At 38.8% G+C, this 72,089-nt stretch overlaps 4 protein-coding genes across 5 annotated transcripts in view; 3 read left to right on the forward strand and 1 right to left on the reverse strand.

The window, feature by feature from the left end:
• The first annotated feature begins 2,146 nt into the window (after positions 1-2,146).
• Positions 2,147-9,410, forward strand: LOC139743991 (post-GPI attachment to proteins factor 2-like). 2 transcript variants are annotated; one of them, XM_071654458.1, is made up of 7 exons: positions 2,147-2,280; positions 4,812-5,047; positions 5,877-6,126; positions 6,619-6,731; positions 7,161-7,269; positions 8,436-8,567; positions 9,252-9,410. In XM_071654458.1, the coding sequence occupies exons 2-6, from the start codon at positions 4,889-4,891 to the stop codon at positions 8,561-8,563; spliced, it is 759 nt and encodes a 252-aa protein (XP_071510559.1). In that variant the 5' UTR covers positions 2,147-2,280; positions 4,812-4,888; the 3' UTR covers positions 8,564-8,567; positions 9,252-9,410. The 2 variants fall into 2 exon arrangements, with proteins under 2 accessions (XP_071510559.1, XP_071510560.1); XM_071654459.1 differs by lacking the exon at positions 2,147-2,280 and adding an exon at positions 3,910-3,981.
• A 10,323-nt stretch (positions 9,411-19,733) lies between these two features.
• On the reverse strand, positions 19,734-42,651 carry LOC139743992 (nucleoporin p54-like). The gene is made up of 13 exons (XM_071654460.1): positions 42,521-42,651; positions 38,594-38,824; positions 34,188-34,304; positions 33,578-33,652; positions 32,509-32,693; positions 31,751-31,938; positions 30,222-30,418; positions 28,946-29,000; positions 25,643-25,736; positions 24,588-24,695; positions 23,831-23,950; positions 23,324-23,434; positions 19,734-20,185 (listed from the first exon to the last, which is right to left on the reverse strand). Exons 1-13 carry the CDS (start codon positions 42,618-42,620, stop codon positions 20,057-20,059), a joined length of 1,710 nt encoding a protein of 569 aa, XP_071510561.1. The 5' UTR covers positions 42,621-42,651; the 3' UTR covers positions 19,734-20,056.
• Positions 42,652-55,462: 12,811 nt separating this feature from the next.
• On the forward strand, positions 55,463-57,414 carry LOC139743982 (adenosine receptor A2b-like). The gene is made up of 2 exons (XM_071654449.1): positions 55,463-55,652; positions 56,480-57,414. Exons 1-2 carry the CDS (start codon positions 55,463-55,465, stop codon positions 57,412-57,414), a joined length of 1,125 nt encoding a protein of 374 aa, XP_071510550.1.
• A 13,087-nt stretch (positions 57,415-70,501) lies between these two features.
• Positions 70,502-72,089, forward strand: part of LOC139743983 (adenosine receptor A3-like) — a 2,125-nt gene continuing 537 nt past the window's right edge. The window contains exons 1-2 of the mRNA XM_071654450.1: positions 70,502-70,742; positions 71,605-72,089. The exon at positions 71,605-72,089 is cut by the window's right edge and continues 537 nt beyond it. Of these exons, the coding sequence (XP_071510551.1) occupies positions 70,502-70,742; positions 71,605-72,089 (726 nt within the window). The remainder of the gene's footprint in view (positions 70,743-71,604) is intronic.

A 72,089-nucleotide genomic window follows, 5' to 3' on the forward strand; every position in this document is an offset into this window, starting at 1 on the left:
CATGTACAATGTATATGTATCTTCATCACATATTATGCTCGATATGCCCTACACTTACAACTGACTTGATGGGCACAGTCCTGACACTACTATAAGAAAAGCTAAAGTCTGATGGTATCAATGTTGTACCTTGACGACAACATGAAAGGTCAAGGTTGGGTGAATACTTTCATCATGTGAGATTATGCCTGTGTTACATAACTTAGTAACCGAGTACTACGTAATGATGCAATTAAATATGGAAAATGTGTCAAATGCAATAGATCTGTCACCACATTACATAATATACAGGCAGTGAACAATAATAATGTAACCCCTCAAATAAACATGTTGGATCCATAGCATGTAGGTATACCACTCCTTGGGTATACTGACTGTTGAAGAATTTGCCTTCTCTCGAGGTAGACAAAGAACCTACGCATCAAACATAACAACGTGTGATTAACCATGATGATGAATAGCCCGACCAGACGCTGTTACTATACGCTGTCGCTACCTTCAGCGACTGGGCTGTGTATACTGTATTTAGATGATGAAGTGACATGCTGGCTGAGATTATACGACCACAAAGGAGGTTGAAAGTCAGAATTGAGCAGCCTTTTATTCGTTTTCAAGGACGTAAAATTACTGGATGGAGCTTCTATACTCACGGTAGGCTGGTGAAATTTTCGCCGTCTTCCTTCGGAGCTTTTGTCGTGTGTGATGCTCAACTACTGGCTCCACTGGGGTGTAAGAATAGAAATGATGCGGAGATTCCCCGCTCGTCATGTTCATCCCATTCATTGCAGGTCATACCAGCTGGGCGCTAGTCTAATATTTCAGCCTCTATAATTATCATTCATACCCATCAGATCCACTCCTGGATCCTCTCTCTTTCGTTGAATGTTCTGTATCTGTACAGATCTATACCTTCCACTCTTAATAGTTATACGAGGGATATGCACCTCACTGGCTTACGTTCGTGTTTTAAGGAGAAAATAAAATCACATTTATTACTTTGGATCAACGAACAGACCCAACAACTCAAAGTAAACCCAGTCTGCAAGAATCTTCAGTCTATTGAAGGAGGCAGACTTAATCAGAAGAAGAAGAAGAAGAAAAAGAAGAAGAAGAAGAAGAAGAAGTATTGGATGGCATACCACCACTTCACTACATCCGACATACCTTTACCTTTTACCTTTTTAGATACTGGCTTAGATTGCTGTGTAGCAGCAGTCGAGCATCCAGGTCTATGTACATGTAGTTCTTCTCAATTTGTTTGTTTTTTGTGGCTTTGCTGACTTCATGATTTCTCTGCCTCTCTTTCTTAACTTTCCTCATTGAGCAATTTGTCCATTATAATGAGTCGTTCCTCTGTCTATTCTTTGATCGATGTAATCCATCTTTTTTGTATGATACATCTGCATTCATATCAACTTAAAAAATATATGTATTAACAACAAAATGTTATTCTGTATCACCCTTAATTGCCAGGGTCATACAAAGTAGGTACCTACCGTATCTATATCCATAATTAATCTAGTTAAAATGATCTACTTGTAGATGTGTACTAGAAGCTCTATCTACCATTCTACCACTGAGTTACTTATTTACTTCAATGTATCATCTATTGTTATTGTTGTTTTTTATTCAGTTTATTAAATTTCTTACTTGAATGTATTACATGTTCTACCCACCTTCAATCTGACAACCCGTGGCATACTCTACTAGTATATCATTCAGTTTGAATATCACATGCTATATCGGCATCGAAAATTCCTAGACTACCAATAATCGGTACCTAAGGGGGGCCCGCAACTGTTTCATAAAGCCGCTCGTAAAGTTACGAACAACTTACGAGCGACTGGTGATCAGTTCTTGTGCTGATTTATGGAAATTCTGATATGTACAATAGTGTATAGCACATCAGAACTGATCACCAGTCGCTCGTAAGCTCTTCGTAACTTTACGAACAGCTTTATGAAACAGGGCCCTGGCATGGCTCACACACCAAGGCGCCGCGGTTTACTAATTTTGTACGTTCACTGCATGCATACCGCTTGTGGAGTGCATAGTCGCTGTAGTTTAGACACACGTACACTGCTACTGCACTATGATAGCACTGCCGCATGATCGTGAACGCAGTGACTGCACACCCTCCGGCCTCCTACACTTGTCTCACCGCGCTCTTCAGCCTGTAGAAAATCGATTGCTTCTCTGAAAAAGTAACGGGTATTGAAACTTCAAACGATATCGCCTGCAAAATACAGCGCTTCTTCTACCTATTTTGTAGTCGGTGGGGTAAGTGTAATCACCTTCTTTGTGGTCCTTGACCTTGTTTGGAGAATCGCATCTCTTTAGTTTTGGCTCGCACTTACCGAGGCCGATAGAGTTGTAACCGGGAGCGGCTAGCTGTAACCCGACACGAACGGAAAGGGTCGCCAATGCTGCATTTTCTAACAATACTCGTTGGTTGTTGTTTTTTTTATGTGGCTAACGCTGAACAGAATGATTTGTGAGTGAGGTCCGGATGCATCACTCTTTAAAAATTACATTCAACATTTTATTGCCAAACACTGTAAATTTAATATTACAGTACTAAGTAAGTAATAGTGCATGTACTCAGCAACCCAAGCATTGGCTTTATTGATCTGTTAGTGCGCCTTAATATATAGCAATTAAAAATCAAAGTTGCAAACTTCTTTAAGATAAAGGGTTGTGGAATGATTTGTTGAACAAGGAACAGCATGAACAGCTTTTAAGTAGAGAAGACATTTTGAAATCTAGCCATGGATGAACGTATGAACAGAGGTGGTGGTTCTTCGGATATTTATGCCTTACACTGTATATGGTTGGAGTTACTGTCGGTGTGATGCAAACATCAGTTTATCAGACGTGGAAAAAGCAGTCGATCATATTTGATATGATAGGTGCTGGTAGGGCCTCTCTTATGCTGCAATTCTTGCTGCAATCCATCAGCAGATTTTCTCTCGGCCTACACGTAATTTGTGGAGTACTTCACAGAAAAGCTCTTTCATCAATGATTAGTACAAAATACTGGTAGTGTGGATTTACCACTAACCAGTAATTCATTTCTTAGATTTTGAGTTTATGGTACTCAACTTCCATGCTCATAAACACACAGACATTTTTAATACACAGACACTCACACAAGATTATTACCTCCGCCAAGGAGGCACTTGTTTTTGTCAACATTTGTTTGTCTGTTTGTCTGTTTTCAAGATGACTCAAAAAAAAGTTTTGAACGGATTTAAATGAAACTCATAGCGAAAATTCATAATGACACAAGGAACTGATGTTGAATGTTGGTAGTTTTTGTGAATTTTTGGAGGATTTTTTTTTCTTTTGGCAAATAAGGTCAATGAACTTGGGAGTTAAAGCTGCCCATATTTGAGGTTTGCATATGTGCCCCAAAGCATATGTTCTGTACAAGGCATCACACAGCAGAAAGCCGATGAAGTAAACACAAGGCTTCTTTATCATTGAAAAACTGGGCAATTTTCAGCATGCTTGTATGGATGGAAATTAATTACCTGCTTGGCAGAGGTCTGCACTTTCTGAGTGCTTTCCTACAAAACAGTTACCCCCGCCAAGGGAGGAGGTTATGTTTTCGTTACTGTTGGTTTGTTTGTTCCTTAGTTTGTTGTCCGTGTGCAAAATAACTCAAAAAGTAGTTAACAGATTGGGATGAAACTTGCAGGAAAGGTTGAGAATGACACAAGTATAACAAATGATTAACTTTTGGTAGTGATCTAAGAATTTTTGGGTGAATTTATGATGGATTTTTGAATTTGATATTTTGGCAGGTAGGGTCAATGAACTTGGGAGTTCAGGCTGCGCGTATTTGAGGTTTGCATGCGCACACTAAAGTGCATGCTCTAGTTTCCGCTTGGGTGAGGCGCGCCGTGCAGCTGAGGGTTTATGAGGTAACAAAGGCTTCTATATCGGGAAATCGGGGGGACTTTCAGCACACAGTGCTATGTAAGTATGTATAGGTGGAAATCACTGATATTTCTATGGAAGAACAAGATCAGTGGTGGAAATGAGCTGCATGCTTGGCGGAGGTCTGCGCTCTCAGATCAAGTGCTGTAGTTACGGTGCATTACCATAATTTATGTCTCAAGTTGCTTGCTTGATGGTAAATGCTGTCTGATTATGTACCAATGTATCAATCCTTATGCAGGTTCAGGATGTGAGACAGGATTTGTGGGTCATGGACATAGAATAGGCCATGTTTCTTGCTATTGTATTGTTCCTTTTGTCGAAATGCCAGACAAAAAAAAAAAAGAGAGTATATTTGCAGGGTTTGCATGAATCATGGAGATGCTGATCTGCATATCATACACTTATCCAGTTACCATTTCTGTCTCATCAGCTACAATGTCTGACATATTTTAAAGTTAGGATGATATTTTGTGCGGATGTCACCTTATAAGAATCCTAATTACCCATCCTGTGTTACTTTACCAATGTTGGTCATTGTGTAATAGCATGGCAGTAAAACCAATAATTGCATTCATGAAGTTTTCTAAGGTCATGTCACTAAGAGAGAAGAAAAAAAATTCTATGCTGTTAATATTTTATTATGTTTATAACTTGTGTTTATAAATGCAGTAACTTGATGTTAATACCAATCATTTAATCACCTTCATTCAATCTTGTTACATAACATCATATTGCTGAAGGGAAAAAAAATCAAATATAATCTTTACTTGTAATACAGTTTCTTCCATTGAAAGAATGAATGCTTGTGTAATGAAGCATATGTTATTATAGCATTTATGATTATGTTATTTTCTAAACATTGACAGGTAATGGAACCTTCTGCTGTTGGTAACTTGACAAACCAGAGGTAACATTCACTGAAAACTTGAAGATCTAATTGTCCATGATGGATATCGGGGGTCGGTTTTCGAGCAACGGGGTGGTGGTGACCTTCCGTTCTGCTTCCCTTGTGACATCAGCCATTATGCTGGTAGGGTTCCTGATGAGTGTTGTCTGTGCAGTCGTCTTTAATTTCAAGTCAACCACATCAACACACTGTGGGGTGAGTTATGCTTCAAGTATCGACTAATAGAGATCTGTAGATTCACTGATTCTTGGTATCTGAAGGCACACCTTCAATGTGACTGAAAAAGAAATAATAAGTTCAGAGCGGAAATTTTATCTTTGAATCTTCCAACTGCAAGTCATACTTAGTAAGAGTCCTACCATGTGTATTTGGATAAAATCATGTTTCGGACAGTCTGAAAATCAATCTTGATAAAAGCAAAAATAACTATGTTCATGGAACATACCCAATACTTTTTTTTAAGTATTTCAAAAGAATGGACTTGTACCTTATGTACACTGTATCTCTTTTTGCACTTGTACAATAATCTGTTCTGATAATTTTTAAAAGCATTTCATACAGCATCAATCTTTTTGGGAGAACTGCTTGAATTATACACTGTACATGTAGATATTAACGTACACAATGTATACTAGTAGTTGAAGGATGAGGAAAATCTTAGTCATTATCATTTTGCCTTTCATGGTGTTGGCATGGATAATTATTACATACATTGTGTGTGTTGTTTTTGTGTGTGTGTTTTTGTGTGTGTGTTTATCAGCAGTGAAACTCCCTCTATGTATCCCGTTACAGGAAAAAGACGCATCTTGTATATTATTTATCTATTCATGATTGCCAATATGAAAATTGTATGATATTGCATTTCAGGATAAGTGGGTGATATCTAACTACAGGATTATGGATGACATGTATCGAGACTTGCATTTTAGGCAATTATATGTGTTTATGTACATGTATTGAAAGACAGATATTAATGAAAAAAAATTACCATTATTACTTGTTTTTATCCCCACTTGTTATGTAGGTGGACAACTACCTGCCTTCAATCAGTGCAGCCATTGCAAAGCCCCCGTCATCATACATCTGGCGCCTCTCAATCACCTTGTGTGCCTCCCAGCGCCTTTTCACCATTGTCTGTCACTATGCCATGTACACCTCCATACCACTTAACCGGCGCCAGTACCACTGGCTGATCAACCTCAGCACCGCCTTTGAGCTCATTGAAAACTTGGCTCTCATCGGACTGACTTGTGTCTCATCAGTCGAAAATCATCGTAAGTTGATTTGGGGGATGAGGGTTTGAGAATGCCCTTCAGGCACATTATGTTTTGACTGTATAGCTGCGCAACTCCTTTCCTTTCCTCCACCACAAAGAAAGTCATGAAAAAAACCATTAGGGTGTTCAGACACAGAAAAATTATTCCAAAATGCCATGGCCATACAAAAATGGTATGGTTATATGATGGATTTATATGTCTGAATGCTGACTAACATAACGTTGTATAACGAATCATGTAATGAAACGTAGTACAACAAAGCAAGGGTCAGAGCATTGTTTCGAACTAGAACTCGATGACAATCACCTTTCCATGTGTCTTAATGTACATGTATGCTGACCATAGAACAGTATAACTGGATGGGGCTCAACTCGAGCTCGCATGAGGGGTGACCCGACTTGCTCGTCAAAAGTCAAAATTGTGCATGCTCCATGAGTGATTATGATGATGATGATGACGTAACCATGGTGACGATCATGTCTTTTGCAGATATCCATGAGATTTGCTTTGTGGTGTTCCAGGCCAGTTCCATGCTCTTCATGCTAGTGATGTGCATGGTTCATAACCTTGCCCTCAATCAAGGCACTGCCCCGACTAGAACGGTAAGATCTCGCCGTACAGAGATAATAGTTCGCATTCTTGATGTGTTATATCATTGTATTTGTCAAAGAAAACCCTGTTGCGAAATTCAGTATCCTAAGGTGCCATTATTTCAGCCACTCGCTTTTTATTTGATAGAAAGTGTATACATCCAATTCATCTGCACTTTTTGTAAACACTTTTCACAAATGTATGGAGTAACATGCATACTTATCTGCACTTTCAATTTTCATCCTCTCAGTTTTACTATGATGTTAATGAGTCGAAAGTGATAAAGTAAGATTTTGAATGTTTTAAGATTGATTTGTTTTTGTCGTTGTTGGTTTGTTTGTTTTTTTGTTTCAATGTACCCTGAACTCTGAAACAAATAATCTTATGCTCTTTCCTGTCTTTTTCAATTCTTTGCTGGCACATGTTTTGTCCATGGGAAGGAATACCGATCGTTTATGAGGCAGGTGTCATTTTTTGTCACCAATATTGTCGCCTTCACCTCAGCCTTGTACTTCTTCTATCGACATAACCGGTACTGTGAGCCTGGAGGTGAGACTAATCACTTGATCAAAATAATAAGAACAGCAATGATTGTTTGGAACTGATCCTACCAAATTCTGATGTCTTAGTTTATGGCAACAAACTTCATAATGTAATCCTATTTTTTATTTTCCAGCCATGTTACTGGCACATCTCCCAAGAAAGGGACTTACTGTTAAACAAGTTTCATCATCATTGCATGTTTATGAGTCGAGTAAGCGGAGCGTTGTAGAATAACAATTTTATTCGGTTTTGCTGCAGTATGTTGATGTTACATTGCCAGGAAGAAATATTGAGTGTTCTTTTCATGAATATCTTTGACATTAAATAATAGGATGGAATGTACTTCAACACATTCATGTCTTTGCCCTGATTCACAGATATGGAACTGTTCAGAGCATGGACAGAATTTGATGCTGCAATACTGTAAAAGTGGAAATTTGCACATGGTTGAAATTGCTGTGAATTTTGTGCAACCTGAAAGTAGCATGAAAAACCAGCATACAAATATGTTTTGCTTGCTAAAGGGATACCATTTTATCTGTGAGTTCAAGGAAAGCATGTTGTGGTAGTATTGTGGTAATCATGGAGCTACTAGCTCCATGTTGTAATGTTGTATGTTGTTTTCTACATGTTCACTAGTCCTGTGGCATACATGAATATGCCATCATAAAGTGGACCAGTTACATTTTACTGTTGTATACTGCAGCGAAAGCCTTTAACTGCTGTGCCAACAGTGAGCTGTTTGAAGTGTTCATGTTGTCATGACTGTCTGCAAAATTGAAATTATGCAAAATTTATCTTCCCCCACCAGGCACAAAAAAAAAATTACTAACACAAAATTTCTGCTCTTTTTCTGTTTTCCATACTACATTTGGTCACTTCTTAGATGAATGATAATGAATATTTTATTCTCTGTATGTACAACTTGAAGGACCTCCAGCATGGTAATATAAAGTAAAAAGAATGATTATTGAATCTTTGTAATCTGAATGCTGCACATAACATTACATGGAAGGTCCAAGAATGCCTAGTGGAACACAGTAAACATATCGTAGGACTATGCAGACATATGGTGAAAAAAAATGGCTCTGCTTTGATTTATTATATGGTCAGTAGTGATGACTTTAATCATGTCTGTGGCTTGTTATGCTTTGCCCTCTTCCTTTTTTCAGTGTACACCATCTTTGCTTTCCTGGAGTATGTGGTTGTGCTTAGCAACATCGGCTTCCACTTCTTGGTGACCAGCAACTTTGGTGACAGAGTCATCAAATTTGGCGTCTGGGAAAAAGTGCAATTTTGACCGGGTAAGAGTGATGCAAATGCTTGTTTTTCCTGTTATTATTATTTGTTCAGCATTTTTGTCGAACGATAATTTATTCATATTTATAATCATTTGTTGCGATTTGAAAATGTGGACAGAGCTTAGTCATTTTTCTATGAGAGTTAAAGACAGTGGCTGTATGAAGTAAAAAATCAATAGCAAAGCAGAATACAAGAGTACTGTTTGGAAGAAGTTAAATACAAGAAGAAAAAAGAACGCCATTTTTATCATATAAAAAACTAGGTGTTGAAAAGTGAAGGAGTTTTGACAAATGAAAATAGAAATGAAATGCAGAAAAGTTTTTGTGGAATGATAGACATTTGTTGGTATTGCTTATGGGTGGGGATTAAAACACACTGCAATATAAGTGTTCCACTTGTGAAATCCTAGTAGGATGCAACATCATAGTGTACAATGGTTATAATTTAATGGTACACATTTTCTAGCACACAAATACAATGTTTCCAAATTTTCTTCTTTTTTTTTTTGCATTATTACTGCTATCATCACATGCAAGGGAAGGGTCACACTCACACACACATTTTTTTTTAACTGTTAATAAATGCAGAGTTTGAGCTGTTCTTACTCAAGATACTTTCAACTTTCAAACAGTAAAATTCCCCTGCTCTATCTCCCCTCTCATCGGTGCTCTTGTTACATGCTGCAGGTAAGACTTGCCTGTCTCTTATCTCAAGATACTTCCAGAGTCAATTCTCCGGTCACCACCATGATTGCCTTCAGCACAACACAGTGTCGACACTTCATCATTACAAAACCCAGGGCAGCTGATATCACCTAGAGGTGACATATCGAGTTTGTTTGCTGGTACCAAGTGATATTTTGTTAACTGTTTTTGTGTTTCCTCCTTTCCCTCCCCCCTCCCCCCCAGGGAAAAAAAAAAAGAATGAGAGACCCTTCTAAATTAATAGAAATATGAGAGCTGTAAGAGATATGTCACTCTCCTCTCTAGAAGCTACATTCGGTCTCTTTTATGTGATGCAATGTACTCATGTGTGACGTGATACAGAAGATGTGGCTTAGTGCATGCATGCATGCAGCAATGCAAGTTTCCTGATGACCCTAGACTGTTCTGGTATTCTCCTGATCGGACATCCGGGTATTTAGCGGTGGCTGGAGTGATAATAAACCCAATCAGTGCATGATCGGTGTATTTTTATACTTGTGTATTTCAGTTCAATTTATGTAAAACCAAAAGCCAAACATATATCTGGGATTACATTATAGATGAAATTATATACTTTTCTTCCATAATTGGCTTTGAAATTCCATGAAACTGTCAGCTGCGGTCCATTGTAACATTTCTGATAGCCACAGGAAATATTATTGATAAATTCTGTATAGGAATGGTGGATCGAGGATTCTAAACGCCGACGCCTTGTCATGTGTATCACCACTTAACCCTGCATGCACATGGCTGCATGCACAGCATTTTCACAACGATTCTCACTCCAGCTCTGCACATGTACTGTACAGGCGAGCTGTTTGGTTTTCACTCCAGTTATACCGGATGTGACATATATTTGTTCATGAGAATTATGGTTGAGGTTAATCATGTATGCCTGGTGAATTTGAATGTCAGGTAATATAGGTGTCAGAGGTTGTAGAAGGAATAAAAAGATGTGTGCAAAAGAAAATTTACATTCCATTAAAATCTGAATCAGTGTTTATGGTTGTAGTTCCCTATATTAGACGCATTGGTGGTGGTTTGCCCTGCTGGGCATACTAACGACTTGCAAAGCGGTTGTTTTGCAATGACCAAATATCTCTGGGAACACTTAGTTTGATGGGACTACTCTATGATGCAGGTGTACAGCATAGCATTTTGAATGCCCTATCCTGACAATAAAAGGGACAGGCTCTGTTATTTTCTTGGTGCATCGGTGATTTTTTTTTTATGATAATGAACATGATGAGATTTTTTTTTTAAAGATGAGCTCACAGAGCAATAGCGATAATGACTTAAATGTTATTATAAAACTGCCATGCAACCATAAAACTGTGAGGTAGAATCATCGACATTTCACTGAGTTGTGAATCCATTAAATTGGCCCTGTGTTTTCTCAGTCTTTGCACTTGTCTGTCTGTGACACAATTCTCAGATTTCTTGAACATTTTGGATCCGTCTTATATCGTTCTACGCATGTGATGTCACAAGCTATGGTAGTCTTCTCATCCAGCAGTAACTGAGCACAAACTTCAAAAATTCCTAACTTTTGAACGGATAGTCCAATTTTCCTCAAACTCTCACTGATGTGTTCTAGTAGTATTGCTGCATTCACTCAATCCACACGTCTATTGTCCTTTAAGAGGTACTGAAAATTATGATACACGTTATGAATAATTTGTGTGCATGAGTTTTGATGCTTGGGGGAAGTAAATTTTGAGAAATACGAGGTCTGGGATGTTTAGGTGATGAGCTTAACAGACCTCAAGCTCATATCAAACCCTTCCATGAAAACTGGAATGGGTTCTTGAAGTCAGTTTTTACGTACAAACAATTGTAACAATTAAAGCATGCATTATCGCAATTATATCTGTAGGTCACTATCATGCACAGAATTGTCGATGATAACAATTTCTCAACAAAGATATCATTTGAGTATTGAAATTATTAACTTTTAGGATTGATCGAACTATCTTCATATGTCAGTAGTCATGATATGATAAGGTCCATTTTTAAAAGAATTCCTGTGAATGGTTGCTGCCCAGCAAAACTGCCTAAGGCTTGCAGGCTTGAAAAGTCCCCCCAAATTATGATGGCATCATATGAAATACTTTTAAAACTCATTAAAATTATGTCATGAACAAAAATTCTATTTGGGGGCAAAATTTCCTTCTAGAACCCTTATGCCAAGCAGGCTGGGGAATGTAGCCCAAATCATGTTTTCCATGAGTCAATTTCTGTAGAGTATTGTAACAGGACACAGATATCCTATCCTTCCCATTCATTACAGTACTTGATGCATGTCACTTTTCAAAGAAGATATGTTCATCCTTTCATCATTTAGTTCAATAAAGCTCAGAAAAATTAGGGTCAGCTAAACCAAAGATTGGGAAGAAGTTTTATAACTTTAATGTTTAGGTATGCAGAGGGCTGCACAATGCTTTTAGGGGCAGCTTTTATTTCATTGCATAGATTTTAGTTCGGTATCGACAAATGCCTTTCCTAAACTACAGCTTGTCATTCTCTCTCTGTCTTGCCAAGTTGGGAGGTATGATGTCAGAAATTGTGTTTGCCCTCATTGTTTTTTTTTTTCTCTTGCCTCAATTCACTTGCCCCAAGCTGCAGGGAACAATAAGCCTCTGGCCCTGAAAACGTGACATAGAATAGCCTGATAGAAAGTGATAGATGAATACTAGTACCCTTGTAAATTTTCACATTTTTTATGGTTAAGAAGAGATGAGAGTGAGCACCAGAATGGTGAATTTTTGTCCACACTTATCATCTGCATCATGAATTTTGTGATCAGATTCTTGCCCACTTTACAATTATTTGGTTGCTACACTGCAGATTGCTTCAAAAGTTAAATCTTTCCTATTATTTCCTGATTGAACAAGTCGGTAAAAAAAAAAAAAAATAGTTACTCAAATTGAAGTCACTTGCCCCACTCCCACCCCCCCCCCAAAAAAAAGAAGCCTGATTTAATAATATCAAACTCTACTTACTGCAGTCATCATAAGCTGCCCCTGCAGTGTTGATACATTTATTACTCCCTATTGCTTTGTTTTGTCAATCTGTGAAGTTTTTTTTTCTTCATATTTGAAGCAGGTTTATATGAAACAGAGTTTGTCAAGTAGGGCATGTGTTTCAATATTTTACCAGCCCAATATCAGAACTTGAGTGTCCTTTTATACAGGCAGATTTATTGAACATTGCGGCAAGCAGTGACCAGCAGTAATTATGAGGTTCATGATATACTACAAATTCATATTTATTAAATGCAGTTGCATAATGACTATTTTGGTTTATGTGTTTGTTTTGTTTTATTTTGCCGAAATCATTCAAAGATCTTCATAATGCAGATATACATGCCTGTATCTATCCCGATAAGCACTGTTTGTACATGTACCATGAATACTCTGAGTAGAGCTCAACGGTCGTCCTCTCTCGCACAGCTATCTTGAAGAAATTTTTATGTCATATCAGTGGTGGTTATAGATAAGTTCCCAAAATTTGTGTTGATTTTCATGGCACAAGCCTGTATGGGTCCCATCACAAGATGGCCTCCTTTACCTCTTACAGCGTTGGAGATCACACTCTCACCACTCATAGCAGGGGGCACTGATTGCAAGGTATGATGGGAAGGACAGCATCAATATGACCAGCAGGTCAAGGGTCAAATCTGCTGCTTGTAGGTAGTTTGTTGTGGTACAAAATGCTGTTGGTTTATTCGTCTCCTATGTAAAAGTCTTATTCTTGTAATTGTTGATTATTTCATTCTGAATGGGAAGCTATTTTTGTACCCAAAGCAAGAGATATATAATTATTTTCAGAGACATTGTCTTAGTTATTTTGATATATTTTCAAAAATTCATTTTGTACATGTATTGTATATACCATGTGTCTTAAATAGGGGGTCTAATTTTTTGCGAATCGGGACTGCTTGATAATTTTGCGAGATTGTGGAGTACAGTACTGGTCAGAGAAAAGTGTGCATACACGTCATATTCATGTTGGGATCAAAGTTAATATTTTTGCATGTTTTTAAATTTGTGAATAGCACCAACTCGTGAAATTGGCAAAAATAAAAACCTTGCAAAATATGTGGCATGAACAATACTTGATATGCCTGTATATGAGAAAGAAAATTTTAAGTTGATAGACTGTACCTCAGGTTGTTTTGGAATGTTCACAGAACCTGGCTATGTGACATGGAAAGTTGTGATTTTATGATTGATAGGTCTGTCATATGATCTATTGTAATGTATAGATGGATATCGAGAGAAAACTTTACTTAGCCTTCAGAAATACATATTTTGGAACTCTAACTTGTATTTGATGGTGAGTTGACATAACCAACAGCTTTATCTGTAACAATTCTAAGTGATGCAGTAATTGTCAAAGTAATTCAAAATATCAACAACAAACAAACCATGAACTTAACAAAATTATACAATATATGTTACTATGTTTGTGCAACGTAATATTAATTTTACTCAGTGTGTTGATTTTATTTCCTGATATTTGTGACCGTGTCCATGTATCAAAAAAAAAAGTGTAGTGGTCAAAGCAAATTGTACATACCGGTAATTATGCATTATCATAGAGCTTTCACCTGGTTGTCAGTGCACTTAACAATTAAGCTTCTTGTGCTGTGCCATTTATCAAATCATTCCATCCATTTCAATAATTTATCATTGCAGTACTGTTATTGCGTTCATTTTTGTTGGACATTTTACTTTTTGTGTTAGACTTTGTAATACTGAGAGATCTTTGAAAAAAATAAAGGAAAACAAAATATGACTCTTCATGTATGATAGTCATTTGCTGTAAATTGAAATGCACAATGCCAACATTCAAAGTGTTGTTCTCAAAAGATTTTAAAGCCAAAACATAGTTCTCAGAAGGGCTCAAAATTCATCTTCCACTGTTTGGAATTTGCTTCCAACATATTAAAAGGGTCCACCAAAAAACATACCTGGCTGATGCGATTTGCCAGGATGATGAACTGTCTGTTTTTTTTTTAGTATTTTGAGATCAAAAGTGTAGTGTATCTTAGTACACAGCATTTATTCCAGAAGAGCCCCCTCCAGTTTAGCATAGTGGGCAGGTAGGACAATATGTGACAATCTATCGTGCCCTAGCAGTTATTTCCAACAAGCTTCATGCAGTTCTTCTAGTGCAGAAGATCAGTGAGTACTACTATTGCCTGGTTTGCCAATTGTATTGATACTCGATTGTAAAAAAAAAACAAATCATGTAGCATCTGTGATAAGGAAAGCTCTCAGACCGTCATACTTCTGGCAAACATTTTTTGGCTACTACATAAATTTGCTTAAGAACAAAACTTAGGAACAAAAATCAACAGTTCTGTGGGCATATGAGAACTATGTTGTGGCTTTAACTCAATGGCCTGAATTCACGAGGGTGGTATAAATGAAACCATGGACAAAAACCATGGAGCGCCAAGTGTCGCATGGAATATTTCGTTACGAAATCAGTCATTTTGTCGATGAAATGACTATTTTGTAATGAAATGACATTTTGTAATAAAATGAACATTTCATCCACGAAATGATAATTTTGTTAAAGATGCGGTCATTTTGTCAATGAAATGACCAATTTCGTAACGAAATATTCCGTGCTACACTTGGCGCTTTATGATTTTTGTCCATGGTTTAAACCATGGTTTCATTTATACCACCTTCGTGAATTCGGGCCTATGTGTTAACGTATAATGTATTCATTGCCATATGCTGGGTGCTCACATCATACCATTGAAATTTTGCAGTACTAGCCATTTTATTATTTCTTTCCATTTGTTAAAGGAGATTTGAGCAGTGATAACTTTGTACTAGGTAGGGAAAAAAATGATAAAAACTACAGTATCTTAAATTGGAACTGCTGGTAATGTTTTGGCATAAGTCTAATTAACAACTTTATGATATAAATGTGCTGAATATTTTTGGTGGAGCATTATGTTCATACTTCTGTGTCATAAAAAAAAAAGTAAGGAAAAAATGCAAACCAATTTATACAATAATTAAATACCAAAATTATTACAGAGAAAATCATTGAACAAAATTAAATGTCTTGATATGCTGCTCTTTCATTTCACTTTCATATTGTAAGTACACATTGTATATTTGTCTAAATGTTTTGCAGTGCAGAATGACTTTGAAATATGAAGTACAAATCTTTTGATATGAAAAAACATTTAAGGTGTATTGAATTGTATGCTTTAATCATGTGGGTGTAAAATAGATGTGTGTGAAGGAAGTTTGCCATTAGAGTCTATTTGCTGTGCAGCTTGTCAGAGTTTGTTTGCATGCCGTGTCTTGAAAGCATATTAATGGAAAGGTTGCCATTGTGTCCTCATTACCTTGCGATAAACATTTTCACTCATGTGCTGAAATTATTTCATACCACTGTATGCCATTCCATATCATGCATTCCTGCAAACTGTTTTTATCTTACAGGATCAGTCCCGTTTTTACTTGAAAGAAGCTCTATCAACTTTGTCATCCTAATATGTACCCTTGTTCACATACGCTATGTTGATAGTGGATATATACAGCTGTATCAAAGATTGATAAGAATTTCTGATTTTGAAATTTGTTCTTGTATTCATTAATAATCGTTGAGCTTTGCATGAAGGTACAGGAAATATGTAGGCCCTACATGAACCTATACAAAAGTTTGATCACTGACGTTAGGCGTTAGTAGGAAGAAGTCAGTAGGACACCTCTGTGCAATATATGTCTATGGATCAAAACCATAGCATTTCAAAATGTTGCAGGTGAAATGTGTCAGCAGTTACGTGTACAATATGCATAAAATTACTGTTAACCATTGCAATATGTACATTCTTGTTTTTGAAATCTTTGAAGTGTTTCACAACATTTTAAGGATACATTATGAAAGTACCATTTTACACAGAGGTATATATGTATTACATATCATTATGCACATTTGTCATGCTCTAGTTAATATAGAAATTGTTGATGAATCTTTGTATGAAATTGCTATTGGGAAATTCTATATTTATATACTTGAATTGATATACGTAGGGTTCGAAAGATGCAAAAGTGATTTCCAAATATTTTCTTATATTTGTAATCAGATTTTATTGTGGAGAAAATTAAATCATTAAAGTTTGAAATCTATAAAGTGTGTGTCATTTGTAGTAATTTGACTCCAGAAATCCAAGTTTGAATGTTTGTGGTTGGCAAACACTTGACATGTGGAAGTCACCCTTCTGGGAAGTATATTGGTCTGAATATTAATGAAGTAATGTGAGAGGCCACTAAAAAATTCTGCAGAGTTTGATGAATACTGCAATAATCATGATTGTTTTTGTCACTTAATTATCTTGTACGTCATCTGGCATCACCCTTGAAAACCAAAAATGATTGATTTTTTTTTGTCTCCCCACAAGTTTCACACAAGGATCAACCACCATCTAAAGAGGCACAATAAGGATTGTGTCATTGGTATTTCTGAATAAGTCCTACAAGTAGAGTCCAATTTAAGGTTAACATTTTTTGAAACGTCAACAACAAAGAAGCAAAGCGGTATGCCTTATCCCGAGGTCATGTGGCGAAGACAGTATTATTATTATCATCATCACCATCACCATCGCCACCATCATCATCATCATTACATTTGGTGTGTTTTTTTTTTGTTTTTTTTTCATCATCCAGGTGGACTTGACCTTGGTAGAACATTTCAGATTACCCCTCAAAACAACATGCTCCTTTAGTTTCCATGCTTGCATATACAAAGTTCCTTGTGGGGTATCTCTCTCAGCAGCTCTGTATATCACAGTTTACATGTCATGATAGACCATAATGGTTTACAATTTATGGATGTTTCTTTTCCTACAGCCTAGTAGTGAAGCATTTCATTCTCCTGCTTCCCTCCATTATGTTCCAAAGGCAGGAATTCACTTAGTTGTTGTTATGTAGGGCAAGCCTCTGGCAGACAATAGCCATGTTCAGACGTATTTCTAGTCGGAGTAAAAATTTATGGCACGACAATTAAAATTCAAATTAATGCACATCTTACCACGACCCTAGTGGCCACACGACGGTCGTGGAAAGAAACTCCGACCAATTTATTTGCGAGGGTCGGTGTAACTTCCGGAAGTGGTAATGCTGCATTCGTCGACCATGGGATTGTTTTTTTTTTACCAGTGACATTATTTGTCTTCTCCATTCTTGTTGACAGAAATTTCTGCACGAGCGCTAGCTTCTTTGTCGCCATCGACTAGGTTAGAATTGCACTACACGCGCACTTGAAGTCGCAAAATGTCAACATTGCGATTTGACCCAGGAAGTTTTACCTATAGGTCGTAAGGCATGTAAGTTCATAGATACTCCGAGGGCTTGTCCGCATGGACAATTTACTCCGACCGACTAGTCGTGGTAGCGAGATACTCCTGAGAAAACTCAGGAGTATCTCGTTCGGAGGAAGAGGTCGTGGTAAGTTCCTCCGATCGGAGGAAGTTACCACGACCTTGTTCAGACAGGCACTACTCCGACCTATCCTCCGAAGTTACTCCGACCGAGCTTCCTCCGACCCTTCCTCCGAAGTTACTCCGACTAAAACTGCCTCCGTCTGAACACAGCTTTTGTAGTTGTTAAGGGCAACTTTTGTAAAGAATGTATGCATAAAATTTGAATACATATCACAAAAGACTGGTTGAGTAATACAGAGTGAGATAAGAGGAAAGAACATACACACACACACACACACACACACACACACACAACCATGCACTGGTCATACTAATTATTCAACTGTCTACATAAAAGAAGCAGAGTTTATATCAAATACATAAAAGTATACACACCTTTGCAAAAATGTCCAATTGTACATTTTCATTTATTACAAATGCTAGACGAGATCATTTAATACAGACATGGCAGGCAGTCCAGGCAGATTTGCTGAGAATTTCAAACCCGAGTTATATCTGACTGCTCTACTTCTGTAGACACAGGTATAATTTCTCAGTTATCAGTATGTATTTAAACTCATTTTCACCCCAACATCCCAAATTGAACAGATTCTGTGTCAAAACCTATCTCTATTTGGTCAATGGTAGCAGCAGACTCAAGTTCTACATCTTCACAAGCCTGCAGGGGCCATGATGTATACTTGTATAAGCTGTTATTTTCGCGAATCACTGCTTTGACTGGATTTTTAACAACACACGAAAATATCGCCACATGCTAGCCTATTAGTGCACTTAGGATGAGCCTTGGTGTCAAATCACGAAAACAGCATCACTCGAAAATGTCTGTAACCTCCCAATTCACGAAAATATTTGCACACGAAAATAACAGCTTGTTAAGTACAGTGCACTCCTGTTATAACGAACAAGATTATATCGAAATTCTGGTTACAACAGAGTGAAAAATTCCGGCCGCAACGTTACGCTCTATGTCTTTTGTTGTTTATTTGTTCGGTTATAACGAAATTTCAATATGATAAAAGAAAACTGCTGGTCCCAAGGACTTCGTTATGACCCGTGTCCACTGTATGTCTAAAGTGAAGCAGGTCATGTGATTACATCTAGCGAAATTTGCTGCTGAAAATTTTCGGAACAGATTATCACTCCTATCTGAAAAGTGACCTTGCCTGATCTTCACATCTTTGTCTATTACCCAGTAAGTCAGATTTTCATCTTTTATCCAGTTATCACCAAGAGCCAAATTAATCATTGCACAACATACCGTTTACCAAGGACAAATCAATTTTAATGTAAAATGTTGGATTTTTTCATCCTTCACCATACACGATAGTTTGTTCTGAGATTTCCATATGCCAAATATGGTTGAAAATTATGTGAACAGGAAGACAAGACAGTTCAAATAATTACTAAGCTATGGTTATTGGGTACATAAGAATCACTGTACAAAAAAAAAAGACAAAAAAGTTTTGGTCATCTTTGTATATCCACATGATCAGCCTCTTATAGTTTTGCCTTTATTATCACAAACATAATTTATGAACCAATGTTTTGTGTTGTTTGGTGTGTTCTCCAAAATAGCTTTGTCCTTTAGAAATGATAAAATTACTGATCAATTACTGCAATGACACTATAATGACAAGAAGAAAATTCTATCTAGAAAAAAACAGGGGGTATAATGGAGATGTCATGGTCCTATGATTTACCTGTTTTGAGCAGGACTGTTAGCTAATTCATTTATTTATTTTCCTTAATGTATTTTGATTTCATTTCAGGAAATAGAGAACTAGACAATTAGAATAAGATTTGTATGTTGTAGACAGTGCTGCCAACATTCTCTCACAAAACTCGGGGAGATTCAACAGAGCATTCAGGAAGGTAATCAGGTGATTACATGAACCTCAAAAGGCCAAAATAATACCTGAACCAGGGAGGCTTTGGTGTTTCGTTATAGAGGGCATGAAGAGATATTTCAATTGCCTCACAGTCTCCTGCAGAATAGATGGATTTGGCAGCTCAGGTAGTAGATCATCTTTCAGCAACATCATTTCATGTGTTACTATCCCTCTGTACTGTTGGAAGTTTTCTCCACTGGCACTGTCATCCTGGCAGAAGTTCATGCCCCTTTACAGCATATCTGAGTGCAACCAAACATATTCGGCCTCCTACAGAGTCTTTCCATCGCACAACCACACATTACAATGCCCGCACTACGACTTCTATCAGATTTGAGCTGCTCGGGAATGTATCAGTTCCGCTGTCCGGTGAAAAAGGGAAAATGGAGCCCAGTGGAATGGGTGATGGTGTGACGCCATCATCAGCGGGCCCCATGGAGATGAGTGAGGTTGGCATCCTCCAGCCCTCTCTCAATCAGCTTCAAGTCTTCCAGGTCTTCCTTGATGATACCAACCAACTGACTGATGCCTTCTTGTTGCTGCTTCAGGTGCTATCAAGAGAGATGGATGGAAAAAGAGAAGATGGAGGGAAGACAGTGTGAACAGAACAACGCTTCTCAACTTTATTCAACCCAAGGCCCAAACGCTTCTCCACTTCATTCAACCCAAGGCCCAAATGCTTCTCAACTTTATTCAACCCACGGCCCAAACGCTTCTCAACTTTATTCAACCCAAGGCCCAAACGCTTCTCCACTTCATTCAATCCAAGGCCCAAACGCTTCTCCACTTTATTCAACCCAAGGCCCAAATGCTTCTCCACTTTATTCAACCCAAGGCCATCTTTGGCTCCTATAAGTTTTTTCGAGGTCTAGTTAGATAGACAACAAATATTTTTATTTATTTTTGGTGGCCATCGTGGCCCACTGAGAGTTCCTCCGGCTGAGAAGTGAGGGAATAAAAGGTGGTTCTGGTCACGCCATGCTGTGCCCTTTGACTTTTGACCCTTGATCTTCGGCCCCATTGCCCACACCTTTCTCCACATAATCACTACCTGGTAATATCATACATACATGTACCAATTTTCATGACCATACTTCTGAGTAATTATCCAAATATGGAAGAAAAATATTGAAATTTTAGAATTTTTTAAAAGCATTTCAGCTTTGTCAATTCGTACACACATACAACGCATGCCAAGTTTCATGTGGATACCTTAGATGGTTCTTTATTGCTTATGTTGGCCACAAAATTGATTATGGACAGAAGGAAGGACGGATGAATATTCTGAAAACATAACGCCTCTGTGGCAACTTTTTGTGGCAGAGGCATAAAACTGGGATAATTTCTGACTAGGCTGAAACATTTGTGACCCGCTACAACAAAATGATCCTAAAGTCGGGGGAGGTCGATTATTTGAAAATTGCATGATATAATCCCCTAATTTTTCTGCTTTAAATTGATATATAACACATTTCATAACTAGAAATGTCGCTACGGCGACTGATGCCTCCGCCATAATGCATGATTCTCCCAATAGGTGTATAGTACAATGTCTTCACAATGTGTGATGACAGTTTCACATAACTGGCAAAATATCGAAATAACAGGTTTATCAGAAATATCTTGAATGTTCACTTTCCACTAACTGGGTTTGCTATAATTGTCTATTAAAGAGTGCAGGTACACATATTTGGGGAATTGAAAATTTTTACTGGACTTCTGACCGACCTTATAAGTTTATGCATTGAGTATAATTTTCAAGGTATGAAGAAAGAGTGTAATTACAGTACAAAATATATCTTTTTTTTCATTTAAACCTAACCTTTGACCCTTAACCTTTGACCTTCGACCTTCTGGCTGGAAATTTCCAAGAGAATCTCCATTAAGTAATACATGTACATATATATTAAATTTAAAAACTAATAATGCAATCATTGCATATACTAGTATATGAGGGAAATAGTAACATTTTGAGGAGTTGACCTTGACCTTTGACCCCCTGACTATTGACCCATGACCCCTAAATTCCCTAGATAATCCCTGCCAGTCAGTACATGCATATGTACCAAGTTCCATGAAGATACATTGAACCATTTGTGAGAAAAGTGATATTGCAACATTTTCACCTAACCTTTGACCTTATGACATGAAACTCTCTGGAGAATCTTTATGCAGTAGTACATGTCTACACTAAGTTTCAAGAAAATAACTGCGGGCATTGCATAGATATGGGGGAAATAACAACATTTTTAGCATTTGACCTTGACCTTTTGACCTTTGAACTCTTGTCAATGTCACTAAAATCTACTCAACTAATTGTCCCATCATACATCATCCTTGGACCAAGTTTGGTGAAAGCTGCTTCATCCAGTTTTGAGTTATCACGTAAACAGATAAATTTTAGGATTTGACCTTGATCTTTGACCTTTGACCTCTGTCCGATTTCACTGAAAAACTAATCAAGTAATTGTCCCATCATACATCATCCTCCAACAAAGTTTGGTGAAATTTGCTCCATACAGTCTTGAGTTATCGCCTAAACAGATAAATTTCATGATTTGACCTTGACCTTTGACCTTTGACCTTTAGCCGATTTCACCTAAAATCTAATCAAATCCTTGCCTTATCATACTTCATACTTGGACCAAGTTTGGTAAAATTCCAGTCAATATTACTCAAGTTATCGCGTAAACGAAAGCGGACGGACGTACGTACGGACGGACGGACGGACAACCCGAAAACATAATGCCTCCGGCACCACTACGTGGCGGAGGCATAAAAATAATCGGCTGCGGAGATATCGATGTTTAAAAGAGAGCATGTCGAGATGTCTGGAAAATCACTGTTTCGAGAAAAGCGCCCTAAAAGTCTTCCTTTCGACGCAATCGCGATCAAGGGACACGCAAGTCCGTTTCCACCTCTGGACAATAGAAGGTAAGCCCTAGCAACCCCCAAAGAGTTCATTCAAGCACATCAGCGTCGGCGGTCTCCTCACCAACCAATCAGTGACCAGGATGTGAGAAGCGGCTGAGCATAGCGCACCCCGCCCGCACGCACCAGTCGACTGGGCAGTGTGCGATCTTCACGCTTCGGGTAGCAGCAAGCAGCAAACTGACCAATGAGATCACTCTGGTCGTTGTTAGGGGCGGAACCTATCTGTGGCGCTCAATCCAAATTTTCGAACCAGTGTCTGCTTCGTTGAAACGCCAAAAAATATGGCTAAGAAAAACGCAATTTTTTGGTCTTTCCTTTGATCATTTTGCTTCAAAATTTCGACAGTTCATAGAAGACATGTTAGACTCCAATAATATATCAAAATCAGAAAATTGTAAGTTTTGACCAATTTTAATGCTCTGACTTCAAACTCGATTTTCACGGCTTCGACCGTGCGCGACTTTAGGACCTTTTTGTCGTAGCGGGTCACATTTAGAGGGCAGCCTTCACCACATACAAACACTGTAAACATCTACCACAAACAACCTGGGAGCTCTTGTGCTCACATCAGCCAGCACAGAATATATAACCCAGTTTAGTCAAATATGACTGCTGAAGTGCATGCTAACCTTTGAAATGTAGCTTTATCTGAGTGTGCTTTTGTTGTTGCTTTTAGCTATCACAGCTGCTTTAACTTGGTGCACGTGTTTGGCAAATATGAGTATGACAGGGAGAGCCAAAGAATCATGACTTACCTGCTTGATTTCATACTGCAGATCTGGGTCGATGGTAAACTGTTCATTGCTCCGACTAAATGGAAGATGGCTTTGGAGTCTGATTTGCGATAACATCTCATTCAGCCGTGCCTATGTTGAAACACACAATGCACGAAGAGTTATTTATCACACCATATTTTTTCTCAACATCATACTTCATAGAAGACGTCCTTCTTGAAAGTTGATTATCGTTTTGTAAACACAACTAAAAAATCAATTTTTGGGGCTCTTACTTTTGCATGATGATGAGAATTAATGTGTGCCATTTTTGTCAACATTTACTTTCATCTCTTAACTATTTAATTAGTTGGAAGTATATTCACATATCAACAAGAAGAGATGGCAGAATGAGCTCTTAAAGTACAGGAAATGTACGGGCTATGAATAATTAGTTAGGTTTTGGTCATTTAGTGGGACTAAACCTAAGTCTTGCAGCACATGGCCAAAGACATGGCCTGAGACATACTGTACACAGAGCAGACTCACTTTCATTTGTGTAGGTGCATTTAACTCGGCCATCAGTCCCTCCAGCTGTGTTCTAAGCTGTTCCTCCTCCAACTGAATGGATACTCCCTGTTTCCTTTGAACTTCCTGCTTTGCCATAACCTATGACATGGCATTAAAAAAACAGAGTTTCATGGATAGATTTCAGTGAAATGAATACAAAGTGATTCCAGATGACAGCACAAATACCTCTGTCAAGGTGGAAGCAGACTATGTTTTGCAACACATGGCCAAAACATTTTGATTCATGTACAAGGATAGGGTAGCACAGAAAAGTCAGAAACCATTGCTCCTGAATATGCACGCCATTTCTTTCTAGGTATTAATACTTTTTCCCCAATGAAGGTAAAAAAAAAAACACACACACACATACACACAAAATCACACATACACCTTGACAATGGTTTTGTATATGTGATGTGGCGCCAGGTTAGGATATCATGAAAAATATAATAAATGCTTCTACAGCAGGGAGCCGAGTTCACATAATTGTCAACCACTGCACGCTACACAAATATCCCTTTTTGGGGCAACCTGCATGGGAGGTCCGCCTCAATGGTATGCTCACAGAGTACAAATGCTATTTCAACAAAATAACAGAATAAAAGATATGTCAAATGTATAAAGGTCAATCAAGAATGCCATTTAGTGATGTTTCCCATCCTCACAAAGGCAAAAAGGAAGTAGAAACACAAGAATGCAACAAGGTGAATGACTGCAAACCCACATTCTGTCTTACCTGTAGCACTCGGTGGGACAGCTCTAGATGCCGTCTCTTGTTTTCTGCTATCTTTGCTTGTAGTGCGTTCTGCTGCTGCTGTAACTTCTCCAAGTCTTTGCTCATGAGCTTGAAACATGGAGTATTGGAACAAAATTGACATTAAACTTCAAACCTTGGACATTGAAAGATTTCATCTGCCATCACTGCGTGGGCACAAGAGTACTTGTAAGTAGCTATGATCTACTTGCAACTAGGAACAGGTCATCAAAAGATACTGAATAAACCGTAACTACAGTTCATTTTTTTTCCCAATGCTTGCCTGATGCAGGCCAGCGCTCAATTGTTGTTGCTGTTGTTGTTGTTGTTGTTTGTTTTTGTTGTTGTTGTTGTTGTTGTTTTATTGTTGTTGGTTGGTTTGATTGATTGATTGCGTTATCTGCCCCTAATGCAAGGTATTATAAACCCATACTCCAGTCTGCCCAGTGCAACCAAACTTTACTGCTGTCATGCACATACAGTATAGGGTAACTGCCTTGCTGGGTAACTTAATTTTTCTTTTCAGAGATCTGGAGCACACGCCTTCAAGATTCAGCCAACCATGAAGCCCAACTATTGCTAAAAGTCTAGCAACATATGCATCTGTACTCAGATTTGCCTTGCATGAATTTCAGGTCTCCTGCATTTCTTCATCAGTTTATAGCACTTTGATTTTCAGTAGGGGGGGGGGGGGAGGTTGGACAGTACCCCTGTAAGTTACTTTTGAATTTGGTGAATGCACCAGTTGCGTAATTGGACTTGTAACAGCCTGAAACTGCTCTCCTAGGGAATGCATAGATATTGCTTGCTCTAGGACAATCCTTAGTTGATCCTTACAATCATCCTACAGATCTACAACTAGCTAGCTATAGCGAGACTGTGACAGACTGAATTGTACACTGTGTGACTTGAAACATAGATCTCACAGGATGCCATTGACACTACACAAATCAAAGGGATTCAAACTGTGAGAATAATGCAAGAGGTCTCTACAAGTAGCTATTCATTTCCAAGTACTACTAGGAATGTATACTTACATCGAGTCTTGCTTGGTGCTGCTGGGTTTCCTGCTGCTGATATTCTAGCCTTGTTTTGAGGACATCGAATCCCACTAGTGGGACTGGGATCAACCTGAGAGGAAAAGGAGAAAGAAGTGTCGTAGCACAAAGCAAAAGAATACATAGTAATTGATTTTGAATCTTAGCTGCAAGGTCGGGCCATCAATATGCTTTTTTTTTAAAGTGTGGTGGCCCCAGATGAATTTTTTGTGGTCCCAGATGAATTTTTTCGTGGCCCAAGGCCATCGGGCAACCACCAATGTCAATCCCTACCTGTGTGTCAGTGAATAGTATTTTCATAACACAATATGGACTGGCCTTGAGGGGGATACAACATTTATTGCCTGAACTAGAATTGTAATGCCCTCGTCTTCAACTCGGGCAATACAATTCTAGTGAGGGCAATTAATGTTGTATGCCCCGAAAGTAGACAGTCCATATCATTATTACTACCCATTTCAGGCATCTTGAGCAGCAAAATAAATCATTACAATGTAAATCTTAACAATTTTCCACTCGGCGCCAGCTCGACACTGCACGCTGCATCCCTATACACAGCTCAGGTACGCAGCGCGCGTATAACAGCTAAACTCACACAGGCGCATGGATCGTCCACTATTTTTACGTGTTAACCTATGGGAATTTGCCTTCTGTCGCGAAACTCGGGTATGCGGCGCGCATAGAAACAGCAAGGCTCACACAGTAACAGCGATCGCCCTTACGTGTTTTACGTGTTAACCTATGGGAATTGCCCTTCGTCGCAAAACCACTCCGCGAGAAACTGTACTGTCATCAACAGCAAATTTTCCTCACTGGGAGCTCAAGTGCCCGGATGCTATATTCCCCTCGTTTTTAACACGCAAATCCCATAGGCGTTTCCCAAAGCGGGGAATATGGAAAATTTGCTCCTCTTCTCCCAGCTGGTGTATAATCCCGCGCGTATCAAACAAGGGGAATACAATTTCGAAGAACCACAGCTCAGATGCCTGATACAGATAATAATCTCATATATTCTACACGAGCTGCAATAAGGAATATCCACCCATATTTACATTTGCAACAAGAAACTTAGTTCATTTCTTCACGCACATAGTGTCAAAGAAATAAGTAACATTACAAATTTGTAGCTCTGCGTTACTCTGGTGGCTCATAGACATGAAGACGTTACTGTAAAAGAATTAATAAATGGACACTTGAATAGCAGATTTAGCTGCAATTAAAACAAATCAATGGATCTACATTCTATGAAATAATGTTGTTGTTTTTTACCATTTGTTTAACATTCATGGTAATAAGAAGTGGGAGTAGACACACATCACAAACCTTGACAACAAAAATCCTGCATAGTCACAAAGTCCGAGTCAACTTCACTACATTTCTCATTAATGATCAACCACAATCTTGCACACTGGCATGATTGACAATCAAAACATCTTCACAACCAGGACACAAAAGATGAACCAACAGACACGCACAAACCAGCTGTCATTTAAGAAGGACACACCATGTTAACTTTAACTTGTCCCTCTAAACATTGTACCAATCATGTCTCATCAGATTGAAGAATGAAAACATATACTTTCTATTGTCCCATGACCATAAAATCAATCATGTCACACAGCTCTTGAAAAAGCTCAACAACCCTTCCACTGAAGGTAAACATTTGGTGCTTTGAAGTCTCTTAGGTCAACAGGAGATCCTTCATGACGAAGGACTAAATTAACGCTTGGTGCCAGGTTTCTCTGACAACCAAGTCATGAACAAACGGCAATCTTGAATCGAACTGAGAATATTGATTGACATTTCATTAGGTTACCTTGTTTAAAGCACTGAAAGAGAAATTCATTGTCATTGATTTGGTCTCTAAGGACTCTTCTTTAAAAGCTAATTTAGTTCAATTAATTTCAGGAAGTGATGAAGAATTGTTTTTCTCTTCCTCAAGTTTCCCTGACAATCAACTCAAACAAAGTGTCATCTTCTAATCTGCAATGGAGTATGATATTGGTACATACATCTTTAAAGGACACATAGCATAGGGTAATATTTTCCTCAAAATGTAATGTCAGAATATGGTGTGATCAAAGATGATATAATTTCTGTACTGATTAGTACCTCCTGTCTTTAAAGAAGAATAAATGAATAACAGCTTGGAAATGTTTCTGGAACAAACGTGTTTTACCCAAGTCTATTAACCCGTTGAGGACGGTTTGATTTTGCTACAACACGCATTTCCCATAGACATCTGCCCGAGTATACTCGGGACTCATCCTCAACGGGTTAATTCAACATTAGGTGCAACCATATGTGACAAAGAACTGCCTAATTTCATCCTGCATAAGGAAACATGTACAGCTGCATTTTATCATTACCTTTTGCTAATTTCATATCAAGTGTTGACTATATCAGAGAGAAGAAAAAAGAACATTCCCATCAGTTCGGCTTAACTGAGGAAATTGTTTTTGTTTGTTGCTGTTTTGGGGAAAAATAAAGTTCTAAAGCACTTTAAAGACTAGGACATTTGAATACGTTAACTGCATATGAAATGCAAAACATTCCACTGGTTTTTTTTTTTTATTATCATTATTGCTTCTAACCTCAGCTCCATTTCACTACAATGCAATGGTTTCTTACCGATGCTATTCTCATTAGTTGAATTAAATTCCCGAAAAAGAGAAACTTTCCAAAATGCAAGCATGACAAGAGAACTTTGTTAATACATCATGAGAAGTTCTGTCAGTATTGATCAAAGTCCACTGAGTCTCTACACTATCATTCAGCACATGCAACCTATCATTTTGCCACATGCAACTGATGAGGTGGTACTGAAAGACCGAAGTGAAGAAATGATGAAAAAGTCGAGCACTAATGATTCTCTGGAAGTTGCCTTTGTTGACTTTTACAACATTTATGCCTCAGGAGACTGGAGGCAAAGTTGTCTCAAAAACTCTTGACCAGTACTCAACATTTGGCTTCAAAATTTGATTGATAATTGACACATCACAATTAAAATGAAGGCAAGCTGAAGAGGTGTGCTAAATGGCATCTATTGAATGAAGGAAAAGTCTAACACTCTAGATTCTCTGGAATTTGCCTCAGTTGACCTTTACAACATTTGTGCCTCAGGAGACTGGCGTAAAGTTGTCTCAAAAATTGTTGACCAGTACTCAAGATTTGACTACAAAATTGGATAGATAATTGGTGCTTGTCTCTGACCATGATATCATAATCAGAATAAAGGTAAGATGAGGAGGAGTGTTAAATGGCGTCTATTGTTTGGCATACCTCTCTGGGTCAGGGTTGTCCAGCTGTGCTTGGCGCCACAGGCGGGGATCGTAGCCTACTCGGGGCAAACAGAGCGTGAAAATAAAGGCAAACACAGAACAAACTTATCAGAAATTATGGTAGAATTCTTCAGGGGATGTGTATGTGGGCACTTTAGCTCAAACTCAAACTGCAGAATGGCAACGTTGGAATATTACATTGCTTTGATATGGCTACAAAGTCTTGCTCTGACAAACTGAATTAAAAGAAAAAAAAAAACGAATGCAAATGGGGTACAAAAGCAACAACACATCATTCCACTAGGACATGCTTTTTTATTGAACTGAGAGCCCTAACCTAATCAAAACCATACAAGCCAGTAGAGTATCTGTATACTTCAATCATCTACTCTTGTACAAAATAATTTTGATATGCAACTATTTATTTCAGGAATGGATTCCTTGAAATACTTCTCCGATCAAACAATTTGATTTGGGGGACCACTTCGTCAATCATCCTAGGAAATTTCACAATACAAATTTTACAGCATTGTCTCTTTGAGTGATTGGAGTAAGGAAAGGTCCAACCTAACTTTAAGAGCAGTCGGGTATCTATCAAGAGCTCATGTTCGGCATCACTGCTGTACTTTGATTACTGGTCACAGATGGGAACATTCTGCCGTCACGTGGCGCGTGTCTCACGAGGGTCAAACTTCAACATTACAGTTACTTCAAAGCTGGCAAGTACCATCAATTCAAAGACTTCCTGGTACGTGTCGGCACCAACTAACCACAGTCACACTCTACATCCATAGCAACCCAAAATCACTTCCTCCACTTGTTACCATGGCTTTTTAAGCCTAAAAGCTGCCTGAAATCTATCAAAGATAGCACCTGGCAGTACTGGAAGAGATTCTAACTCTTTACACAGAAAGAGTTAACACACATTGAAGAAAAAGTCAATTTGTACAATATTATGCATTCCTAGATGACATATTTTCCACTCTGACAGCTCTTCACTGTAACTCTGAAGCTTGTCACAAGAAACACTGAATGATTGACAAAAGAACGGCTGATGTAAATAATTTCCATTTGTCAATACAAGATAAGACTTTGTCTTTCATCTTCTCCCTCATATAGCATCATACCCTAAGCTAATAATCCAGTTTTTTGGTATGTTTTTACACTAGATGATGCAACATGGGCAATTTACTGCAGATCACTATCAAATTATACATATAATCAGAGCACTGGTAGTATTGCTGAGGTATTTGGGGAGGAAGTATGAATGTTCTCACCTAGTGGAGGGTTGCTGAGGTATTGCTCCAGCTGTGTCTGAGTGAGGGACTGGCGGGGAACCAGGTCTACTACACCCATGCTACCAAGCTGGGGCTTGGTGGTAACCTGGCTCAGGAAGGCAAATGTTTCAGTGGATGGAATACGCTTGGTGGCCCCAGTGGGGGAGCGCTCCAGGATGTAGATGACAACCTCAGTCCTGGGAAATATAATCATACTAAGTGATTGATTATCACAACATTTTGATATCTTCATTTTTTGTTATCTAAATAAAACAAAATATGTTTCAGCACAATTTGACTGAAGCGTCTGCTTCCCGCTGACAGAAAATTTTCATGTTCATGCTGAGGAGGCGCTGTGGCAAAGTGGATATGACTCCTGACCCCCAATCAGAGGACCCCAGTTTGATTCCCACCTTGCGCTTCCATCCTTGGACAGAATGTCTTTTCCCCACCATGTCCCTCTCGACCCAGGTGTATAAATGGGTACCTGGCAACGCTAGGGTAATAATAATGGCAGGGCCCTCTGGTAGAGCAGTGGCAACACTGAAGAGGCTACCCTGGATAAATAAAACTATTATGCTTCCAACTGTCACAGCAGGTCCACACATAGAAAATATGCCCCTCTCTGAACACTCACTGCTTAATGCTGGTATAGTGACAGATGAAGAGTGCGACTATTTTAATTCTGTATCCAGTTTGTAATTACTGTTAAGATAAGCAAAACTTAAACCATTCACAGTGCACTGGGCAGTACACAAGAACCAAATAACCCTCTTGTAGTGAATCACAGTATGTAATTGCATTGCAGAGTGCGCAATGAGACTTTGGCTGCAACTGATTGACAAACTGCCTTTCATTGACATAAATAAACACTGATTATTCCGTGTCTGAGTGGTAGTGTACAGAAAATCATGGGCATAAAGACTTGGGCGGGACTGGAACCAATGAACCTCTGATTGCTAGATAGGTGTCATTGAGCTTCTGCCCAATAGCCAGTGTTGGTTATAATTCCTTATAGTAACAGGTACCACATATTCATTTTTACATACTTTAGTAATTGTCAATCTGTTGCAAATACTGTAAAAGTGGAAATTTTCATGGTGTTGAAATTTTCACACATTTCACGCAACCAGAAATTAGCGCAAAAATAAAATCATGTGAACATTTTTGCTTCCTATACTGTAAAATACGATATATTCGTGGCATGAAAATTTCGCGAATTGGAGCTGACGGGCTTTCTTGCAGCATAAAATTTTCGTAAATTGCCAGTGGCATCCAATGCATATTGTGTAGGCAAGAACTTTCACGTGCATTTTAATTTCGCGAATTCTGGCATTAGCGAAAGTCACGAAATTAAAATGCACGCGAACCTTCCTGGTTTTACAGTATGTTGCAGCAGTTCATGTTTCGATTCCACTGAATTAAAAACATGCGAAACTAATCTTTCCTGGCCGAGCGCAAAAAAATTACTGAGGCAAAAATATCCACTTTTACTGTAGACTTGGGTTGTTCTCCATGAATGACCATACTTGTCATTTGGCAGTGGTCTGACGTCCTCAACACAGACAGAGAGAGTTGGTTTACTGCCCAAAATCCTGTACAGGGAGTCTACCATCTGCTGCTGTGAAGCTCGGATCTCGGTGTGCTTCTTGTTGAAATGCAGAACCACCAAGCCATCTTCACTCTTTGCTGAAGGCTTCACACTGTAGCCTACAGTCTGTGGCACAGGGATTGAAAGACAGGACAAGAGAATGAATGTAAGGCTGCAGGAATGATTTCATGACATGTCTTGAGCTAAGGCTAGTTAGGCCACACTTACATAATCATAGCAACCAGTATTGACAAACAAGTCTTGACCAATCAAAAGAGTCACAAGGAGTTCCATGCTGAAGGTGAATATTCAACTAAACAACCATAATCAACATCAATCCCCCTGTAGCCAAGTCACAACAAAGCTATAGATATACAATCACAAAACTTGAGCTGCTGTCTAATCTTTTCTTCGTAGCCAAAAACTTTCCCCCCATGATCATCGAAAGGACATTGGAGTTCATGAGTATAAGTTATAAGATTAGAGTGACCTTCAAACCATGACATCTGGCACCCCAAGTGACCCCTCACCCCTTTCCTCTTCACCAGTCTTGAAGCAACAGAGAGCAATAGTCATACATGTCCAATCTTTGCTTCTTGGCCAAAAACTCCCCCCAATGATCATTGGGAGGACGTTTGAGTTCATGATTAACATCTGTAAACTTTGAGTGACCTTTAAACTATGACATCCACCCACCTTAAAGCGACAGAAAGGATTCTCTGGGGTGAAGTCCACAGTAGTGTTCTGGTTGACGAAGCCCGTTCCTGTGCCCCAGAATGCCTGCAGCTGGTTCCACTTGGCAAGAATGGTATCTCTCTTGTCGCCATAGATACTGGGCACAGAAAGGGCCGCGGCGAGAAGTACCAGGTTATTATCCACACCTGCATGGAGACATAGGATAAACCAAATCTTAAGTCTTTTGAGATACTGCTGCAACAAGACACTGCAATTACATTTGTTTGCAATTTTCCTCTTTTTCAAATCATAAGTTAGACGTATAATATACTCACAAAAATGATTTCAACTATAAAATATATCACACCATTAACATCTCTTTTCTAAGATCACCTAGTTTTCGAAGAACACATTCCAATAATCCTCAGTGAATTGATTTGGCATGGAAGTGAATACCAATATTAGACAGGACTGTGCAGTGCAGAAAAACAATCTTTTATTTCAAGTTACTCAATATATTCTTTCTCTTGCTGTGAATGTTATATTTTGTACTATATCACATATTGTCTTATGCTGTAAACAGATGCACAGACTCACTGAAAAACAGCCCTGAGGCTGATACAGGATTCTTAGACCCTGTTTACAGTGAGTGAAAAGGCCAAATTGCAGTACCAAAATTGGCCGCGTATTTGGTCAAGCTCTGGAGGTAGTCTCGGGAGCCGCGGCCGAGCCCAGCCTTTTCTCACTGTAAGCGTAAACTTGGCCAAATGCGGTACCAAATTGCGACCGGCGCGCTCCCAACAATAGTCGTTTGTTTACAAGCAGAGTGCCGCTACGACAAAATATTGAAAGGTTTGAATAAAAAGCCCAGGCCAAGCCCTCCACAGTAAACAGACAAAATTGCAGGGCCGAGTACCACAATTGAGGCCGGGCTCGGCCGCGGCTCGGCCCAGCCCTGCACTGTAAACGGGGTCTAAAACTGCATTTACATGAATAATACAAAACACGGCAAAATTGAAATAAAGTATTCATATTACAGTTGTTCTCATGAAAGAGTGGTAATGCTTTGATCCGAGTTCTCAATTTATACCTTGTTGCTGTTGCTGCTGCTGTTGTTGCTGCTGCGTACCAAAACCTGTTCCTAGTCCAAGGCCTAGACCTCCTCCTGCAAAATAACAAGGGGGGAAAAAGCCAGGGTATACATATCACCATCTTGAAATCTGCCTCAGTGAGTTCATAAACTGTTCTAGCACATTTTGTTTAGGACACAAAATACACAACATAAAGAATATACCACCTCCCTATTTGATGCACATAATGTAAAATAAATGTATGTATACACATGTATCTTGCATTGCATGAGTATTTCAAATAAATGAGAAAGTTAACATTTGAATTAAGAATTAAAAGAAAAAAACCCAACATAATATTCACAATGGACCGATTCAAATATCACTCACAGAAAAGCAAGCTATATAGAGAAATAAATTGTTGACAGTAACAGATTGAGGGCTTTGACATGATACACTCTTCAGGAAAGTGAGACAGCATGCCACATACTACTAAATATGAATAGTTGTGCCATCACCAGTACAACGGTGAACATCAACACTGAATTATGAAATTCACATACAAGTATATTCAAAGTTCACACAGTCTTTGATCGAGTCATCGTTATCCTCTGACAATCACAAACTCACCTGTTGTTGTGGTTCCTGCTCCCAGCCCAAATCCCAGCTTGTTGGCAGAGGAGGTTGTAGTGGGCTGGGCAAAGCTACCGCCGAACAGAGATGATCCAGCCGGCTTGGATCCAAACCCTAGAAACAGAATCATCACCATGGGTAAAACTATCTGCTCTATGGACAAGCAATGGCTGCCAAAGGCTACACAAAGTAAGTTCATTTATAGTAAATTCGGATTTGAATACCATGCACATCAGTGCACAATGAAATTAAATCACTAACTGACATACACATGTACCTCGTACGGAAGAAAAAAACAACAACAACTGAACGGCTTCATTTGCAGAGCATTGCAGAGCAAACCATGCCAGCAAGAATGAAAGGAGAATAATTTTTCTTCGCTGCTCCACAGATGTGGAACAATGTACATAATAATATATGGAAAGATGCAAACTCAGATTATCTTGTTCATTTTGAAAAGGCACAAGTAGAATTAATGACAATCACCAAGAATAGGAGAGAAGATGGTTATGCTAGCACATTAAACATACCAATGTACGCATACAAAGCATACAATGTATCTGCTGGGACCAAAAAGAAAAAAGAAGAAGTACAGTCAAACCTGTCTATAGTGGCCATCCTAGGGAGACGAAAAACATGGCCATTATAGACAGGTGGCCACTATAATATACACTGGTTCTTTAACATGCTTTTCCTCTGGGAGGGAATTGTTTTTAGTGGCTGTATACGGCAGGTGGGCGCTATAGACAGGTGATTGCCAAGACAGGTTTGACTGTACGATTGTAAACATACAAAAACATTGAAAGCAATTGAAAATAGTGAAGTAATTTCATGTACATGATGCATGTCAAATACACGGTGACATTACAGCAATGAAAAAGCAAGTGACACATCAAGAAACCATTAAGAAAATGCAGGTACTGGAAAAAAGAAACGAAAATTCGTTCTATAACATTCCATGTCAGTGAAAGCAAAGAGGTATCAGTTTGATAACAGTTGGTTTGCTGCAAAGCAAAGGAGTGAGCAGGGCAATAGAAAACTTTTGACAATAGCTTTGACTTTCCCCCATCAAGCTTTTGCAAATAATTTACCACCATTTGTAGGCATTTACATTAATATACATTTTGTAATGATGATGATGAAATACACACCCAACACCTTAAAAAGAAAAAGACTGCGTAGAAATAAGTTTACACGTACAGTGTACTCATCATGATGAAATACACACAAAATACCTTTAAGAAAAAAGCATTTATAAAAAATATTGTATCTATTAATATAATCATGAGGATGAAACACACACCAAATACCTTCAAGAATACAAGAGACCCGCGGGTCTAGCGCTCACCCGAGTATCGCAAGTTCACCTTTCACGCAGTCACTCATCTGAATTACACACAGCTCTACCTAAATTTGACCAGGCATTCTCACATAGAGGATGAAAATGTACAATTAGGGCCCAAATTCGGACATCCCCCCCCCCCCCAATATTTGTAGTATCAATTTTAGCTCTATCATTTCTGGTTCTAGAGAAGAACACTATTTTTGAAAATTCCTCAATTTGGGGGAATTGCCCAATTCCTCCAAATTCCCCCAAAATGTATATTAATGCATGTCTCAGTGAGACATGCATTGTTCCTTAATGATAACACTCAAACTTGGAAAAAGTGTAATTTGGCATTGTTGTCTTAAAAGTTCATTTGCTCAGTCATGCATGACATTTGTAAACATCATTGGGTATCAATGGAAAGAGGAAAAGTTCCTCTTTCCACACAACTAACAGTGCACTCTCCAGAGCTTGCAATTATCAATTGGTAGCCCTCCAAATTTAGTTTGGATTACCCTTTTTTTTATATGCTCTGTATTTCTATGCTTTGGTATGCTTGTGCAGGTATACCAACTCAACATCACAAGACAGCTAAGTCTGCCAAGTTCAACCCCATTAAAATTATTAAGCCACCACAATTTTCAATACCGGCACATTGTAGTTCCTTCAATTCTCAATACCATTAACCACATGTACAATGTATGAATTATACCAATAGCTTAATAATGTCATACGGATGTGAAATGATCCTTCATGCCCACATACTGTAATACAGTCTATACGCCGAATATTTCGCGAGGTTTTTATTTTCGCGAATTTTGCGAGTCGGGTCACATGCTATTCGCGAAATTAAAGACACGCGAAGATATTGACTCTGATCCCGATGTGAATGTGACGTACGCATGTACAATTCTCCGTTCAGTACAGGACTCCATGATTGCGAATAAAACCACTCGCGAAATCGTCGGGAATTCCCGATTCGCGAAAATTTAGACTCGCGAAATATATGGTGTATACAGTAAAAGATACTATTGACTGACCTTATTTTTTGCTATGTTTGCAAAAAGAAAGAAAAAACAATGCACACAACACATACACGCAAACACACAGAAGAACACAAGACTGCACTCATGTGAGTATTCAAACTGAGCAAAGGAAGTAGGCAAATAGGTGCTGTCTTTTGATTAATCAACTGAAGTTAATATTTCCACTCCATGGGTTGGCTGGATCGTGGGCAAAGTGATCAAAATGTCACAATAAGAGCTGTGTAAAGTGAGTGTTGGCTTCACCCGATACAAAGATTATAATATATGTCTGATGATTACATCATGATGAAATGAGATTTCATTCAATGATGTACCCACCTGAGCTAAAATTAAACCCAGAGCTCGAGGGCGTGGATCCAAATCCACCAGGGAATTTGAAACCTGGAGTGAAAGAGGACCACTCTCTGAATTAGAATTAATTTACTACAAATAATCTCATCAAATTCAACACCACGACAAATGCAAGTGCACAATGCAGTCCGAACACCTGTTCAGGTAATTTAGTCACAGTGTACATGTACATACAAGATGCAAAACATAAGTGTTAGTCTTGGGAGAGCATGTGTAATAACAAGGACTGGTTATCCCTAAATTCTGATATCAACTGCAGTGAATAAATAAAAGCACAAGCAAATTAGTAAGATTCCAAAAAACATCATTCTAAATTCTATCCTAACATGCAAATCTTCATGAAACTGTTGTTGAATTAAGTAACAAATGGAGAATGGTGCATTGTCACTGCAGAATAAAAAACAGTTACCAATTAATATTATTTTGAAACAATTCAAATACTTCATACACTCTAGCAAACATACTACTGATGTTTGTAAGGGACAGCATATTCCACAAAAATAACTGTTATGTACACACATCAACAAAACACATTCGAACACTTAAGAAGCACTAGCAGTACTCTACTGTACAGTGTACAAGTACTGTCTGTAGTACTATGCTAAATACAAAAACTGTCCTTAAGTCTGTCAAAGGATATCATAATCACATTGAACAAATGTGATCAACCAAATCACTTTTAACTAATTTCATACAAGAGCCTGGTGGTCTGTGTATTAAGTCTACAGGGATTTTAGAATTCAGTATGGAACGGGCTAAGCTACAACAGAAATGTTGCTTTCATTTCTAAAAACCTATATAATTTATGAGTTTCTAAGACTGCAGCTTAGCATGGTAAGATAGTACTGATCGATTTGTTACGTAGTGTACACAGAAGCTTTTATCAAAGATTACTTCAGCCATTGGTGCAGTGCTGCCTCACAGAAACAGGTTATGGTTTATTTCCCAAAAATATGATAACATTTTACGAGACACTCGCACACACAAACCCAACACTAAAACTCGATCAAAGATCAATACAACAAACATGGCATCTGCACTCATTGATACAAGTGCAGCTCCAACCAACACTTGAACCTGGTATATAAAACATTACATGTCATAGATGGCAGAAAATACAGTATCCCTGCAATGGATTCAAGGAGCATACAGTTATTGTATTTGATAGCAAAACATTTTATACCTTAGCTGGTCCTATACGACTGAGAATAGTTTGCAACTATTTTTTCTGCCAGTTCTAAGTGGATGTACAGTATTTTGATTGCAGAGAGATTTAAAAGGCTGTTCTTAAAGTTACGCATGACCTTATGAACGACTGGAATACGAAGTGCCAATATGTGTGCCCATATTTTTTGTTACGTTTTAACAAAGTACGACTGTATGTCAATATTTCATCTACACTGGGGCAAAAATACACTTCTAACTAAAAAACATGTGTTAACATGTAAGGATAATCATTATCATCTGCAAATTTCAACTTTAGCTATTGAAATTAACAATGACTAGGAAACCCACTTGGCTTGCCATATCTAAGTCATTCGTAAAGTCGTGCGTAACTTTACAAACAGCTTTATGAAACAGGGCCCAGATCCTAGATAGACTAGTAAAAATGGTGAATGCCTGTCTAGCTTTTCCTTGATGGCAATGAAATAGAGGTTGTGTGAGATGCTTCCACATACCACTTGCACTCGTGGACGACCCAAAGTTGAAGCCAGAAGATGAGGTGGTGGTCTGGGTGGTACCCCCGAGGCCGCCACCGAAACCAAAGCCTCCACCAGTGCTTGTCGTGGCAGTGCCGATAGGCTTGATTCCGAAGCCGCCGAAGCCTCCACTTGTCGAAGTGGTTGCCGACTGAGAGCCAAAGCCAAGGCTAGGTGCCGTGGTCTTTGCAGTGGATCCAAAGGAAAATCCTGTACAGTAAAGGCCACAATATGACGTGACTGAGATTCACACATTCAACTTTGGCAAAGTAAGTTTACGAACAATGCATTGCAAAATCATCTTTTGCCCATAGGTCCAGAACACTAGATTCTATGTCTTTGAATATACAGAAGTAGAGCTCTAAGCTACAATACTATTTTCCTCTTCATTGAATCAAGTCTCTTTCAACGGATTTTTTAAACACTCATGAATACAAACACTGTACATCATATTCCCTGTTAAGTTTCAGTGATACGACAGCACTTAAAGAGACAGTAAGGAAAATATTCCTCCATTATCCAACAAATAGAAGTATTCAAGAGGAAAAAAAAAATAAAAATGATTAAGTGAGTGTGTGTGTGCATGCTTTTTCTTTGTAAGTTGTTACACTGTAATGTTACAAATGTGTCCAAGTAAAAAACAAACAAACAAATCCATCAGGAAACAGCCAAGGCCACGAGGGTGCATTGATGTTTCAGTTTCGGCACATCAAGACAATTCAATTCAATATTGATTCAACTTCCCTGTGCTGTAGCATGATATGTAGACAGAAAAGAAAGATCCGTCCGTCCGGAGGAGTCTTTTATTTTTTTTTATGTATAGGAGGGGATCCTGGAAGCCAGATGCAGTCTCCGCGGAACATTTCCCCAACGACCAGACAGACCGATCTTTCGGCATGTTCGGTCAACATGACATGTTAAAACATGTCATTTATAATGCCAAGACATTCATGTCATTAGTTCCCACCATTGACATTAGACATTAACAATGACATTAACGTTAATTATGCACTTGTCAATGTAATGACTCACCCCACTACCCCCGGACATGGGTGCGTCATTTCCTCGTTTGGTCCGTCAAATTTGTGACCCAGGTGTTCGTCATTTTACCAGCTTTGTCCGTCAAATTTTTGACCGAGGGGTGCGTCAAAATCCCATCATTGTCGGTCAAAATTTTGACCGAGGGGTGCGTCATGGTACGTCACTTGGCTATGGAAAATAACACGCATTATTTTGAACCGAGGGGTGCGTCATGGTACGTTACTTGGCTGTGGAAAACTGCACGCATTTTTGCACGCTTGGATACACGTACCGCGAGTGAAATTACAGTGAGCGCTTTCCCGCGGCAAGTGAAAATCAAAGTCGGGAAGCGTTTTGGAATAAGAGGAAAAAATGCTTGCCAGAATCTGGCAAGCAAAGAATTTAAAAGCCACCCTTTCTCCTTACATTTTCCCTCCAACAAACCCATGAAATCATGCATACTCAATCTCAAACCAGGGACTGTTCAGCGATGTAACAACTTAATTCAATCTTTCCTGTCGAAACGGCAGCAGCAGAAGAACTGCCTGTTGCATGCCATTTTCTGCTCGCGGGATAGCGCATAGCCCGACCAGCTGGCCAGACGCGCGCGCGACGTAGATGTGCGAATCTCTACGTACAGCGACTAGTAGGCTGTAGTTACGCAGTACTCGAGCGGGAATATGAATGCCGTGGCGTGGTGTGTACCTACCTGCGCTGCAGCAGTATGCATCCACCGCACTAGCAATGGCCGCGCACACACAGCGCAAATTCTGCACACATGTGATTGTCATGTATGGATTGCATGCACAGAATACATACTACTATACGGAATACTAGTAGCAGCAGCGTGATGTACGGTGAATGACAATACGGTGCTTACATGGTAAGGGAAACTTGCCGAAACTTTTACAAGTTATGTGTACGAACCAAAAGAAAATGAAATTGCTTGAATAAAACGTATGCAAAAATCGTTTCAGTATTTAAGGGGGTGCGTCACATGTACCGAGGATGTCCGTCACAAAAGTGACCGAGGTGTGCGTCACTTTCAACGTGTTGTCCGTCAAAAAAGTGACTGTGGTGTTCGTCACTTGCAGCGTTATGTCCGTCAAAAAAGTGACTGTGGTGTCCGTCAAAAACCCCGTGTGGTCAGTCAAAAAATGACCATGACGCACCCATGTCCGGGGGTAGTGGGGTGCGTCATTACATTGACAAGTGCATTATTCCTTCCCCACCCGACATGTTACTCATTAAAGTCAAATCTGGACTAGTCTAGAAAAGGGGTCTTCCAGCTGTGCCGATATGTATTGAGACAGCATTATCGTGAAATGGTCCACCACTCCATTCACCGCCTTTCATTTCGTCATAGCCAGTGACTGCTTTCAACCTCCATAGACTTCGCACATAGTGAAGACGCACATGCAGAACAAAAGGGGACCGATATCACGATTTCATAGATGCCAAGTTCAAAAAAATTTTATGAGTGAGATTTTCATGACTCAGCATCTCTGCACACGCGCATATGTGCGTGTGCGAGGGAGCGAAACGACTGAGCGAAGGGAGGGTGTGGGAGGGGGTGTCCGCCTTCCCACGGTAGGGAGCTTTTTCAATCTTTAGCTCTTAATGGTGCAAGCTGGTGCATACTTGAGTGACTATTTTTTACTTACTTTGAAAGACAAAAGGGAAATATGCCTTCCATTGCAACTCTCACTTTAATCCTTTAAGCTATGCTCCCAATGCGTGAGAAAAATGGGTGTCATGCGTGAAATCGTGAGACAGACCCTAAATGCCTGAGTCTCACTCACAATGCGTGAGACTTGGTAGCTCTGCGATTTAGTCATTGACATGCTTCTCCTCTTTTTCCTCCTTCTATAGAGAAAAGGAAGAAGAATCACAGGTACGCTGATAGTGATACGCTTGACTGACAAGTATGTCTAACGCGAAAAACTTCTCATTTATAATAGTGACATTTGCTGGGTCAGTTGTTCGCTTCGTAGACAGACACCATTGATTGCGACGGTACACTTATGTTACTGCACGTAAGTGTACCGATATATAGTGATTGTATGGAGCATGCATTTATCTTGCCATAGACGTTCGTGCGGTCATTTTTCAAACGAAGGGCGGCGATGAATTGGGGAGCACTGCAAAGAAGTGGAGGAAACAACCAGAAAACAGGAGGAAACAGTGGAAGAGGTGAGTCAAAATGTTTACTGATTAATCCTGTAAGGCTGTATATATTTTTTCCAGATCGGTTTGAAAACCAAGCTCATGAGCTGGAAAAACTAATAACAACCATTTTTATGCAGGGGGAACTGGGTCGAAGTTGCGTTTCCGCCAGAACGACGGAAACCGTCGCAATCACATCACATACACATCATCACATCTGATACGGAACTCAGTCGGAAGTAGAGGACTGGTAATAAATGTATCAATGGTGTCTGTCTAAGAAGCAAACAACTGACCTAGCAAATGTCATTATTATTAGAAGTTTTTCGCCTTAAAATAGTTAACTGCGTAACAATGTAACGTTAACGTTAAGACGACTTAACGTTACTTGTCGGTCAAGATACGCCAATGTCGAATGACAATGGCCAACGCCACCATACAAAAACGGCAGTCTGTCTGTTCTTTTCTAACTGGATCACACATACCCGGTTATACCCCTAACCCTACGGCAACCCTACAAAGGTTTCGTTAAAGCAAAGCCTATGATAAGTTGGTCACTTACTTTACTTGCAATGTTTGTAAATTTATCAATGTACATTGCATATTACGTGAAAGACCACCGTGAATTCCGGTCACTAAGGTACGTCTTATGAATGGACATCACTGTCACAGCATCAGACAAGTGAGGGCATGGCGAATTCCTGTAAACTCTAACGTTACCTGAAGTTCCAGTCGACGAAGCACCAAACCCACCAAAGCCGGATGGTTTGTTTGCTTGTCCACCAAATGTACTGCTTGAACCTCCAAAGCTGAAAGCCATTATTCGGGGATACGGCGAAGTCCTCGTTGACTGACCTGGCTCAGGCTCTATTAAAATCCCGCTCTTGATTTTTCCTCGCTCACACTGAAATAAACTACAACGGGTATAGTATACACATAATATCTCCGTACTGAATTGCTTACGTACATCAAACTCTAGAGGGCGCATCACCAACGCATCTGACATGAAGACTGTCACGTCCAGTCATCATGCGTGTTGTGCTTTGGTAATGTTAACAATCCACGATGACTTTGGGACATTTACCTCAGGGCCCTGCTTGAACAATCAGAATTCTTTGCATGAATTTGGGTACGTCACATAAACATCTGAGAAAAGGTTTGATCTCAGCATCCCCGTCTTATAAAGACTTGTGATTTATTCAAATCAATCGCAACTTTACGATTGAATGCAAATCCATCTTATTAAAAGAGTTATGATTGAAATTAAGATGGGGAACTGCAATCAATCAATCACAGGTTGCGATTGATTGTAGCTTTCAAGAGATTTGTGATTGATTGATTTCTGTCACAAGTTTTATAAGACAGGGCCCACCTGTTCTATCATAATTATAGTTATGAAAGAAAACAAGAAGAAAATCTGTTCCATACTAAGGCTCGTGGATAAACAGGCAAAAATGAAACCATACATCCAGGCCATGTCTGAAATATCTATTGTTTACTCTTATGCCATGTATAGGCCTAATGCACGTATAGAACCCAAGTGGAATGTCAAAGCTCTAGCTACATACATGACACTGTGAAAAAAAAAAAGTATTTGGGGTTTGATTTATAATGAGCAGGCCTATATAATGTATAGTGTTTGATGATTTTAGACAGGATGTTTGTTTATCTATTTATAACATTAGCAAAGTTTTTTTAGTGTTATGCTTAAGCTTATATAAAGAAAATAAAAAAGGATTCGGGATTTAGTTTATTGTGATTATAGTAATGTTACATGAGATTTGATTATTATATGATTTGGTATTGTTAATGGATTGTTGTTATTTTTAATATGAGAAAGCTATAAAGTGGAGTTTTTGGAAAAGAAATTAATAAGGTGTTAAAATATTAAAGGTTTATGCAGTTAAGAGAAGGGTATAAGGAGAAGGATTAAGAATAACTTAACGGAGGGAAGGTGGAGAGGGAGAGCGGGAGAGGGAGAGAGAGGAAAATAGATTGACTTAGTAAGAGGGAAAGAGAAAAAAACGCAGAAGAATGAGACAAAATTACATTATTAAAGGTTCCCTGAAATACAAATGCATGTTGATTTATGATACCCTCAACATAATTTTGCGGTGAAACGAATATCAAGAAACATTCCATATATTTTTAACGATTTTTTCTTCTATTTTTCTTTAGATTAATTGGGAACGCGCACAAAAAAAAAAAAATCCTTCCAAACCAATATTCTTAAAATGACCTCATTTGCCAATCATTGCGAAAGTACTGAAATGTTTAGCAATTAAAAGACATTGGAATGCACATTCCCCTCGACTCAGCATATAACTTGCTTGTTCCATCGCCATGCCTTTTGTTAGTCACGTTAACATCACCATTGAACATGGTGAATGTAGACACAAGGCGGGGTTTATTGCCTCTTGGTCTACTATCAGGGAGGGAGAGCGAGAGAGAAAAGAGAAAACATAACCGTTTTTTTGTAATTACAAAAACAGTCTGTAGAAGTTTTGTTGTATTATCTTAAGTGCTTTGGTCCCTTGTATACTCGGAGAGTAAATAATCACCAGTTGGTTGGAATAATGGTTAGGTTATTTTTGTTGTAAACTCACGTCCACAATCCAAGATCTGATTTCGACTTCTTGCGCTCACCATTTCTCTGCTATATTAAGCAGAATTATTTTTATATCGCTGCTTTTGTCGCTCTATATTGCAGTTGTGTTCACATCTTACCGTTTACAGTTGTAATCTAATTTATATTATAACACTTTTGAAAGCGAATAAAGCAGACCCGTTATTATGTTTATCGACGACGGAAAACGGGACTAGGAATGCGTGTTCTAATATCTGAGTGGCGGAGAAGCGTGGAGTTCTTGGTTGCCACGGTAATGGTAGAGGCAAGTGTTTTGTTTTGTTTTTGTTTTTTTTTTGTTCTCTGTCTAAAGGGTATACGAGAATTAGTTTTGTGCAGAGTCAAGGAGCGTCACGAAATCGTGCCAAGGCTCAGGAAAAAGGTCATAACTCATTAGGTTCGAGATAGATTAGCAAGAGTATAACCTGCATTTATAGCTTGCTTTATTTAGAATCGGGTTTGGTTTTCTGATGAGAAAGGCTGTGACGAGGAGATCTGCCTTTCGGCCTTCTCTCTCCATTGCATAGCATGATATCGGACCACAGGAATATCACAGGGATGTATGTACGTATGTATGAATGTGTGTCAACGTGTGTAGTATACAGTATGTATATTGCATGTATATGTTTGTGCCTTTACAGCCAAAGATATTGTAAAAAGACGTTTCTTAGAAACTGTGATTTAACATCCAATCTCTTATAGCTCGTTGCCAGCTTGACAGAGCGAGAAAAAGAGAAGGGGGGGGGGAAGAGAGAGAGGGAGAGAGAGAGAGAGAGAGTTAGGACTTTTATACGCGGTATATCTGTACTGTATTTTCTATTATACATGTCTTCGTGTTCTCTTAGAGGAAATGTTATATACTGTGACGTAAACCCTTATTTGTGAGCGTGACTTATAACGTGATGTACGCATACTTTATACATATTAAATGGGATATTTATCAAAAGTCATCAAAAACTACAGGAGACCGTCGTCGGTTTGACGCCACACACAAGGGTTTTTGTGGGGGTAATGATAGTGCTGCAATGAGTAGGCCTACGTCCGACCGTCGGAGATTAATGTGCTCCATCACTGTTTCGAAATCACGCAGATGGAAACTTTACTGAAAAAAGAAAATCAGTCGTAGATGAATGTGATTACGAGTCTATTCAACGGTCTATTTTACATTTTGTGATCACCAAAGAATGACGTGAATAACACGATCGCAGACAAATTTATTAATTTGATTTATTCCCACATTAAAACAACGATCATCACAGTTTCGCAATCATGAAATAAAAATTATTGATTCGTTGTGAGAGAGCAGCAAGAGCCTATCACACTTCTTTGGAAAAGAGTCCAAAGTAAATACAAAACTGGATGCATCGTGACTTAATAGGAGTAAAAAAATATATATATAATATATACATAAATACAGAAAAAATGTATGTACTTTAAGACGGAAAGGTGAGAAGATTTGTCCTCGTAAAGCTTGACATGACAGGTGGTGTGCGCAGAAAGAGGGCATGTTGTATATTGACACCTTATTTATGACGTCATAAGTATCACCACCTTAGAGAAGCCGTCTCTCTCTCTCAAGATAAATGATTACCTTCTGACATGGCAACCGCAGAGTCTTTATGTATAATCAATGGAGATGCAGGCCCGCGTAATCTACCCCGAGACCAATAAACAGAAAGGCTTTTTACAACATTAGTCGGATCAGCAAAGGTTCGGTCCAGACATAATTCACAGGATCAAGAAACACCTGATGACATGCAGACCCGAGCCACATTGGTAAACCAGGAGAAAATGTCACACTCTGAGAGCATTATTTTGCACTTTCTTCGTGAACATTGCAGGTGATTTATTTGAGCTCACGACAGCCAGGCTCTGTTCATAACCATTTTGTTTACGCGTTTCGACACGAAATTGGCATTTCTGGTCCGTCGACGGTATACGCTGTGAATGGACTTCTTGAGATTGAACGAATGTGACAAGAATTATCGGATCATTGACTCAAGCAAGTCGTAGACAATCTGCATAATATATACATTTCTAAGGATGGATTGTGATCCCGAGTGATCTCAAATGAGATAGGTTTACCGAGAATGAGATGGTGGCCGATTCACATTGACACTGGAGATGATGCAGAGGGTTCCCGTATCCAATTCTCGTCGCTCTATTGTAGGTAACTAATGAAGCACTTTGCATTTTACTGTCCGACTCAAACTTCTCGATATACATGAAGAATTGACTGTGAACAAAGAAAAAACAGAGGGAACTAACATTGTTTGTTTGAAGTTTTTGAGCTTTGTTTTGTTTTGCTTTGTTTTGGTTCGTGTTGTGTTCACTTAAATAGGAGGAGATGATTCCTCAAAATACCAAAAGTTCTTAACAGCCGCTCGCAGCCGCTCGTCCTGATTAATTCGATGTTTTTGCTTTTTGTTGTGTTGTCTTTTCTTATTTGCTGTTCAGTAAGGTGCTGTACTCTTCAAATGTATCTCTGATCTTTAGATTGTAATCTGCATCACGTTCATTGTAAGGGAATCGGCCTCGACAAATCTCATGTAATCAATTATCTTCTTTTTCTGTTTTTTATTTCTATTTTTCCGTAAATGTGATGTGCAATTATGTGTAGATGAATTTGTGTATATACTCTTTTGTGCATGAGAAATAAATTGATTGAATTGAATATCATATCATTATGTATATATTGAGCAAGTTGTCCACGTGTTGGCGTGATAATATCAAAAACAAAACTGCTGGTGAATACAGCATGAACTTGGTTTCAGTTTTGTTTTTGATGATGATGATGATGATGGTGATGATGATGATATATATGTATATATATATATATATATATATATATATATATATATATTGTCACACTTAACATAATCATACATAGATATAAATCTCTATCCTTTTCATTTTTCAGACTGGACATGAGATGCAACACTTCGGAATAGTCAGTGGTTTCCATGGGGATGCTAAGCAACGTCTCCATCTTCCTCCCATGAATCTCAGCCGTGGCGGTGAATTGGAAGAAGAGATCCTCCAACCAAACTACGCCCTCTTCTCTTTCTTGATCATCTTAATGCCGGTCATTGTCATTGGCAACTTCATAACTGTCTTCATCTTTTTCACCACACCAAAACTTTTCAATCAGACAGGTAAAGAATCCAGAGTTCAGATCGAAAATCTAAGAGACACAAGGCAGACAAGTATGTGACTTAAGGACATGCTTGACATGTATAGCTAGTGATTATGACCCTGCAAATAGGATATTTGGGCCAAAAATAAAAGCAAGTAGGTTAGACTCACTGAAGTTTTGTTTTTGTGGCATGCAGCAGTCATCTGATCTGTTGTGCTGTGGACATACGGTTGTATTAACAAGATCACGTTTGATCACTTATATGAATTTATTTTTTTCTTTTTGTATGAAGGACTGATATTGAAGTCTGAAGTCTGAAGGCATTGAATAATAACAATTGTAAGGTGGTGGTGGTGGGGGGGGGGGGGTATGTGAAGTAGCAATGTTTTCCTGATTTCCCTACCAAGCTGTAATAGTAATAGTGCTTGAGTTTGTTTGTATTTTTGTTTTGGAGTATTTGTGGTTGATTTGCAGTGTAGGTTGTTTTATTGTTTGTACTTTGTTTTGGTGTTCTTATATTTTATCTGTACATAATGGCCCGGATTCACGAAGGTGGTACAAATGAAACCATGGGTTTAGACCATGGACAAAAACCATGGAGCGCCAAGTGTCGCACGGAATATTTCGTAACGAAATTGGTCATTTCGAAAATGACCGTTTCGTTAACGAAATTATATTTTTTTTTTCGTGGACGAAATGTTCATTTAGCTACAAAATATCATTTCGTTACAAAATAATCATTTCGTCGATGAAATGACTGATTTCGTAACGAAATATTCCATGCGACACTTGGCGCTCCATGGTTTTTGTCCATGGTTTAAACTATGGTTTCATTTGTACCACCTTCGTGAATTCGGGCCATTGTGAGCAGGGCCCCTTGGTAGAACAGTTAACCAACTGAAAGGGCTACCCTGCTAAAAGAATATTGAAATATATAAATAAATAAATAAATTTGCATATTCCGGGGTATTTCGCCCTCTTCCTGAGTGATTCCTAGGACACTCCAAGGAATGTTTGCAGTCAGTGGGCAGAGATTCCTGGGAAATGTAGGAATGTCCCAGGACAAGCCGATTCGCACACTTTTTCTGCGTCTGACGCGGACAGGATGCCGAACTGACAGAATTTGCTTCGGCAACCTTTCCTAGGCTTGTCCGCGCCCGAGTGGACGTCAGCCCTTATAGGAAGAAGTTAAAGGATACTGTTCGATCGGATGTGAGGATATTAGAAATTATTTTGAACATCATGTCAACATTTCCCTGTTTTCTACTTCTTTGATGTCATTTCTTTTGCACCTCATTTTGTTTTCCGTTTCTCTGCCAGCACTGTGTTTGATCAATCTCGCCATTGCCGACCTCATGACGGGTGCCATATTTGTGCCTTTCAGTCTGCCGTGTGCCCTCCACGGGGAATGTCTTGTCAAGTGGAGTCGCAATGCGTGTCTTACCGTGATCATCATGTCATACTCGTGCATCGGGGTGTCTGGGGGCACCTTAGTCATCGTCAGCATTGACCGATTCCTTAAGATCAGCCGACCACTCCGCTACAATACGATGTTCTCAAAAAGGAGGGCGATAGTTTGCCTGACATTTCTCTGGATGTTTTCCGTATCTGCCACGATTTCATTCGCCTTGAGTAATCCAAGCATTATTGTATTTGACCAAGATTATTATCACTGTGGTTTACAGTCAAATAACATAAACGCGCGAGCTTATACGTACACCATCTCCATCGGTTTTTTCGTGCTGCCTGTGCTCGTGATGACCGCATGCAGTATTAGGATAGCGCGCATCGCGCGTCATGCGCGGTGCCAGATAGCCAACCAAGAGGCCGTAACAGATGCGCATAATCCACAGACAAACGGAGTCCTTCAACGGTATCGTGTGCGCAGGACGGACATGCGCGTCGCGGCTCGTGTCTTCACCGTCGTACTTGCGTTCTTCGTGTGCTATCTACCGTATAACGTGGAGCTTATCTACGCTAGATGGACATCAAAAATGTTTCCAGGCGTATTCTCCCTAGCGGCAATGTTAATGGTGGAAATAAATAGTGCTATAAACCCTATCATCTACGTCGTCACCTATTCGACTTTTCGACGCGCACTGTCTCGACAGCTGACGAAACTCGTGGGTCGTCCAACACGATCCAATTCCAACGTTTGGACAGTGACTGTTATACCATCACGGGGTCAAGGTCAGAGTCGATATGACTCAAGAACTTGACGTTGCAACAAGCACGTTCAACCTCTGATGTCAGACCAAGAGAAACCTGGGGGCATGAACGAAGAAATATTCTGAACACTTTGTTAATGTGATACTGAGAATCTTGGTTAGTCTATTTCTATTTTACAGATTATGGGACAAACAAATATTATATACCGCCAAGAGCAACCACATAAATTTATTTGAAATGACTATGCATAATATCATAACGGCCAAATATGCCTTTGACAATACATATGGATTCTAGTGTTATTGTGCTAAATCTATTGTTCAGTAATTATATGTGATATTACAAAATGAAAGGTTTCTGTAAGGTCAGGAATAGGAAAATCAACAAGATGAGAAAAAAAAAGGTTCATTCATCCGAAAACGAATTGAGGTTCGTGATTCCAAAGGTTTATTAGCAGGCATCTTATTTCATTTTAGGATTAACGAAACTTCGGGATAACGAACTTTTTTCTTTTTTTAATTTCGGGTTAATGGTCTTCAGAATAACGCCCGAATGTTCGGATTAACGAACCCCTTTTCATTTTCAGATTCACAAATGTAAAAAATATGTGTGTCGGAATTACGAATCATTTCATTTTGGACTAACCAACCTTCGGAATAACGAAAATCACCCGATCCATGTGCAAGTATAGTCCGTATCCATGCGCTATACCCATGCGTCATGTTCTGTATGGTTTTGTCTTCTTACAATTCCTGACATATTTCTCCGTGAATAAGTCTTTTATGATGTTGACGACAAAGAAGGTGAGAGTGTTATCACTGTTATCATATTGTTACTCGTGGTGTTACTGGTACAATCGTTATCTTCGACACCCCCCATTATTACGAAATGGGAAATGCAGCAGTAGTATGCTATGCATGTCTCAATGTACTGTAACCAATATTCATAAAGCTCAAAATGCCTCGTGAGGTATCAAGAGCGATCTAAATTATTTTTTTCACCGTAATTTATGTTATAAAAGAAAAAAAAATATCATGTAATATATATTATATTCATATACAGAAAGAAAATGGGGAGAAATGGAAATATCGCTATCACTAAAAGATAGTGCTATACTGTGATGTAACTTGTAGTAGGCAATACAAACATGTCATGTACTTCATAACAGACAACACTGTGAGATAAGCGGTGTGAAATAAGGAAAGAATTGAAGTAAATGATTGAATATCCTTCACAATGAAAGACGCTGTTGCAGCGTAAGTGTCTTCCCTAGGAACGAAAACAAATCAAAGGAGAAGAAAGACGCCATATTAATCATTCAAAGAGTCGTATTATGGTTATTTTTTTTTAATATTTCCTATCCATGTGTTATACTTGAAATCATGAATTACGCTAAAATTTCTTCGTTAAATGTGTGTCCAAAGATCATGAATACGAGATTGATTCTAAGTCGGTGAAATTACAATTTATATACCTTGACAAGTAGGTGTGCATTTCCGGGAAGCAGACCATACATACTAGTTACTATGGCCTCGCATCTTCGTGGAAAAGCCAAGTTTATGATCGTTACTTCCGGCAAAGAGAGGTTCTTGCGTCAGAGCAATTACGTTTTCGAAAAGCACGATTGCTTTGTAATCACACAATAATGAATCAGTTTTCCAGCAATATGTTCAGACGTTTGAATTTCATTTAAGGTGCGTAATGGTTTCGTTGCGATTTCTCATTGCTTAACATTACAACTGTATAATGAAATGCAATATATATACCGCGGCATACTTGATTTATCAATATTGTCCCATCCCGTGGACCCACCAGCAGTCAACGTTCTGAAGATGAATTCCTTTGTTACTATTTACGATAACGTCCCGAGGGCGGTTGACCAATACGGTTTTTCCGTTGTCATAGCAACGTCAAATTAGATTGGGCGCATACTTATGTCTTTGTTTTGTTTGTTATTTTTCTTTAGCTTTGCGCTCATTTCTTTATTAATGGATAGAGACAAGGTTTGTCAGACTCAAGTACTGCCGTTGAGACATCGATGATTAAACCATGGAGCTGCCGTTATAGCTCCACGGTTAAACCTAAAGCTTTAGTCAGCGCTTGTTCACTTCGTCCGTGCAAAGAGGTAACTGCATTCCCGTGTTGACACACTAATCACTGAATGCACATCGATGTTTTTTAATACTACCTGTGTCTATTCAAAGGCAAGGGCGTGAACAGAGAAGGCGAGGGGCGACTGAGTTAGGAGAAGTCTAGGCGATATGATTTTTGTTTTCTTCTGTAAAGTAGCTGGTTGTTCGGTTTTATCTAGCGAAATGTTACATCATGGAGCTACATGGTTACATGCATCGATCTCACACAGATCTACGTGCCCAGGCAAGATGTTTGCAATATTATTGCTTCGAGAAAATAAATTCGTGACTATGAATTTCATGTCCACAGAAGAAAAACTGTGAATCATATATTCTGCGTTCCATCTGCATTCATTATATATATACTATATCTATATCTATATCTATATCGATATCTCTCCCTATATATATATATATATATATATATATATATATATATATATATATACATACATGTTGAGATTTCACGTATTGGCTCCACGAAGAAATGAAGAAACAAACTGGCAATGCATTTTTGGCAAATAAAGCAAGAGTTTATTCGACTTAAATTTTCGGCCTGCTTCGCCTTCTTCAGGAGTCTTGACAATGACGGTATCAAAACAAGCAAAACAAAAATTGACCACGTAGTACATGTTCAATTTTTGTTTCGCCTTATTCTGTTCGTGTGTTTGCATATTGGTTGCTATTTTGCTCTCGTCCCAAGCCCTTGAAGAAGACCTGTAAAAGGGTTGAAAAGCTTGGAAGCAATAAAAGGCAAAGTGAACTACTGCAACGTCTGCCAGCAGCCCTTCTTCCTCCGTCAGAACTATATAGGACCTATATATATATATATGTGTGTGTGTGTGTGTGTGTGTGTGTGTGAGTGTGTGTGTGTGTGTGTGCGTGTCCGAGTGTGTGTGTATGTGTGTGGATATATGTGATTGTTGCAAAAGAATGTGATTCACCATCACAAATGAGAAGACTACAGCTTCTTTTTTGTTCATATTAATTTCATTGTGCTGTCGTATTATGTGCACACAGTATGTTTTGCCTTATGCATGCTCTGGAGTATCTACTAAGATGGATGAATGTACACATTATCATCATCATCATTATCAGTATTTTATCAATATCACCTTATTGTAAGGGGAATTTCATCTGATGACTCTTGGGTGTATGTGCGTTACACTTCGAGAAGGGCAAACATTTGCACTGAAGTGAAACGTTCGTCTACTGATTTGTTTGCAAAAATATGAGACGACGTCAGAATGAGTTACCATCCACGCTATCGGTTGCCATGCATGTTTCGTGCTCCACATTCCTTCATGAAATTTGACCTTTGTCATCACGTGTCCAAGCATGTCGCACTCTTTATGAATGCCATCCGTTTGCTATAAAAGTATTTTGTCCAGCAGAGGTCCCGTTATTTGGAAACAATGTCTGACGTGATGCACGACGACGAGCTGACAGAAAAAGCCGCCTTTCTTCCAAGAGAATGATGTTGAGATGAAAAGTTGCCTGTTCGCTGATGACGCTGTACCACGAGAGAGTAGACCTCTTATCAATACACTTCGAACGCGGATGAAAACTGCATTACACCAATGGTGGCAGACAACCTACAAAATATGAGGCCTTTGTTTAAAGATGATATCATAAACCGTCTTTCAAAGGGTAGTGTCATTAAATGATTTGTTATCTCGTGCTTGACAGGCTCGTGCTCGCATTTTCTTCGCCACGGCTGATGTATCAACTGTGAAAATGTTACGATGGAGGGATTTTTATATTGCAGTTTCTCTATCTGATTTTCTCGTATCAGTTACATCTTTCCGCTGACGTTCAATCTTTAGTAGTGACAAATGAAGTTACTGCCTCGAGTTGATCGAATCTAATGGTACCATAAACTGTAATGAGGACGGCAGAGCGAAACATTTTGGCTGGCATGAGGATGCGAACGATTCATCTGGGCGTTTGAAGGCGCGTTGCCAAGCAACCAAATTGGAAAGATCAGGCAGTTATCTGTCGGGATACCGAGTTGCTGATGGACTGCTTTACGTAAACGACTCACATGAACTCGAGATACGTTGGAAATTGTTGCAGAACACACAATCAATGATCTGATAGCTCTGTCATCTTTCATCAGACTTTATCCGTCAACTCATTCGTTTCTTCCAACCGTTAAATGTCCTCGTTATTAACAGTGATTGTGCTTTTGTTTTACAGCTTCATCCACTGGAATTGTCTACCGTTGTCAGAAATGTACGTATATTATAGTCTTTTGTTGTTCTTTACGTATGAGGAGGATGATAATAAATCTTTGTGTTCAATTTCTATGTCCATATTTACGATCTTTGTGGAAGCATACACTGTGTTTTATTGGAGTGCAGAGCGCTTGGAAACGTGAGTATTGCAGCTGTGTTTATGCTCCGTATAGCTCAATTACCATGGTTTCTTAATTCAAAACGTACTATTTATTATCGAACACCCGTTATTCGGCAAATTCCTTTTTTAAAGGGTAGAATAGAATGACGACATGAAATGCAATTTGCGTCAGAGATGCGATGAAAGTTTTCATCTTAATAAATAGATGATTGTCAATAATGATTTGAAATATAACTGTTCTTTTGCAGTGACATTTCTGCTGCCGAGGAAGAGGACATTTATTTTGGACATGATGCTTTAATTATGATATGATATCTTTATGATATATATTTTAAATAACTGTAAATTCGTAGTAGTTGCATCTGAAATCAGCGACTGCATGCGGTAGGGCAAATAATATGTCTATTTTGTTTTCTTTCCTTCAATTTGACCATCTCGGCACTTTCTCTCATGCTTATAGCCGTTGCTTTTGGGAGCCAAATCTGCCGCAGCAACACGTCAAATTCGATTTCATTCATCAAAGCTCTGATTGACTTCTGGAGAATATGGTGGCATGACATATGCTCCTGCGACAATTGCTCCGATCTCATATTCTTCAAGGACTTAGGGCTATAGGGTTAGGGTTAGGGGTTTTGGTTTAGTTTGACGTGGGGATTAGGATTAAGGTTAGGATTATGTATGTGGGTAGAATTTATGTTTTATTTAGCGTGCAGGTATTTCATGGGAGCAATGGTTGCAGGAGTAAATGCCATGGAACCGGAGAATATAAATCGTGTCTAAATTTTCAGTTCTCTACCATGTGTATTCCTTGACAACCCTTTCCCCCTAATAGAAAACGAAACCCAAGCTCTCTTTTTCTGAGAAATATGACTACAGATTTCTCTGACTCTACTCTATATCATTGTCTATAAGTTGTCTGAGTTAGATCAGGAGTGTCTCTCTTCCATGCACCTCCCTGGTTAGATAACAACATCGATCAGAGCTATTTGCCGATGAAAGAAAAAGATTCAAAGAGCGAAAAAATGCAAAGTACACAGTCTGTAAATTATTGTTGATTTTTTTTTCATGTCTTAATGTAATTAGGTGAACATGATATCTTTTACAAGTTTTACAACTTACGACTTATTTACCACGTAACGTACTGATTGCCATCATTTGACTTTCGACCGCAGGTATGACACATAATGCTTAGCCAGGATCATTATGTTTATCACGATTATCATAGTGATACCTCCACGAGCATGGCTCTTCAACTTTCAAACACCAGCCAGCTACCAATCGGCCATGAAGCGGCTGATGACGAGTCCGTTGTCACCCCACCCAACTACGCCTTCTTCACCTTTTCCTTCGTGCTCATGCTCGTCATCGTGATTGGTAACAGCCTGACAATCTTCATCTTTTGGACCACGCCCAAGCTCTTCAACCAAACAGGTACTTGGAGATGTCCACTACCGCTTGTGGTAGTATCCTGGTTTCGTTGACAGTAGTAGTTCTTTATTCAGAAGCTTCTGTATTCCAAAGGTTCGTTAATCCGAACATGAAATAATTTTCGTTATTCCGAAAAAATAAGGTTAGTTATTCCAAAAGTTCGTTATTCCGAAACGAACAAACTCTCTTTGCCTAGATGTTCACTAATCCGAAAATGAAAAACTGTTCTTTAATCCGAACATTTGGGAAACACTTATGGCATTGTTTCAAGGGTTCGTTAATCCAATAATGAAATAAAGTTCACTATTCTGAAGCTTCTATAATCCAAGAATAAAGCAAGGTTCGTTATTCCGAAAATTCGTTAATCCAAAAAAGAAATAATGTACGTCTTTCCGGAGTTTCGATGTTCCGAAAGAATTAAATGAAATTCATTATTCCGATGGTTTTCTAAAACAAAAATGAAATCAGGTTCGTTATTCTGAAACACACCAATTCCCTGTGCCTAAATATTCCCGAATCTGCAAATGAAAAAGGGTTCTTTACTCCGAACTATTTGTTGCATTATTTCAAAGGTTCGTTGATCCGAAAATGGAATACACTTCGGTAAAGTAATATAAGGTTCGTAAGTCCAAAGTATGCACCTTCTATTAATTTTCGAATTAACAAACCTTGTGCCATTTTCGGATTAACGAACCTTCAGAATAACGAGCATCACCAAAACATATTTGGTGAAATTCAAAATTACGCATAAATTTAATTGTTCTGTGAGTTGCTTATGCTATGATATCTGCTTTGTTTCTATTTATTTTACTTTGTTTTGTTTTTGACAGCACTCTGCTTGATAAATCTGGCCATAGCTGACTTCATGACGGGTATCACATTCACTCCTTTCGGGCTGCCTTGTGCTCTACGAGGCGAATGTCTCGTTCGATCCAGTCGAGCCGCGTGTCTCACCGTCGTCATCCTTTCGTACGCCTACGTGGGCGTGTCCGGCTGCACCCTCATCATCGTCAGTATCGATCGATATCTGAAGCTGAGTCGACCACTCCGCTACCACGCCATCTTCACCAAGAGGAGAACGATTACCAGTTTGGTCCTCGTGTGGATAGTGGTGTTTACCGCCACTTCATCCTTCATAATGTACAATCCACACATCATAACATACGACGTTGATTACTATCACTGCGGATTGCAGCCAACTCACGAAGATGCACTTGCGTACACGTACTTCATAGACTTTGCTTTCTTTGTGTGTCCAGTGTGTGTAATGACTGTTTGTAGTCTGAGAATTGCTATTATCGCTCATCGGGCACGATGCCAGATTCGGAGCCAGGAGGCGGTCATGGATGCGCGTAATCCGGCGAACGGAATCCATTCGCGTCGTCCCGTCACAACGGACATGCGCGTCGCCGTTCGCATTTTTGTCGTCGTTTTCGTCTTCATCGTGTGCTTTATGCCTTACTGTACAGAGCTGGTGTACGCGAGAAGGACTTCGAAGACATTTCCCAGCAAAATATCCCTAGCAGCACTGACAATGGTTGAAATGAATAGTGCTATGAATCCCATTATCTACGTCACCACCTATGCTACATTTCGACGAGCCCTGGCCAGGAAACTGACGAAACTCTGCGGACGTTCCACAAGATCTAACTCCCTGATTTGGACGGTGACGAGTTTGCCACCACGTGACCGTTCTCAGAGTCGACAGAATGCGGACGCTGTGATCTCCCCGTCGACACACTCTGAGAATCTGAAATCAGTATGAATTCTCTTCTAATGAATTCGTACGTGATGACATAAACTCATTTTGCCTGGTTTGAGGGTGTACTATATAGACACGGAAGCAATATTTCTTCGTGTGATCTGCTGGTGACGTTCGTATCTACATGTCCTGGCAGAGCAGCACATTGTAGTGAAAGAGACTCTCTCCTTCGCCTTAATTAGTATAGCCTCATCTGTGGCTTGCAGAATATGATTCATGTATCACCTAAATGGACAATTTTCATCCTTCGGAGTTACACGGAATCATATATGGGTTTCATATGAACGCACTGTGTAAAGCTACTTACAGTATAGGCCAGGGCTGACTTGGGCTTGATGATAAGTTTTTAGATTCATTTAGTCAACTTTATAATGTTGTTCGTTAACTGACTATGTCCTTTTCGAGTCCTTGATATTCGGACAATTCTTTGCACATGAATTTAGCACCTAGTAAAAGCTTAAGTGAATTCCAGATACAACTGGTCCCTTTTCATGCAAAGCGATGGTTCAATGCAGGAATAGTCTTATTACAGATGAGACTCATATGCGCTCAGAAAAATTAGCATTTTTATTTTATCTCTAAAGTTCTGTTACGCATTCAAATGTCGTAAAGAATTTTCAAATCTTTATCTCAAGTTGATGATAGGTCTTTTTAAAGGGGAAGGCTAGTAACTGATCAGTGGGAATCAGTGGAAATGCTGGGAGATGATTGTTCCAATCCTTGTGGGATTCATTCAAGAGTTCATTGTATATCTATTGTTGTGTGAAAATGATTTGCTTCAGAACGGTCTCATATTCAAGTAATGTGCAGATTAATGCTCCGTCACTGACCAGGGACGCTAACCTGGAAGCATTAAACTGCACATTACTTGAATATGAGACCATTCTAAAGCAAATCATTTTCACACAACAATAGATATACAATGAACTCTTGAATGAATCCCATAAGGATTGGAACAATCATCTCCCAGCATACCCACTTATTCCCACTGATCAGTTACTAGCCTTCCCCTTTAAAGTTATTTCCACTTGGATCATCCATTGTGTTATCTTTGTGATGTGTCATGAGAACTTGATTTCTCATTAACTTCTCATAAACATTATTTTCTTACACAAACTAAAGTATTCAGAGTCTTTATCAAAACTAACCAAGGCACATTCACAAGCGGACCTGATCATGAGCTCTTGAAATCCGCAAAAGGAAAAGCACCCATAACCATTATCAAGACCGTGTATTATCACATTATTAATAACAAAAACTTACTTATACTCGTAGATGCATCTTCTCTACCAGGTCTACAGCATTTTTAGTAAGTGAAAAAAACATGTAAAGGTAAATGTCAAATTTTCGTATTAAAATATAGATCAAAATGAAATACACCATGTCACATTGCTCTCAAAAATGTTGTAAAGCTTAAATGATGAACCAGGGGTCTGTTGCCAAAAACTTTTCAGCTTAGAAAAACTCATGTTGATTTTTTAACAGAGTTTTCCTGTGTAAAATCAATGGGGGAATCGCACTAACCTGGGTTTTCAGTTCTTACCAGAATTGTTCACATTTTATGCAACAGGTCCTAGATATTTCTCATTTTGGCTAATATGGGTGGCATCTTGCAAAGTTCTTTCAAAGTATACAAGTCTTCTTTAAGAACCTATTGTCCTACTTTTAAAATATCAAAATTGTCATGCAGCTCATTCAGGTGCAGGGGAGTAATACTTATGTTCCCGAAGAGTAGAGTATAGTATGCGGATGTACTCTAATGTGTCAATTCCATGTACAAGCGGAAAGGATCATTGTGGCATTTCAGTTATTTCGTTCCTTTGTGACATATCTCCTGAATCATCATAATAGATTCTGTTTAGGTCCACAATACTAGGATCATTATGTTTTATTGCAACTTCTTGTGCGTGGTTTGTTCGTTTTCTTCTGGTCTCTTCATGTTGTTGTTGTTGTGTGTCTTGTTTTGTTTCGGTAAATAAAGACAGACATTAGCATACCAGAAAGTAATAAACAGAACGCAAAGTCATGAGACGTTGGTCATTTCTTGGTCAGGGATGACAAATTGACAAATTGGCCTACCTTTCGCAAAAATAGGTGCAGGCCAGTTTAAATTGGTGGGGGGGGGGGAGGGGGATTGGTTTCCCCGTCGCTTCTGCGTAGTCGCACACTCCTCAAGCGATATATTTCATTTCTGCGCTTAGTTAGTAAGCTGCGGATCAAAGTCATCTTTGGCTGAACTCAAGAGCCGGCACGCTCCGGAATGATTGATTTTATGCAAGACAAATGGCTGTTGTGCATGCCAAGTAGGCACAAGTCAAGATTATCAGTACTCTTCACTGGTACTCGTGGAAGTGGAAAGACGAAGGAGGGGTGGGGCAATAGGGGGTGATGGCGCAGAAATCGGATGTATAACAGGGAGAGTTGGGATGGCATATATAATGATGGGAAGGCAGACGATGGATTGTCTGGGAGAGATAGAGCAGTTAGGGGGAAGAGTTGGTAGCTGGAGGGAAAAAGAGAAACAAAGGGGCTCCGTAATAAAGAAATGTTTGTTGTGAAGAAGCTCGGGTTGGAGTTGAAGGAAGAAGATGAAGCATTTGGACAAGAAGTAGGAGTTGAGAGGGGGTTTGGTTTGGTTTGGTTTTATTTCCCGTCATAAAAAGGCACACAAATGAAATAACTTTACAAATATACAGAGTTTACAGAAATGCAATGTTATACAAACATAAAAAAATAAGAGAAAATTAATATCATCAAACAATACGAGATTGAGTTTACAAACAGAGAACCTAAACAATAATAACAAAGACAAAGTAATAGATGAGATAGTGGAAAACGGCTGGAAAACCCATATTCAGCGACACTGTTGTAGAGTCACTGGTCTTCCATGGGGACCAGAAGAAGGAGAAGAAAAAGGAAAAGAAAAAAAAGAACACGATAGAAAAAAAGAGGGAGGAAAGGGGGTTATATCGTCTTGTAATAACAATAATGATATTCAATATTATCTTCTTATTCAAATTAAATATCGATATACAAATCAAAATAATCATTAATTATACAAACATCATACATACAAATCTTTGAATTGTTCATAAAAAAATAACACCATTGAGTCTTATTCAGTGTAATTATTTAACATCATCACAGTAATGAGAGGAGTAATGAGAGGAGTTAACAGTACGGTGAAGATAAAGAGAGGGAGAGTATATAGACAATGTAAATTGACAGAGGAGATGGCGTGAAGGAGAAATGTGAGGTGTTTGAAGAACATGTGTTTCAATGGGGATGGGATCAGGGTCATATACAGCAAGGGACAACCGTTCAGTTGCCATTTTGTGGTACAAATGACTACACAAAGTGAATATCAAAAGACTGTATTAAGGTTATAAACATAATACCATTATGTTACGATTTAGATAAAGAAAAATGAAATTTCACGAATTTAGATATAATGGCATAGGAGTACTTTTGCCCCCCCCCCCCACCCCATATCCGGATGTGTTTGGTCTTGGATGAGATGAAGCGCAGGTGGTGGAGACTAGATACAGTGTACAAGGAGAGTGTGACCATGTGCAGATGTGTAAGGATTGGTGTATAGATGGAAATGTAATTCCTGTGTCAGGTGATAGCGCCAACGTCGGATTCACCAATGTGGTATACAAGAGCAGCTGTAAACACACACATACGAACACACACACACACACACACACACACACACACACACACACACACACACACACGCACAATCACATTAAATATGTATATATATATATATATATATATATATATATATATATATATATATATATTATACATATACATATTGTGACGAACTCGCCTTCTCGTCGTGAATTAAGAGAGTGTACCCAGTATTTGACTGTTTGTACAAATGTCTCCGCGAGCCGTGTCAGGATGGCCGAGTAGGCGGGGTTAAATTTTTTAAATTATTAAAACTACTAGTCTGTACGCTACCATGTATTATGTTGTGTCAGAAGCAGCTCACCAACACAAGCGGCACACATACCAAGTTCAGCATCACTTAAAGTATGTCACTCCTAAGCGTCACTTGTAGAGGATGTTAAATTGGTACACTTATTTTGTTACCAACTTTTACTACCAACTCTTGCTACCAAGTTCTGCTACCAAGTTTTGTTACCAACTCTGCTACCAACTCAGTCACGCTAAACGTGGAACACCTTTCACAACCATATGGTGGCACAAGTATCGTTGATGGCACGGGGTAAAGTGCGGTATCGCACCGTTACCAACTTCCTCAGGCGACGACTGGAACTTGGATTGGGCACAGGGCATATGCGACAAGTCACATTACCACTATTACCGAAATCCAACGGCGACGACTGGAACTTGGATTGGGCACGGACTATGCGACAAGTCACATTACCACTATACCCGAAATCCAACGGCGACGACTGGAACTTGGATTGGGCACGGACTATGCGACAAGTCACATTACCAATATACCCGAAATCCAACGACTTGCTAGTTGGTCTTCTCGGGAACGGCGCCCCAACTCAGGAACATGTACCACCACTCTCCAAGTTGTTGTGGTAGAACCCTCAAGAAAGCACAGTGAAGGCAGCAATTCAGGAACAGATGTACAGTTTATTACACATAGACGTGGACATAAACAACACTTTGCAAATGTATCATACACGGGCTACTTGTTACGGACTATGTCACACTACGGCGACTTTATATGCCTCTCCTCCTATCGCGGAATGAGGAGGCAATACCGCACGGCCGAAAGGAACATGGAGAAAACCCGCAGTATTAATTCAAATTATTTACAATGTTGACGTGGTTACAAAATTCGTACAATGATTATAAGTTTTAACAGTATCTCTTGTACATGGTTACTATAATTCGGCATGTATCATCGGTCTAAACCGGAGTTGGTATTAAATAATCCAAACTTGCCCATGACAAACAAGTAACCACATATTTAATGATAAATGTTAAAACTCATAATAATGCACTACCACATTAAAATGTTTGTCCAACATTCCGATAATGCGCCCATTTCTATACTACAGGCACAATCGATTATGACAAGTTATAATCGAACAATTAAATCGAATTTCGTTACAATATTCATATACTTATATGCGTGCGTGTGTGAGTGGATAACATTACAAGTTTCCCATTGATATGCTAAAAATCATGTAACAATATGATTTACTCCACATTTTTGTAAACTTTTCTGAAGGAAAAGGGTTGTACATGCATCCTCAAACTCGATTCTCATTGCAGTTTAAACGTACAAACGGAAAGGGAAATTTTAGAGTGATGACATAATCGCCTCATCTAATGTGTATATATTGCTGCGACGGATATTCAACTCTTTCATAAATGCATGTGAAACCCCATGACTTTCTTATTCTATGATCGATTTACATGGTGAGTCTACCATTCTATTTCTTTGATTTCACTTAAAACGTTGAAGTTAATCAATTTGAACTTAAAGATGGAGTGTCATTTCGCTGCACGCTTTTAAGCCAGGCCCGTTAAATGGCCTGCTAATGTAAATAAATGATCGACACTTTACATGGTCAGTTCACCGACTCTAATGGCGACACAGCTAAGTGACGGGTGATTAATGTTTCACGGCTCCTCCGAGTTACGCGTCCGCCAAATTTAAGTGGTAGTTGACACGCTAACCCATTACGACATGAGGGTGTACGATTTTGTGGTTACAAACATTTCTTTCTTTTTTTTTCCAACATTGTGTCACCAACTTCATATTCGTTAAATTGATATTGCAGCACAGGCTCGTTCTGGTTTTCATCGTAATTTATGAAAAAGTTTAGCAAAACTATAGTGGAATATATCCCCCATTGCAAGTGAAGTCATCCCATCCACGAGAACTGAAACATAGAATCTTGTCTATTATCTTCGTGATTATATACATATCTATCTCTATCTATCTATCTATCTATCTATCTATCTATCTATCTATATCTATCTATCTAGCTAGCTAGCTATCATAATTATAAATTTGTATGTGTGTGTACATGTGTGTGTTTGTGTGTGTGTGTGTGGGGGGGGGGGGGGATTGTGTTCCTTACTGTTAACGGTTAACCATAAAAACCGTATTTTGCGCCGAGCGAGAGAGAGGGAGAGAGCGACATAAGTAATTATTCGAACCAATGCCAACCCTCCAGTACTTGAATACTCAACGGCACACACACACTCACACACACACACACAAAAAAACACACACACTTACTTAACCCACACTCACTCAGAAGCACATGGAAACAAACACACATTAGACATTACATAAAATACAAACTTGTGACGATAGTGTATATAAATGTGACAATATAATATCACAACACTATATACTGTACCTCTCCTTTTTCTACTCCGTGTATGACGGCAAAGAGACCGTTGACATAGGACAAGATTGATGTCAGTTTTTACGACAAAAGGAAATTGGATTTTTTTTTTTGGGGGGGGGCGGAGGGGGATTGATGCATATCCGCGTCATTGGATTGATGGAAAACATTCAAACTCCTTGATTAATTTTCCAATATTTTTGAGCTATTTTCAGAGGAAACGTTATAAACGACGCGAAGACATGTCGAGAGTTTGATTGCATAGCTATGCACGCTATTTTTTTTCTTCATGGGCCTTTATGTGCTCTCATGTTCTTTTAAAAATGAATAAATGCATCTTTTACTTGTGCATGTGATCCATGGCTGCTGTATGACATTAAATCAAAAAGATAAGTTAAACTGTCTCCAGTCGTGTTCTTGAACTGACGGAGGTACAAATGACTCCGTCGCCTCCGAGGGCTGCAAAGCGCAAAGTAACTTTTCATACACAACCTCATGTATAAGACGTCACAGCATAATCATCAAAATTGATCCAATTACATTGAGAATGTAACTCACTCAAACGCCTTGCCCAACAAGATGATGCACTCTTTGGGACAACATTGCTAGAGCCACAAAGTCCATCGTCGGGATGGGATAAAAATTCGGGTAAGTATCCATTTCTCTCATCCATGGATGCCTGACGTGTCAAGTCTATGAATCGGTTGTCTGATCTATGATTTACACTCCTGCAATCTCAGCCATGCGGAAATTCTTTACGATTTGTTTACAAGACTGTTCGGCCCGAAGTTTTGCCCCTTTGCAAAATTCGGCGCGATTTATCTGACGGCAACACTGTTATCGTGCGTGACCTTACCCTTTTTGTAAATATGATACGAGTGTGATTGGAGCAGATATGGATATTGTTATCACGACTTGATTGCCTGAGCAAGGTATAGAGTCGCGTCAAACTGATCGGCGGGCTAAACTCGGCAGGCTTGACAGAGTTTTGCTGCACTCTATAGTTGCAAGATGCCAGCAAAACAGTCAGTCAAAATGGAAGGAATTCATTCGCACTGGCCTCCCTTTGATTGAAATTTTACGTCATTGACATTTTTCCAGTTATCACAACCTCCTGTGGATATCGCGTAGCGTCATATTTTGAACTGATTTGCCAACAGGTCAGAAGTCGTAACCCCGAAATGTTTTGATTGCCTTTAGCTCGTCGGGACAGACGTGCGGTATATCTCGGTCTGAAAAGCTCTATCTATCCATGAATGCTGATTGCAGAATCACCTTCTTTCTTTCTTTTTTTAATGATGTAAGGAGTGACTTTTTGAAAAGCTAGGAACATTGCTGATGGTGTACATTTGGTGAGTATATTATTATTTATTGATTGATTTTCTCCATAAAATCTCAATCTGGGTTTAAAAAGATGAAGCCAGCCTGAAAGCTGAAGTTGAGTAGATGTGTTTGTCATCTTTCAGCTCAGTAAAAGGTAATCTTTTTCCGGCACTTTAAAACTATGTGACTATCTGATGGCTTTTATGAGCTGGTGTATAATAGTTGGATGTGTATATTGTGTGTGTGTGTGTGTGTGTGTGTGTGTGTGTGCTTGTTATGTTGAATTTTGTTTAAATATGCCTATACCTCAGAAACAAGTGTAGTTATTGGCAATTGATACATGCGAAATGACAATCATACTCATAAATAGTTGAATACCAATTATTTTCACTGTTTATATCATTGTTGAAATAGGTAATGATGATTTACTGAAGACATGCATGGTACAAAAGAAAACGCCTCCACAGGTTAAAGGGATAGTATAGTTTTGGTTGAGACCTAATTTCAGGTTTCTAACATGTTTTGGTGCGATAACGAGAAACCTCTCATGAAATAATAATGAAAGAGCATGTAATTCCATGAGGAATTAAACGTTTATTTGATGAAACTTGGTTTTGAAACGGCTGAGATACCCAAAACAGAGCGATTCTAACAAGTGTGGGACCCACCTTTTATCACGGTTGCTTTGTTTTACTTTGTTTTTGGGTATTTCAGTCATTCCAAACTCGATTTTCATCAAATAAACTTTGAATTCCTCATAAAAGGGTATGCTCTGTACTATTTCACAAGTGTTTTCTTGGCATCTCGCAAAAAAGTTAAAAACCCAATTCTCATCTCCACCAATACTGTACCATCCCTTTAAAGTTACATCTTATGAAGGCGCAGTGAAACACGAGCAGCATGGAATTCTATTATAACCATGTAAAATTCCGTCAGTAGACTATAAGTGTCTTAAAGGCACCTGAAAATACCCCCCTTGAATTGGTCACGTGACTGAAATGCGCTGTATACAAAACACTTGAATGATATGTGAAATATTACAGAATTAATTTGTTTCGAAGGTAGTTATGTTTTCTCCTTGTGATACCGAGTATTGTGTTCAGGATGTTGACAGCTAAATGCTTTCATATCCCTCTTGGCGAAGAGAGATTTCGTGATTTATACAAATATATATACATATTGGTCGTTTTCGTACAAAGCAATAAAGAATTCAAGCGCAAGTGATGCCAGATGTATAAAAACAAACCAAGACGGTCTTTTCGATAATATTGTGTGCGTGATATGACCAAGAGATTTTAAATGACAATGCGAAAAATTAGTTAAATTTTTATCTGTTTGTTCAATGTTGATCAAGCTTTCGCCACTCCATTATATTTTTTGTCTGAATTTCATTCAAACTGGTTTTTCTCTTTGCAATAATTTTGCACGTAGTCTATGAAACTCATGTATAACTGATTTCAGTATAAAGCACAGTGACTGCTTGAACATAACTCTCGACCTCTGTTCAAGGGATAACCTCAAATTTTGATGTGACCACTAAACGATAGTCTTTGTAAGCTATCAAGTAGATGAACACAGTCAAACAATCTAATCACACAAACGTTGTTGTTGTTTTGTTGTTGTTGTTGTTGTTGTGTATTTTCTTCCATTTCCCTTTGCCGGACCGACTCAACAAAAAAGATGATAAAATTATACGTCTGAAATCTTTATTCCCCTCCCCGACGTATACGACCACTATCCTATATAACTGGAATGCAGATCACAAGTATACATAAGTGCGTTTTTCCTTTTTTTATAGCTTTTGGAAGGTTTCATAGCACAATTTCAATTGATGTAACTATATTGACGCCATATACTAAAGCTTTGTTTCTAAAATTGAAGATTTATGGCACAAAATGCGGTATATGTCTTTTAGAAATGATATAAAGAAATATCATAAGTTAATCAAAGAACTTTGCAATTGCAAAGAAAAAAAAAGGGAAAGGGACATTGGGGAGTACTCCCCCTAAAAAAATATTGCTTACCGCCACGTCATTATCCTGACGTCAAGATGTTAAATTGAATTTAGTTAATAATCCCTCTGTCACAGTAGCCCTACGGTAATGGGGTCAAATTCCGAAGTATTTGTCATCCATTCGAGATGGTAGTCTTTGTTTTCACTTATATGCTTCAGTTATTATAGCTACCGTATGAAAAAACAAAATAAGACGCAAAACAATTTTCATCACTGACCTCTTCTCTACATCTATACCCCTGCATGTTCATTATGTCCTTTCTGATGTACCGCATCTTATACAGCACAGAACATTGTAACAATTACGACTTTAGAGATATTATGAAGAGTCTCTTAAGGGTTATTTCATAAAATCATGACACTGATTTATTATAAAGAAATGAGACTGACTAAAAGGACATAGTGTGAATTACACGAAAAATGCGTACATATATCCAGGTACTATATACAAATGTTTACATGGCATTGTATATATTGGTCGGGAAAGCTCGATATACCGGTTCACTGGCTCTCACACTATAGGTGTAGATATTTTCTCCGCCACTCATTCTAAAGCACAAATTTCAATTACTTTGTACTCCGACAATCGTCTTTAACTGCCCCTAAATTGGTTTATAGACTATACACAATATCTACTATCCCACGATATAGGGAGACACCTATTTAACTGTTCCAGAGTATCCTATTGAAGGGGTATTTCACCTAATATTGGCGTCTCAAGTTGTACAAGTTGTACGTGCTAAGTGGAATGGCGACATTACAGTCACATTTTCACTCGCACCTGCCGATGATACATTGCTCTTTCCGCCAGCCCGTCGGCTGAAGGGTGAGCCGACGTACCGACTCGTGGCAGTCCATGTATTGCTGACAAATTGAACTGTGGAAAAGGTCATACTTTTAGAGAGATGAAACCACACATCCCAAAATGTAAAATGAAATTTTGTTCCATTTCCAGTTTCCATCATTTTCATTAAGCAAATTTATCGTTTGGCTGTCAGATGATTTTCGTGCCCTGGAGTTGACGAAGTGCACGACTATTAAGTATGCTTGTTAAGAAAAAGTAGGGTAGTATGGTTTTAAAAAAGTAGTATAATACGTATAGTTAGGCTGTTCTCTTCATACGGTGTCAAACGTGTCGCCGTTTTTATATTTCCCCTCTACACATCGCTTGCGCGCATGGTTATCTTCTTTCATATCTTTCATGCTTTTAGAGATAAATACACGAATGAATGATTATCCTCCAACTCAGTGGTTGGTTGGAGCTGCTGAGCAGTTGCTTGATTTTAAAAGAAAATTAAGTTTGATGCTCCGATTCTTTTGAAACCATAGAGAATCAGCAAAATTTTGAGATTTCATTATGTTAATATATGAAACGTAAACTTTGACGATTTGAGACTCAAACTAATTTTAGATAATCAAAAAATATTTCCTCAAATTAATTTTGACAGATCTTATATGTAGAGACGCTTTTAGAATATATCACATGGACTATCTAAAAATTTGGGTCCCGCAAAATTAGATGCAGTTTGTGTGAAAATAGTCCTAGTTAGAGGCAAATGAAATTTATTAAAGTGACGTGTTGGGTATTCATGAGTATGGTGCTGTGTTTATGCGGGAACACAGGGGCGTCTCTCTTGTCAAAATCTGCTATGTTATGATTTGAGAACACAGGGTCATCTCGCTTGTCAAAATCCTAACTTTTGTTGTAGCATTTTACATTGCCTCTTATGTTGTTTTTTTTCTTTCGATGGTACAGGGAGCAAATATTTTAACTCTTCCTCCTGAATCATTCGGACACTTGTCTGTTTGACGAATGAATTTCCCATCATATGTCTCAGAAAATATTATGTGTGTGCACGTCCAATCACCTACCGACGCTCCCTGGACCACCACCCCAAAACATTATTGAAATTGTCTACAAAAATGTGCTAAACATATGCCGTTTCATAGTTTGCCAAGCTTTATAGGAATGAAAGCCGTATAGCGTGTTTGCCAAGAGTAACGAATGCTCAGAAGCGGACAAAGACAACAGATTTACAAGATCCTTCCGCTCCACCTACATCGATTGTATCGTTTGCAGGAGCCTAACTGTTCGCGGGAAAATAAATACAAATGAAAGGGGAAAAAAATCGGGCAAATATGACAACACAAAATATTACATTTGATCAAATTTACAAATCTAGGCGCTGAAATCGTTCTGTCAGTTTGCAAGGTTGCTTTCTTTTTTAATAGTTTCTCTCATTCTCTGGGTATATTCCAGCGTCGTGTAGTGTTATATTATAATTATATCCCGATACAAGCAGACGTGTGGTACGTGATATTTCTTTGATTGACGTGCGGTGGAACATTAACAAACCACACACAGTGCAAGTAAAATTCTCGCTTATTTTTACATTGTCTGGATCATCATCATCACTCTTGGTCTGAATGTTTAGATTGACGGGGTAGATAATCTAATAAAGTGAAGGGATCAAATTCTCCCCCGTCCTTGCTTTTATCTAAGAAATGTAAGCTTCCTGTTTTTATTTCCTTTTTTACAGTCGTGAAGGCAGTTGATAAACTTGGGCACAGACATGTTTAGGCTCAGAACTCTTTGGAATTACGTAAGGTGCGGAGCTGGATGTGACAAAGCAGTGCTGCATTATTGAGGAGGAGGGCTCGCATCTACCTTGTGGTACACCTTTCAATCATTATTTTTTTCAAATGTTTCTGTAATGCCTCATTCATTGTGATGTTCACTTTGTATAGCGCAAACTGTGTCGCACTTTCTCACCCATTCAGAGTAGATATTTCTCCCCGCGAGAGGATCACGCGAAGCGGCGTACTCGCGGAAGACCTCCCGGCGAAGAGTGCGTCAGTTTGCTTTACTAAGATCACGATTCATGATATTTTATGTTTTAGTTAACCTGATGAATGGATAGTTCCAGTGACCTGTGATATAAAAAACAGGTGATGTAATTTGACTTTAGGATTGCAATGATTACAACGATGAAATCTTCATTGGAAAAGTATCCATTTTCCATGACAACCACAGATGGATAGATTGATTGGTTAACAAAAGCAACACATTTTGATTTTTTTTTCTCCATTGAAAGATTGTCAAAAACAAAACAAAACAAAACAAAACAAAGCAAGACATACAACAAACACAGAAAAAACCCGAACACGCTCCACATTAAACATGTTACATCGACACAAATGATCTTCAAAACAAAAACGTTAAGCAAATATCTTTTGTGTGACCTTTCATCTATAATATGTATGATATCAAGCCATTCATCGCGGTTTACAAAAGATGTTACTTCCTTTATTATTAATTTGACTTTCTACAAAATAAACTTAAAAAAACCAACAACAATTAATTTCCCTCTTTGTGCAGGAGGAAATAAAAATCATGATCAACGTACCCGGATGTACTACCTGTTACCATGGTGATGATGCGTTCGTTGCGGCTCTTCGTCCCTCACCCAATACCAATGTTTCCGCCAATGAGCCCGAATTGAACAACACTCCTCAGCTCGAACCCAATTACTACGTCTTCGTCTTCACTCTCATCCTGTTGTTTCTCGTTGTCATTGGCAACAGCGTCACCATCTTCATCTTCACGAGTTCCAGGAAACTTTTTAATGAAACAGGTAATAACTGTCACGAAGATGATCTCTCGTGAATTGTAGTGAAATGCCCACACTGATGAATCAAAATAATAGTCCTCTTATTTGGTTAATGATTTTCTGAAGTATTTTGTAAATGAATATCTATACGATTTGTCAACTTGTGTGTGTGTGTGTGTGTGTGTGTGTGTGTCTACGTGTGTGTGTGGGTGTGAGAGGGAGGGGAGAGAGAAATGATGATTGAAAGTCACATGTTGATGAACATTTGATTGCACTTCGGATTAGTTTACTTGAAAATTTACAAGATAGAAAATGAAAAGACAACCTTCGTAAAGTTGGGCTCCGGCAATTTTTGCCATTTTTGGACTGAGCATTGTATCGACCATAGTTTTGAATCTATACATAATGCGCACGACTGTGATTTCTGATGCTTTTAAGAACTGAATAAACTCATACTATTGTCGATACATATGCAGAAATATTGACAGTCCGTTGCACATTGAAGTTATGTTAATTGTTTCCTAGGAAGGAACTAGGCAGCTGTCATCGTAGATAGATTATGACATTTACTTATTGAAGAATGTTTTCTTTATGTTGATAACAATAATTCTAATGATAACAATGAGTTCTTTATATCAGCAGGTCCTATACTTTTTAATCATATACCATCATTATTGGTTTTTTTTTTGTGGTCATTCTAATTTAATTGTTCTCACTGTTATCATCATTATCATTGGTCTGTTATCATTATTACTGCTACTATTATGTACTCCTCCTCCCCCTCCTCCTCTTCCTCCTCCTCCTAATACTACTAAAATGTATAATACAACTACTATACCACCACCACCACCACTATTTCATTGTTTGATTTGCTTTGGATCTGTAGCTCTGTGTCTGGTCAACCTGGCCGTAGCAGACTTACTGACTGGAGTCTTTTACCTGCCGATGTCGCTGGTTTGTTCACTCAACGGCGAATGCATCGTCGCCTCCAATCGACCGCTGTGTCTCAGTGTCGTTATCGTTTCGTATACGTGCTACGGCGCTTCGGCCTGCACACTGACGCTTGTGAGTATCGACCGCTGCCTCAAGATAAGCCACCCACTCCGCTACCACGCCATCGTTACAAAGACGAGGATAGCTATGTGCCTGGCCTTGATATGGGCTGCTTCCTTTACCCTGCCCTGTTGTTTTATACTGACCAATCCACACATCATTCAGTTCGACGTCAATTATTACCAGTGCGGCCTACAGGCACATTACGAAGATGCTCTGGCCTACACGTATGTCACGAATTTCTTGATTTTTTTCGTACCCGTACCAGTAATGACTGTGTGCAGTGTGAGGATCTTGGTTATCGCATTCCAGGCGCGC

The sequence above is a fragment of the Diadema antillarum genome, unplaced genomic scaffold (assembly GCF_040938485.1).
Source record: "Diadema antillarum isolate AM-2024a unplaced genomic scaffold, OU_Dant_1.0 seq00001126_RagTag, whole genome shotgun sequence".
In the NCBI taxonomy this organism is placed as follows: Eukaryota; Metazoa; Echinodermata; class Echinoidea; order Diadematoida; family Diadematidae; genus Diadema; species Diadema antillarum.

Coding starts and splice junctions, on each gene's coding strand:
- LOC139743991 (XM_071654458.1), top strand. CDS start 4,889: ATGATGGATATCGGGGGTCGGTTTTCGAGCAACGGGGTGGTGGTGACC. Junction 5,048..5,876: donor CCACATCAACACACTGTGGG/GTGAGTTATGCT, acceptor CTTGTTATGTAG/GTGGACAACTACCTGCCTTC. Junction 7,270..8,435: donor CCGGTACTGTGAGCCTGGAG/GTGAGACTAATC, acceptor TCCTTTTTTCAG/TGTACACCATCTTTGCTTTC.
- LOC139743992 (XM_071654460.1), bottom strand. CDS start 42,620: ATGGCTTTCAGCTTTGGAGGTTCAAGCAGTACATTTGGTGGACAAGCA. Junction 38,825..42,520: donor TTCGTCGACTGGAACTTCAG/GTAACGTTAGAG, acceptor TTTACTGTACAG/GATTTTCCTTTGGATCCACT. Junction 24,696..25,642: donor AGCACCAAGCAAGACTCGAT/GTAAGTATACAT, acceptor CCATGTTTCAAG/CTCATGAGCAAAGACTTGGA.
- LOC139743982 (XM_071654449.1), top strand. CDS start 55,463: ATGGCTCTTCAACTTTCAAACACCAGCCAGCTACCAATCGGCCATGAA. Junction 55,653..56,479: donor CAAGCTCTTCAACCAAACAG/GTACTTGGAGAT, acceptor TGTTTTTGACAG/CACTCTGCTTGATAAATCTG.